This window comes from Phascolarctos cinereus, unplaced genomic scaffold (assembly GCF_003287225.1).
Source record: "Phascolarctos cinereus isolate Bilbo 61053 unplaced genomic scaffold, phaCin_HiC Scaffold_5;HRSCAF=322, whole genome shotgun sequence".
Taxonomy (NCBI): domain Eukaryota; kingdom Metazoa; phylum Chordata; class Mammalia; order Diprotodontia; family Phascolarctidae; genus Phascolarctos; species Phascolarctos cinereus.
The window spans coordinates 142,718,726-142,790,814 of record NW_027555958.1 but is presented as its reverse complement, the minus strand read 5'-3'; the positions used below and the strand labels follow the sequence as shown (position 1 = coordinate 142,790,814).

General features: G+C 36.6%; 2 protein-coding genes and 1 pseudogene across 4 annotated transcripts; 1 reads left to right on the top strand and 2 right to left on the bottom strand.

Annotated features, from left to right (window-relative positions):
* The first annotated feature begins 8,148 nt into the window (after nucleotides 1-8,148).
* Nucleotides 8,149-27,414, top strand: RSPH4A (radial spoke head component 4A). The gene is made up of 6 exons (XM_020971628.2): nucleotides 8,149-8,966; nucleotides 12,754-12,985; nucleotides 21,124-21,846; nucleotides 23,807-23,972; nucleotides 25,956-26,073; nucleotides 27,010-27,414. Exons 1-6 carry the CDS (start codon nucleotides 8,254-8,256, stop codon nucleotides 27,248-27,250), a joined length of 2,193 nt encoding a protein of 730 aa, XP_020827287.1. The 5' UTR covers nucleotides 8,149-8,253; the 3' UTR covers nucleotides 27,251-27,414.
* An 8,710-nt stretch (nucleotides 27,415-36,124) lies between these two features.
* ZUP1 (zinc finger containing ubiquitin peptidase 1) lies at nucleotides 36,125-68,128 on the bottom strand. Of its 3 annotated transcripts, none has more exons than XM_020971603.2 (10): nucleotides 67,817-68,128; nucleotides 63,739-64,309; nucleotides 60,214-60,321; nucleotides 54,124-54,239; nucleotides 47,993-48,161; nucleotides 47,175-47,363; nucleotides 45,175-45,340; nucleotides 43,366-43,517; nucleotides 42,767-42,987; nucleotides 36,125-36,371 (listed from the first exon to the last, which is right to left on the bottom strand). In XM_020971603.2, the coding sequence occupies exons 2-10, from the start codon at nucleotides 64,292-64,294 to the stop codon at nucleotides 36,324-36,326; spliced, it is 1,725 nt and encodes a 574-aa protein (XP_020827262.1). In that variant the 5' UTR covers nucleotides 64,295-64,309; nucleotides 67,817-68,128; the 3' UTR covers nucleotides 36,125-36,323. The 3 variants fall into 3 exon arrangements, with proteins under 3 accessions (XP_020827262.1, XP_020827261.1, XP_020827263.1); XM_020971602.2 differs by having other exon boundaries at nucleotides 67,834-68,128; XM_020971604.2 differs by having other exon boundaries at nucleotides 67,879-68,128.
* Nucleotides 49,605-52,637, bottom strand: LOC144457945 (large ribosomal subunit protein eL42-like; annotated as a pseudogene).
* Nucleotides 68,129-72,089: the final 3,961 nt, after the last annotated feature.

The window sequence follows — 72,089 nt, the reverse complement described above, 5'->3', positions numbered from 1 at the left end:
ACTAGATTAATGGCTTTCTTACAATATTTATAATTCTCTGATGAGAATTTTTTATATTTTATCTATTCTTCTTGTTATTGTTCAGTTGTTTCAGTCATGTTCTACTCTTTGTGACCCTATTTGGTGCCTTCTTGGCAAAGATACTACAGTGGTTTTCAATTTCCTTCTCCAGCTAATTTTACAGATGAGGAAACTGAGGCAAATAGGGTTAAGTGACTTGCCCAAGGTTACACAGCTGGTAAGTATATAAGGCTGGATTTGAACTTCATCTATTCTTTCAAGTAGCTATTTCTCAGAAATAAGCAACATTATGAGTAAAGAACATTTGGGAGAAGGAGAATAAAAATTTGTTTTCAAATTCTTATCAGTAGAACAAAAGTATTGTTGCAACATTGTATTTGGGCCAAAAAAATTGTAGAGATAAAAGCTCCTAGAGCCTAGACCTTTTTTGCCCCTTAGGACCTTGCCACTTTTTCTTGGGATTACTTTACTACAAATTTCCTTAGTTGCTTTGTAATATATGTGATGCCCCAAAAAACCCAGTGCATATGAATTTCTCTCCTTAAAGCCTTTATTCTTCTGTTTTCTACTCTCATTGCTCTAATAAAACAAACTTAGACTTTTGCTGATTTCTGGACTTAAGAGTCAGGAAAGATTTAGATTTGAAGTCTCCTCTAATACTAATTAGCTGTGTTACAGTGGTCAATCAACATAAATTCTCTGAATCTCAATATCTTCAACCATAAAATGAGTAAAATTATACTTGCACTATTTATCTTATAAGATATGTGTTAGGAAATTGTTTTGTAAAGTACTATATAAATGTAATCTATAGATATCATTATGGTCTTTTACAATACCCTCTCCCACTTTTAAAAATTTTATTACTCAAATTCATCTTGCCATATCCTTCCCCTCCACTGAGGAGCTAAGCCATAACCCTTTTCCCCCTCCATAAAAAAAAGAAAAATTATACTATCAACAACCATCTTACTTCTTACATATGTGCAATGTATATACTAAAGAAAATAATAATACTTTACATCTGTATACTACTTTGGAATTTTCAAAGCTATTTATTCAGACTTAACTTTTCTCATAACCTTCACTCTTGCATCTCCAATTGCCTAATGAGAGAAATGACTAATTTTCTTATATTAATAACCAATTAATATTCAGGATCCAGGATTTTTTCCCCCTGTTTTCTCATTCAAAGCAATCCTTGCAAAGGACATTGCTGGTAGATGAGATTAGTTTAACATTCTCCTCAATCATGGGCAGGACCCCACCAATTTACACATAAGTGGCTTGGGTGGAGGTATATCCCTTTGTCTAGATTGCCCAAGGCATAGGGGTGGTCTGGGTAAAGATGAGTAACAGTCACATAATTAAAGTCATGGTTCCCTCAGCCCCTCATTAAAGTAGGCCCACCTTTCATTATAATATTTATTCTCTCATTGATTGTTAACCAATCAGAGTTGATTTCCACCTTCAGAAACACTCTTCCAAGGGCATGTAGTGTTGAGTGGCCTCCAGGATTCATCTTTGGTTTACAAGAGAAAGCCAAATGGCCTTCAGTTTATTAATCATCTACTAGTCATAATTAATAAAATTGATTATTAATTACCCAGAAATTATGTCTCTTGGATTTTTATTCATCATACTATTAGAAATCTCAAACTGATGGTAGACATCTTACTCAATTTGTCCAAGTACTCTCCTCTTCCTAATTTCTGTATTACTCTTAAGGACACCACCATCCTCACAGCCATTCATACTGAAATCCTAGCTGTCATCCTTAAATTCTCACTCACATCTCCCTCCCTCATATCCAATCTGTTACTAAATCCTGTCATTTTAAAGTTTGTAACATCTTTGATATTGTGGCATACAAAAAGTTTCAGAGACATAGTTTCTGGGTAATTAACCATTTTATTAATCATTGTAGCATATAATTAATAAACGAGGTCAGTGGCACTCTCGAATGCCAAAGTCCCTTCATGGAACCCACTCAGTGTTTATAAGCTCTTGGAAGAGTGGGTGTTCCTGTGGGTAACAATTAACTCTGATTGGTTAACAATTAATGAGATGAATGAATATTATAATGAGAGGTGGACCCTTTCTAATGAGGGGCTGGGGGACTCTGATGACTCTCACTCACCCACCCCCAGCCTGGGGCAATCTAGACAAATCTAGACAAAGGATCTATCCCCACCCAAGCCTGAGTAGAATACAATGGGCTGGACTTCACCTTAGATTAAATTCTGTATAAGGTTCTCTAGTGGGAGGAGTCTCCCACCCAGGATCAAAGAGCATGTACTCCCCAGGATTTCGGTAATCTCATCCATCAATAATGTTCTTCAGTTCAACCTACAGTTTTCTGAAAAAATCCTGGTCCTAATTAAAAAATTGATTATTAATATAAGAGAGAAATAATGCTTTCTCTCATTATACACCACCCTCTCTTCTCTGCCTTTGCCACCACTTTAATATAAGCCTTATCACCTGGTTGGTCTCCCTGCCTGAAGTTTCTCCCCACTCAAGTCCATTTTCCACTCAGCTGTCAAACTGATCTTCTCCAATTGTAGGTCTGACTGATGTGGTTTTAGGAGTGCAGGGACCCCAAAACTATCAAGGTACAGGGAAAGAATTCGAGGACTCAAGCAGCCTTCTAGTCAAGTGGCAAAAGTTTATTATAACGTTAATATAGCAGGCAGAGCTCTTTAGGTAACTTGCAACCTAAAGGAATTGAATCTAAAGCTTATATAGAAAAAAGTTCACGCATGGTGTGCCAAGTAGGCTAATTAGGTGGTACAAGGTGGAAAGGAACATACAGTTTCTGTACCTTGGGCACACTCATCATTCACTACTGGAAACCTGGAGTGAGGGGTGGGGGGAGCTTCTAAGGGGTGTGTTTTGGGTCTGTTACATCTGTAACAAGATAGCCTTGAAGTTGACGTCTGTAGCTTGACCTCTGGATTATATATGGTAACTGTGGGAATCAGTACATGATAGTTCCACTCTTTTCATTGTAGCATGCTGCCCCCCATAGTTCTTTCTAGAATTTTCCAGTGAGTAAGCTAGCAACTCATGCAGTTCCCCAAAGCAAATTGTTTCTATTTTTGAACCAAGTGATAGTGCCAAGAGTTTTGATATGAAGAACTTTCTTATGGTTGACACATAGGCTCCACTAGTATTTTATGTCAAGATTTTGTGGTTTAAGAGGTTGAGAGGATGTGACCCCTCAAAGACCAGAATACAGGATGGGTCATCTGGAATGAATTCACTGACTCAAGCATTCTTTAAGTCAAGGTGGCAAAGTTTATTGTTACGTGGGCAAGAATTCTTAAGGGATCCTACAACCTTAGAGAAGTACAGTTAAAGTTTATATAGGATAAAATACAATAAAATATGTACCAAATATGCTAACTAGGTGATTCAGGGTGGCATTAGGGAGTGGTTAAGGAGTGGTCAGTTCTTAAAAGAACACGCACTTCTTGTACCTACTGCACAAGCATTTTACCCAGAGTTCACTGGGAAAAGCCCACAAGGGGGGCCACGTGGAGGTGTGGTTCTAGGCCTGTTACGTCACTAAGTTAACTAGAGTTCAGGGTAACTGAGAGTTGTTCAGTCTGCCACCAATCAATGTCTCATTTGACAAGATCGATGTATGTCTTAGGTCTAGAATACAGTTAATGAGGAGCCCAGGATGTAGATAATAAGGTAGGGTGGTAATATAGACAGCTCAGTGGGTGGGTAAGAATGTCTTTATGACCCAGTGCAAAGCCTGTTCAAACTAATAATTCCTTCAGGTGCTGTTTGGAACTGCACCAAGGAAAGAGATAAGGGTCTTGCTGGGGCCCACTCATGAGTAATTGCTAAGTACAGTGTCCTTGGGCTGGGGAGAAACTGTCAAGGATAGTGTTTCTGAGGCAAGGGAGAAATCGGGGTCCAAGTACAAGCACCCAAGCACCCCATCAAAGAGAATTCAAGAAAGACTCCTTGCACATTGGGTGTATTACTATTCAGGGATGAAGTAATAGGAAAAAATAGATATAAATTGCATAGGATACATAAGAATAGATTGGTTGAAATCCATATCATTGTGAGGAATGCACAAATTAATGAAAATTACAGATCCATTTGGAATATTAACACTGTTTCATGTGTATTTTTTTCATGGATGCTTTCAAGCATAAAGAAAATTTTAAGTTCCCTTATTTGTTTCTCCTTACAGTATCTGTTACTACTATTGCCTTAAAGTACTGAACTTACCCATGTCAAAAATGAAGGATGAACAAGAAGAAAGTTGCAGAATGGAGTGGAAAGAGAACACTCTCCAAAATCATTGCTATTATTTTTCCTGTTTTGAATTTTCATAATAAGTTTTATTTTAGCTAGTCATTTTAATTGTGTTTGAATCTTCATGTTTTAAGTATGTTTCTTGTAAGTCAATCATTTTCAAAGTTGGTAGGCACATTGAAGTTTGGGAAGAAAATATGGAATATATACATATACACATCTATACATATATATAATATAGTTTGTCTAAAATAAAACATAAATTTAAGCTCTATTAATATTCACTATATAGAATGACACTGGACTCCTTAATTAGTCTTTATGTCAGATGGCAATGTGTCATATGGAAAACTCTGAATTCTATGAGAAGAGTAAGAGTTTCATCATCAAAAAGATTTGATTATAGCATCATCACTAGTCTGTTTGCTCTCAGAAAATCACAACATATTGCAGCTAACATGTGTTTGGTAATTAGTATTTGCAGATTACATCATCTAGCATTAATAAAACTAACCTTCAAAAAACTGAACAAATGGATTAAAAAGAAACCACAAACTGAAAATAATGCAAATAATGAAAGCTCACATAAATGGCAGTTGACACTGCCTTAATCCTAATATGAGCCCCTAATTAGCTATGAAATGAGGTAAAAAAAAAAACTTTGATATATGGGCAGTTTTTGTTTTACATAACTTGTATTATGCAAATTCAACTCTCCTGCAGAGCTGAGGTACCAAAGATGCTAGACACTGGTGCAGTCCTGTGCTAGGGTCCTCCATTCCAGGCAATGAAGTACAGAGACAGGGCCATGCAGAACCCTGAGAGGGGAGAGGGAGGTTCACTTACATTAAGTGAGAACTGGCTGCAATCAGATATCATAAGAAGTTAAACAAGAAATTATAATTATCAAGATTATTTGAAATATGCATTCATTGGGACATTTCAGTGTTTAATGTAAACTAAAAGGAATTGTTGGAAATAATAAATAAGAAACGTAGTTAAGTTCTCCCATATAGTGTAGATAGTATTGACATTTGTGATGTTAGTAAAGAAAACATACTGGTTTCCCTCCTATAGTTTCTGAAATTATGAAAATATGATTGAGTTTAAAACTTAACAAACATTTAGTGCCAAGGCCCTGTGCTAGGTACTGTGGATACAGAGGCAAAAAAATAAAATTTTCTGCCCCCCTTCTTCTAAATATAGAAGATTAAGAAACCTAGTCTAAGAGTATACTCTAAACATAGGATTTTAAAATTACTTAGCAACAGCACTGAAGATATAAATTTAGGTACTATAAGAAAATTATGGTAGAAATTTCCTTCTGTACTGTGTTAAGTCCACAAAACAATGTTAAAATGTAATCTTTCCTAGTTGTTTAATGTTATTTAGTCTTTTTCCATTTTTTTGTTAGAGTTTAGACTTTTAGACAAAGGGAATTACTGGGGAAAGCATCTCCAATTTGCAACAGAATACTTAATACTTTTATTTAATGTCACCACACTTCCTTCCTGTCCCTGTCTTTAGTTAATCAAGGGAAAGGGAAGCCTCTTTAATTAGACATAACTTATTTAATTAAACTGCATCTGATTTTTGATCATTTTATACATTTGAATCTAATGTTCATGTCTTCCAATAAAATTGAGAGTTTGAAAACAGAATAATCATCCTGGCCATTTACTCTTAATCAAGAATGCTACAGATTAGGTACATTCATAATAGAAAGGTCAGGGCTTTTAATATATCATAAATGCACTAATTTTTGGAGTACCACTGCATCAGCATACACTTTTTAGGTAATACTTTGCTAATGTTTTGAGACGTTTTTCACAGTAATCTTATCTTTCTGGATTAAATATTGTGGAATTTTCTTTTAACTCATAAAGAACTCATATTTAGGAATAGAAAACAAAACCACCAGATAGTCTTGATATTAAACTCTTAATAGAAAAAATAGAAAAATAATTTTCTGATAACTTTGAGGCTTATCCAAGTATCTTTGAGTGTATAGTCATCCTGTTTACTTGGCCTTTATATTGTCACTTTTGTGTGGGTTTTGGAAATGGAGAATGGACCTGAGTGAGGAAAAACTTGAGGCAGGGAGACAAGCCAGAAGCCTATTGTGATAGTCCAGGCATGAGGTAATGAGAGCCTATAATAGGGTAGGGACAGTGTCAGGGAAGAGAAGGTGGTAATATACCAGAGATATTTCAAAGGTAAAAAAATGACAGGACTTGGCAAGAGACTGGAGAGTGGACAGGAGGAAGATTTGAGGGTGACAGCTAGTTTGTCGGTCTGGATGATTGTAAGGATAGTGATACTCTCAACCATAATAGGGAAGTTAGGAAAAGGAGAGTGCTTGGGGAGAAAGATAATGAGTTCCATTTTGGACATGTTGAGTTTAAGATTTCTATAGGACATCATTTTGAGATATCTAATAGGTAGTTGGAGATGCAAAAGAAGTGAGGGTGGATAAGTAGATCTGAGAGATGATAACTGAGTCATGGGGAGTTTTGAGACAACCAAGAAAAATAGTATAGACTAAGGAGAAGAAAAGCAGATCCCATACAAAGACTTAGAAAAATCCAGTTAATGGAAGTGACTCAGATGAAGACCCAGCAAAGGAAACTGAGAAGGAGCAATCAAGCAAGTAGGAAAAGAACCGGGAGAGAGCACTTTCATGACAATGTACAGGGACAAAATATCAAGGAGAAGAGGCTGATAAACAATATATGAGGCTGCTGGCATCAATAAGGAGGAAAACTAAGAAAAAGCAATTAGATTTGGCAAATTGATCATTGGCAACTTTGGAGAATATAATTTCAGATGAATGATGATGTTGGAAGCCAGGCCACTGAGAATTAAAAAGAGAGTAAGAGGAAATGAAATAGAGGCACCAATTTTAAATGGCCTTCTCAAGGAGTTATGGGAGATCTCTCATAGAAGGGAGGAGATATGTAGGATGATAGCTAGTGTGGATGTGTGGATCAAGTGAGGGTGTTTTGAGAATGGGATCGATATGAGCATGTTTTAGGCAGTAAGGAAGCAGTCACTAGAAAGGGAGATATTGAAGGTTACTGGGAGAATGGAAATGATAGAGGAGGAAATCTCTGGAGATGGGTTGAAATGGGATCACTTGAACTTTTCATCTTCCTCTCTCCCCTCTCCTCCTTCCCCAACACAATGCTTTCTGCACATAATAGCTTAATAAGTGAGTGTTGAATGAGGAATGGCAAAGCGTGAAATATCTTACAGAAGTTTCAGTTGTCAAACTAGGAAACTGTCCCCTAACTTCCACCCAAAAACCCAGAGACTTTTGAGAGTTAATCTCTGTGGAGATGGGGATGCAATTAAGGAGCCATACTTTATTTATCCCGTTGCTAACTTTTCCACACTCTCCCCTCTTCCATCTACAACCAAGCAGCTGTGCAGTCAATAAGGGGCAGTCAATAAATTTTATGGTCTGTTCAGTCGAAATACGATGGCGATAGCACAGCTGAAACTAACCACCTCTTGTCTAGACTCAAGCCTTTACAAGTGCAGGTAAGTCCTCCATCTACATCCATCTACCCAACAAAGTTGGTATGGATGCACCAGTTATGTCTCCCAAAAGACACAGCCCAGTCATCTTTCTTCTGGGAGGGACCTATTTGTTATTTAAGATACACTGTTGGCTGATTTGGCGAGAAGGGCAGGACCACGATCAAATCATTACTGCAGTTCCCCAGGCCACTCCCCATCCCTATACATTTATCAGTCTAAGCAAAACTACGCTGTGTTTACCTTAGAGACGGCCCGCCCCTCCTCCTCGGAGGTTGCTATGGAAACGGGTCCCCAAGCCACCCGAGTCCCTGGAGCAGATCTGGCGCCCCTTGTCCTCGCGCCCCGCGAGCACCCCTTCATACAAAGACAGTACCCACAAGTCCACATCTATCGTCTCTCGCAAAAGCCATGGAAGTCTTTGCCTCCCCCAAGCCCGAGGAATCCCAAGAGGAAGATAAGCAGGAAAAACAAGAGGAGGGGGGAGCCAGGGAAGGCTGGCAGCCTGGGGAAGTTGCTCCACCTTCTTCTTCCCAGGACCCCGAACCCGAAGTAGCTGACTCCCTTAAGGAGGAAAGGGAGTCGGCACCCGAGCCCCTGTCCAGGGATGGTACCCCGCCTCAGAGCCCCGGATCTGGAGAGAGAGCCTCTGGAGCACCCTCAGCAGACGCTGCAGTTAGCCCTGCCCCTTCAGAACCAAGTTCAGAAGGTCCTCAGCTGAGGCCAGGTCCACAGGGCCTTACTTCACCTATCACACCTGAACAGGACAGTCATGCAATTTCTGTGGCTGGGGAGCCTCATCCTAGCTGTTCAGAACAAGTTCCTTATGAAAGGGAAGCAACTCTCCACTTAACTGGATCAGAGGAATCCTCCTCTTACCTTTCCCAACAACCCCAGCATCTTCCCCAGGACCTGAATCAGAACATCAATCCACCAGAAGAACAAGCAGATGCAGACAGTTTTCATCATGATGAATCCAACAGTAATTCTGATCTCAATCAGCTAGAACTTGGCCTGACGCAAAAGGGTGCACCTGAACCTGCTGCACCTAGTAAACTAGAGATTGCTGCCCAGAATGCTAAGGCATATCTGCTGAAGAAAAGTAGCAAGTCTGGCCTAAATCTGTGAGTCTTAGATACATAGAAACGATATTGAGTGATGAAAGAGGGATTTAACTAAGTAATTGGGTGTGTATGTATGGGTGTGTGTCTTCACAAGAGTCATATTAGTAAAGAAAGTGACAAAAGACTGGAAGCCCAGGATGTGTTAAATGGTGATCTGGCTAGTAGTTTGATGAAGCCTAGGCACATAGTAATAACATTTCTTTCCATAAATTAATGGTTCTCAATTATGCCTATCAATCAACAAACATTTTGTTGAATGCCTGGTTGTTTTTCATATGTAGTGAATTGAATCTGTCTACTTAAATATCAGAGACAGTAGTAGTAAAATAGCCCATTTTGTTTCTATTTAAAGAATATTCTATATTTTCACAAACCCAAAAATAGGGTAAAATAGTTAAAATATTACTTCTACTTAATTATTTAAAGCTAGAATTTGTTTAGGCTAGAGAATTACTTTTCTTATTAATTATCACTAGTTTTCCTTTTCCATAGATTTTGATAAAGAGTAAAAAACAAAACAAAACAATTCTCCTGGTCATAAAAGCATCTATCTATTCCAGGAAACAGGAAAAAGCCAGAATTGGAGACTGGCCAATGATGTAGAAGGGGCATCATTCACATTAAAAGAAAATTTAAGCATAGCCTCAAAATAAGCATCTTGATAAACATGAATAAAAATGATGCCAGTTTTTATATGCAAAAATTATCCCCAAAAAGTGAGTACTACTTATACAATGCTGAGGATAGTATCCAACATATGTAAATCTATGGAACATGAAAATCAATGGAATATAAACTCTTTGAAGTTAGAGTTTGTTTCATTTTTGTCTTTGAATCCCAGTGCCTAGTACAGTGTTTAGTACATAGTGGTTATTTAAGTAATTATAGATTAATGAAAACTCACCTTTCCTATTGGTGTCCCTTGTATATGAGAATAATGTGCTTTTTACTCTTGATACCTATTCAAGATATGCAAACTCTTTTCTTGATTTTAAAAAGTTCATTAATATAAATATCCCAAAGCATAATAGTAACCAGCATAAATAGGAAAGTAATTCATGAATAAGCAATATGGTCCTTACCATACTTTGTGTAGAAGTATATTAAGGAAGTGGATTTGTACAAAATAAAACATCTCTGCCTTAGAAAATTTGACAGTTCATTTGAGGAGAATTCATATGAAATATATATATATATATATGTATGTATGTATGTATGTATGTATGTGACACACATATAGACAGACATACATCTAGATGTGTGTGAAATATATATTTGGTCTCTATATATGCGTGTATATGCATACATACATACATGTGTGTGTGTGTGTGTGTGTGTGTGTGTGTATGTAGTCAGTAAGCATTTATTAAGCACCTATTATGTGCCAGGCATTTTCTAAGTACTGGAGATTCAAAGAAAGACAAAAGTCAGTCATTGTCATTGAGGAAATCTAATGGGGCAGACAACATGCAAACAACTATGTAAAAACAAGCTGTATACAGAACAAATAGGAGATAATTAACAGAGGAAAGGCACTAAAATTAAGGGATAGGGAAAGGCTTTCTGTAGAAGGTAGGATTTTAGCTGGGACTTGAAGCCAGAAAGCAGAGATGAGGGAGAGCATTGCAGGCATGGGGGATAGTTAAGTGAAAATGCCTGGAACTGAGAGGTGGAGTGTCTTGTTTGAGGCACAGTGAGTACTGGATGGAAGTGGAAGGTGAAAAGAGGCTAAAAAAGGGAGGGGAGGGGCTAGATTATGAAGGGCTTTGAATGCTAAAGAGAAGATATACAACATGTAAACATTCATAAATGTAAAGTATATTTTAAAAATATATAATTTCAGGAAAGAACACTCAAGAACAACTCAAGGGAACAGGAAAGTTTTCATGTAGGAATTGACACCTGATCTGAGCCTAAAAAAGAAGCTAGGGCTTCTGAGAGGCTAAGATAAAAAGCAAGAGCATGCAAACAATGGGATGGACAAAAGCATTCAGGAAAGAAATAGAATATTACATATAAGGAATTTATAGTATGGCAGTTTGGCTATAGAATATGTGAACGAGAGTAATAGGTAATAACAATGGAAAGGTAGGTGGGAGCCAGACTGTGGAAGGCTTTAAATACCAAACAGAAGAATTCATATTTTATTCTAAAGCAATTATCACTTTTGAGTACAGGAGTAACATGGCCAGACCTGTGCATTAAGAATGTCACTTTGGCTGCTGTATGGAGGATGGATCAAAGAAGGGAGACATTAGATATAGGGAGACCAAATAAGAAGCTATTGCCATAATCCAAGCAATTATCGATAAGAACCTGAACTAGTGCACTTGGTTGTGATTGCAAAGAAGGGGAGAAATGGGAAAGATATTGTGAAGGTAAAACAGCCAAGACCAGGCAAGTGAATGAGTACAAAAGATGAGAGGTATGAAAGATTGGATATGTATATTTGGGAGTCACCTGAATACAGATGATTATTGAACCAATGGGTATTAATGAGGTCACCAAGAAATAGAATGTAGAAAGAGAAGAGGATCTAGGAAAAAACCTTGCTGATCACCCTTGGTTAAAGACTTGGGCATGGATAAGGACCCAACAAAGGAAATGGAGGAGTGGTTAAACAAGTAGGTCCTCTGATCAGAAGGAAGAGGATGACAAAGTGAGATAAATAACACAAAATTTAAGTGGACTTAATTAGTATGGTTGTTTGACTTCTTTAGATGGTGAGCAGCAGCAGTCAGGTAATAGGGAAAGCAATAGTAGAAGTAAACCAAGGTTGGAAGTTGTCGAGATGTGAACAACAATAGGACAAGTGAGCAAGAGATTCAAGGATACAGTTGGCCTGGTGATCTATTGGTAGAACCAAGAGACGTAAATCAGGGAAACACTCTGGAAAGAAGTGAATCTTAAGCCATATCGTGGAAGGCAATATTATAGATACTATAAGGAGAATTAGAAATAGCTAAGGGAGATTTAAAGGCAGAAAATTATCAAGTTGAATAGCGGTGATGGAGAGCAGACTTTTTTGGCTAGAGCAAAGGATCTAAGATGATGTATAGTAGTTATGATATGGTATCAAAGAGAAGGCAGATAGTTCTGGACCTATTGAGTGACACCTTTTTCAGATGATCTCAGGTCTAGGGTTAAATTCTCACACCTGCAGGTTAAGATACTCAATTTTGTCAGTCAATGTTGAGGTAATCATTCCTTGAAGAACAGATTCATACTAAAGAAACTCTCAAAAAATTGTTATTAAAGTTATGAGCCTGGGGGACTGGAAGGATGGTGTTGCCATCTGCAGTAATAGGGAAGATAGGAGGGGTGAGTTTTCAATATGTTGAGTTTAAAATATTGCTGGACATCCAGCTTGAGATGAATGGCAATTGGAGATGGGATGAGATTGGAGGTCAGCAGAGAGACTGGAGCAGAATAAGTAGATTTGAGAATCATCAGTATAGAGATGGTAATTAAATCCATGAGAGCTGATGAAATTGGAGCAGGATAAGTAGCTGATGAGAAAACCAAATGAAGTAATATAGAGGAAGAAGTGAAGAAGGCCCAGGAAAGAACCCTGTGGCACCTATGTTAAGGTGCCTTCTCCCTCTGAAAGTGCCAGCGACTTTCTGAGGAGACAGAAGGTGTCGTCAGTGTATAAGCAATTAATATCTCAGTAAGCCTGAAAGTTTTCAGGCTTCTTGGGTGCCTGAGTCTTTGCATTTTCATCAGTTTTATTTGCTACACTTAGAAAGTCTAATGCCCTTTTCTGGAATTTTCTCTGTTTGGGTAGTTACGATCATTTTTGTGAGATACTGACTAGAATTTTAGATCAACGTCCTGAAAATGTCGTTGACATCATTGAAAATATCAGTCAAGATGTGAAAAAGGCTCACTTTAATAAGAAACTGGACACACTCCAAGATGAACATGAGGTACCTTTGGCATATGAACTAGCAGAGAAGCAAAAAGCACTTTTTCTCCAAGGAAATTTAGAAGGTGATCAAGAACAGGAAGATGAAATAGTAAGTCACTATGGTCAATTTTTTTAAATTTAAAATTCATACCTTCTGATTTCATAGTTCTCTATGAACTATTTTTACCTTTGTCTTTGTCAAGTGTTCTTCAAGTAACATTTTCCAACTTGTCTTACCTAATCATTAATTAATTAATTAACCTAAACACTAATCATTCCTTTGCTTTAGATTTCCCATTGATGCAGTTTTAGGAGTGCAGGGACCCCAAAATACCAAGGTTCAGGGCAGAGTTGTCTGGAAAGAATTCACAGACTCAAGTAGTCTTCCAGTCAAGTGGCAAAAAGTTTATTATAACACAAATAAAGGCAGGCTGAGCTCCTTTAGGGAACTTGCAACCTAACAGGAGCGATGCTAAAGCTTATATAGAAAAAGTTCAGTGAGTGTGTGCCAAGTATGCTAATTAGGTGGTGAACATACAGTTTCTGTACCTTGGGCTCAGATGTCATTCATTACTGGCATTGCCTGGAGGGGTGGGGGGGACTTCTAAGGTTCTGTATGTCTGTACATCTATGTCTGTATTTATTTCTTTGCTTATTTATTTATTTATTTTCAAATTTAAATTTTTATTTTTTCCATATGCTTTTGAGTTGAAAATTTTTCTCCCTTTTCCTCCCCCCCACCCTCCCCAAGACGGTGCACAGTCTGATATAGGCTTTACATTTACATTCCCATTAAACATATTTTCACATTAGTGAATTTGTAAGTAAAAATTAAAACCAATACAAGGAACCATCAGAAAGATGAAACAAAACTCAACAGAAGGTAAAAATAAGTGATAGTGATTCGACTTCCATAGGTCTTTCTTTGGATGTGAACAGCATCATCCATCCCGAGGCCTCTGGAAATGTCTTAGATCCTCATAATGCTGAGAAAGGTTCAGTTTAACAATCTTAGTTATTGCATAACGTGGCTGTTATTGTGTACAAAGTCCTCCTGGTTCTGCTCACTTCACTCAGCATCAGACCATGTAAGTCTTTCCAGGTTTTTCTGAAGTTAGACTGTTCATAATTTCTTATAGCACAATAGTATTCCATTACATTCATATACCACAACTTGCTCAGCTGTTCCCCAATTGATGGGTATCCTCTCAATTTCCAATTCTTTGCCACCACAAAAAGACCTGCTATGTATATTTTTGTACATGTGGGTCCTTTTCCCATTTGTTTGATCTCTTTGGGATATAGCCCTAGAAGTGCTGTTGCTGGATCAAAGGGTATGCACATTTTTGTAGCCCTTTGGGCATAGTTCCAAATTGTTCTCCAAAATGGTTGGATCATTTCACAGCTCCACCAGCAATGTACATCTATGTCTGTAACAAGATAGCCTTGGGACTTGACATCTATGACTTGATCTTTGGCTTTTATATATAGTAACTGTGAGAATCAGTACATGATAGTTCTGCTGGTACAAGATAGTCCTGTTCATACTAGGGAAATTCTACAGAGCTCAGCTTGTTCCTGTAGCAAGGAGAGATAGTTTGCTGCACTGGGTCCACTCATGAGTTATTGCTAAAGACAGGATCTTTGGCCTGGGGAGAGATAAGGGAGAGATAATGGGGTCCAAGCTCAAGCACCCCATCTCCATCAAATTTGTAAAGTTGTACTTTAACATTTTAGATTTTCTAGAGTCTCCTTATATTGTTGCCTTATCTACTTAAATGTATTTTTAAAGTATTTTGTGGCAGAGGAGAGAAGCAGCATGATATAGTAAATAAAGAGCTGGCCTTGAAGCCAGGAAACCCACTGACTGCATGATCCTGGGCAAGTGATTTAACCTTTCAGCGCTCCATGGTACTGTAACTCTGTAAGACTATAAGCTGGAAAGGAAGTACCAAATTATTCATAGAGAGAGAGATTTCTTATCTAGGAGATCTCTATATCAATGAAATCAGAGGTCCAGTTCCTACCCCTGTGGCAGGGACAATATTTTGGTCATTTTATGTAAAAATACATCAATCATATAACCTACTACAGAGAGGTTGTTGTTTTTCAGCCGTTTCAATCTTGTCCAACTCTTCATGACCCCATGTTGGGGTTTTCTTGGCAAAGATCCTGGTGTGGTTTGTCATTTCCTTCTCTAGCTCATGTTACAGATGAGGAAATTGAGGCAAACAATATTAAGTGACTTGCCCCAGTGTCTGAGGCTGGATTTGAATTCAGGTCCTCCTCACTCCAGGCCCAGTAATAGTATAATGGAAGAAACCTAAATGTGATGGATTTGAGCCTAGGTTCTTCTACCTGCTAACTATGTAATCTTGTACAAGTCAGTCAATTAGTCTTTCTTTTCTTTTTTTATTTTCTTTATTTAGAAAATAGACATGATACTTATGCTACCTATTTATAGGGTTATTGAAGAGATCAAATAAGGGAATGAGACATTATGAAAGTACTTCATAAAGTATAAAAGTGTTATGTAAATGTTATTATTTTAGTTGATGCTTAATAAATGTTTATTGTATGAACAAATGTAGAACAGTTGAAAGTCTGTCTTTAGGGGGCAGCTAGGTGGTGCAGTGGATAGAGCACTGGCCCTGAAGTCAGGAGGACCTGAGTTCAAATCTGTCCTCAGACTGAACACTTGACATTTCCTAGCTGTGTGACCTGGGGCAAGTCACTTAACCTCAATTGCCTAAAAGCAAAAAAAAAAAAAAAAGGCTGTCTTTAAATGACTGCCTTTACTTGGGCTTCCTTTGAATCCTTACCTAGACTGGCCTGCTTATATTACTCTTATATATATTTTTTCTACACAAGTTGTTAAGAGATGAGAATGTGAGATGATTTAGGAAGGGCTGACAAGACAGTGGAAAAATGAGATCCTTCTTTTACATGCTATGAGAATCTGTGAACGATTCTTCACAGATCAGAGTAAGCTAGTATGAGAGGTAAGGATAGTATACTCTAATTATTGAATATGTGTTGTAGTAACTCAGAAATTTCTGATGTGCAAATTTCCAAATAATTTCCATTATTCTATTTCCTCGCTGCCTGTGTATGTAGCATGCACTTATTATTCTATTTCCCAGATGCTTCCGTAGTAAGCTTCAATGAGACTATTCTTAGATGCCATCTTGAGCCTATCTGTTTATAAATTTGCTAGTTTAAGCAGATGCTATCCTAGAAGAATAAAAATGTCATTTATGTTCCTGGCCTTGTGGCTAATTTGAATCTTTATTTAGATTAGGGATTTTTAACCGGGGAGTAAGAGGTCTACAGAAGGCAAGATGCCTATGGATAGATTTCAGGGAGTCCATGAATTTGAATGGGGAAAATATATATTTATTTTCTCTAACTTCTCATAAAAATCCATAATTTCCTTCAGTTATTTAAAAACATGATTCTGAGAAGAGGTTGGTTCATAGACTTCACCAGACCGACAAAGGAGTTCATGACACAAAAAAAGATTAGAATCCCCTGAGTCAGATAATTCATAATTCTTCATACTCTTCTTTAATAACAATCCACCAAAATACTTACTTAATTTCTGATTAAACACTTTAATATTCTCATATTAAATGTACACTAAGATTTCTTTTAAGAACCATATTTAAGTATCTGTAATTCTCTTTATCAGCTATAAAATATCTTGAAGTATCGATGCCAAAGACTTGCTTTCTAAATGAGGCAGCATATATTCGAATGTTCTTTTGGGGTGTTACAAAATAAATATCCTTGGAGGATTCAAGATGAACTAATCTTATATATAAATTCTCAGTGGTGAAGTTCTGGTTAGCATATTTGCATATAATATATATTTTAGTGGGAGAAAAGAAGACGGATTTGTGATTCCATTGGTACTAGGAACCTCTGTTTAATTCCCCTGTGCCTTGTCTGTGATTTATAGTTTGAGAAAACTGGATGGGATACTGAGAAGTTAAGCAATTTACTCAGGCTCACATAGGTAATATTTATCAGAGAGAGGACTTGAATCCAGGTCTTCCTGACTACAAGGTTTTTTTTTTTATCCATTATGCTATGCTGCCTTTCATGTAACAATAAAACTTTATATTTATATTACATTAGAAATTACAAAGTACTTTCATATATTGTATCATATTAAATCTTCATTACAATTCATTGCAATAGGAAATATTATTATCCTCATTATACAGGTAAAGAAATTGAGATGAAGGTTATTACTGAGTTAAGTTCATATGACTAGTATATGGCAACACTAGAAATTGAATCAGTCCATTACTATGTCTTTGGAGAAGGTTCCAATGTTCTTTCCATTAAACCATGCTATTGGGATGTTTATTTGTTGGCAATCTTCAAATCTCAATACTATTATTACTTCCTTTGTCTCCTCTCTCTATGTGTATGTGTGTGTGTGTGTGTGTGTGTGTATGCAGGGCACAAGCATTGGAGGGGCAAGGGAGAGTATAAAGAGACAGGCTTACTTGGAATAGAAAGAGTACAAAGCCATATTAGGTAAAATGGTGTCCAATTTTGGAGGACTTTGGATGCTTGACTTGATCTGATGATAATTTTCATTCCCTTATTCATTAATGACTTATAGAATGCTTTCTAGTGCTTTGAAGGACACAAAAAAGGAATAACCATTAATGTAGTTGCAGATTTGGTAGTAGATGCATGACTGAATCCAAAAAGTAGTCATAGAATTATAGATTCTCAGAGGCCTAGTCCAACCAACACCTTAATGGGAATTATCATTACAATGGTCCCCAAAAGTGATAGCCTCTGCTTGAAGACCTCCAGTGAGGAGGAACCCACTGCCTCCCAAGGCAGCCCATCCTACTTTTAGATAGTTCTAATTGCTAGGAAGCTATTTGAAACAACAAGCCTAAATCTGCCCCTCCTCAACTTCCATAGATAGCAATCAGTTCTGCTCTCTGGAGCCAAGCAAAACAAGCCTAGTATCTCTTCCATATGACAGCTCTTGAAATACCAGAGGACAATTAGCCTACCACTGTTCACATGGACTATTTGTGCCCGACCTGTGCTAGGTAGAGCCCTCTGAACTCATATTGTTCTGACTGGCCACAGTCATACATACTGTAACTTGACTCTAATGTAATGATGCTATTTTGGTCCTCTACGAGAATGAAGGGCAACAATCAATCAATCATTCTAAGCCAAAGAAGGCTACTTGTTCTGTATATGCCCTGTTCAATTCTCCAACTCTGTTCCTTTTCAAAAACTGTTTCAAGTGCCTGGAATGCACTCCCTTTTCTCCTCTGTTCCTTACGATCCCTGACTTTGTCACAGGCTCCGAACAAGTGCCACCTGCTACATGAAATGTGAAAAATTACATCTTAATGTAATTACACCCTTATGAAGTATAAAAAATCATGCCTGTAGGAATCCTTTCCTGATCCTTGCAGGTGGCAGAGCTCTTGACCCCTTCCCCCACAGACTCCATATGAATTTTTATTTACTTTGTATGTATTTTATATTACTAGTTTGTGTACATATTGCCCTCCCCCATGTAGAAAGTAAACTCTTATGACTAAAAGTTGTTTTTCTTTTTGTCTTTGTGTTCCTAGTGAATAGTACACAACAGACACTTAATTTGTTGTTCAGTCATGTCCGACTCTTCATGACCCCATTTGGGGTTTTCTTTCAAAGATATTGGAGTGGTTTGCCCTTTCCTTCTCTAGCCTACTTTACAGATGAGGAAACTGAGGCAAACAGGGTTAAGTGACTTGCCCAGGGTCACATAGCTGTGAAGTGTCTGAGGCCAGATTTGAACTCAGGAAGATGAGACGTTCTGACTCCAGGCCTAGCATTCTATCTACTGTGCCACCTAGTTGCTCCTAGACAATTGATAAATGCTTCTTATTTTAAACATGGTATAGTCCCAGTCCTTATCATCCTGGTCACCCTCCTCAGGATGCTCATCAGCTTAACAATGTCCTTCCTAAAATGTGGCACCTAGAACTTAGTACAATGTCCTAGATGCAGTCAGATCAAGATAGAGAACAGTGGAAACATCACATCCCTCATTCTGAACCTTAGGAATCTCTTAACATAACCTATGATCATGTTAGCATTTTTGGCTACCATATTGCACACTCTCTTTTTGAAAGCTGGCACACTTTAAGTTTGTAGCCCATGAACAAAAACTCAGGCCTTTTTCAGATAAACTGTTGTCTCCCATGTAACTCACTAGTACATTTTTATGGGCCCACAGGTAGGACATTATACTTGTTAAATTTCATTTTCTTAGATTCATCCCATGATTCTAGCCTATTGAGATCTTTTTGCCTCCTGATTTTCATCCAATATTTTGGGTATTCATCCCAGCTACATGTAGCCTATAAATTTGATATCATTACCCAAGGCTATGATAAAAAGAAAGAACAGAACAGGACCAAAGATAGATATTCCACTTGTGATCTCCCTCCAAGTTATAATCAAGCCTTTACTGACTACTCTCTGCATGAATCCAGTCATTCAATTAGTTCTTTCGTAATTAATTGTATGTTCATTTAGTTCACATCTTTTCTACTAGTTAACAAGGGAGATTATCTATTCTCTTTTTTGTTTTTTTTTTATTTTCTTCCTTCTCTTTCTTCCTTCTTCTATTTCTTTTTCTCTTTCTTCCTTCTCTGTCTCTCTGTCTGCCTCTGTCTCTCTCTCTTTGTCTCTCTGTCTCTCTGTCTCTGTCTCTGTCTCTCTCTCTCTCTCTCTCTCTCTCTCTCTCTCTCTCTCTCTCTCTCTCTCTCTCTCTCTCTCTCTCTCTCTCTCTATTTCCCCTAGGCTAGAAATGCAGGACCTGCTGGTCAGTATGGAAGCTTTAACTTGTGTTGTTTTTCCAACCTGAACCAGTTTGCCCCTTCTAAACAGCCTGGTGGCCTGACACTCCCAGGGACTCACCATATTGGTGTCAGACTTATTGAAGACACCTGATCAGCTTTAGCCCTACTGCAGCTCAGAACCCCCAACTTAAAATGATTCATCAGCTTCAGCCTCCCTTAGAAGCAAGGATTATGACACAAGTGTATGGCACCATGCCCGACAATGAGAGAGAGTTTTTCAAATGCTTTCTTGAAATCTAGATGTGCTGTGTCTATGATATTCCTCTAAGTCTTGTAAAAGAAGGAAATGAAGTTAGTCTGGTATGATTTATTTATTAATGGGTCAATAAATACAAAATGTTTATTGGTAGAGGAAGTTCCTTACCAGGACTTCTCGATAGCCATGAAATCACAGGTCCAGTCCAAATACGATGTAAGATGGTACATCTGGGTCTGTCATCTGAGGACCAATCCATAAGTATAGAAAGGCTCATCAACTTAGTCACAAATTGATGAATTTTTATGCCACAGCCACTCACAAAGACTATTACTTGAGTATACAAGAGTTGTGATCTGTGTCCCTGCAAGGGAATACCTATAAGAAGTCAGAAATCCTTGAAATAGTAAAGTAAGTATAAGATGATAGGATAAAAGCCTCATATGTTAGTAATAAAAGAGAATGTAAAATAAAGAAGTGATAAAGATGTTACTGAGCCAGGGACTCATCCCTACAGGATGATATTCAGCTGGGTCTCAAAAGAATTGAGAAGATAAACTGACTGCGAGGTTGGTGGAACAGTATTGTGGGTGTGAGCAATAACATGAACAAAGGTACTGTGATCAGAATTAGTAAAGCATTCAAGGGAATGCAGGTGAAGAAAGGAATATAAATAGATTCTTGTGTTCAGTGGTGTGCAGGAGCTAGTTCTATTGGCTTGTGAGAGATGATAAATTTTCAGTGTGAGAATATTACCTTAGAAATAGACAATTGCTATAAATCAGGGCTTGATTTATAGTTTTGTTGATTTTCTAGACTTAAGAAAGTGTTAATAATATAGACTAAATTGAAAAATGTGCGTGCATACATTTTCCCCCTAGAGAGCCTTGTTAAACATTTATTAGCATACTCCTGTATTGCTCGATAAACACTGCTTGAGTTCATCAGAAATGCAGTAAAAGGCTCAAGGAATGAAGCTATTACCAGACTGGAGGACTGGTGCCTGCATGATAATAATAATGACAATAATTAATAGTAATAATAATAACTGACATTCATATAACACTTTAAGGTTTGCAACATCCATTACCCCATTTAAGTTTTGCAACACCCCTGCTTGTATTTGACATTCTAATGTATTTCTCTCTTAAGGCAGAAACCCCTTTTCCAAATATAATGGAATCAGCTTTCTATTTTGAACAAGCCGGAGTTGGGTTGAGTACAGATGAAACCTACCGCATTTTTCTTGCCCTCAAACAGCTCACTGACACACAACCAATACACACATGCCGCTTCTGGGGGAAAATCTTGGGTCTAGAGATGAATTACATTGTGGCTGAAGTGGAATTCCGTGAAGGGGAAGATGAAGAGGAGATAGAAGAGGAAGATAACATTGAAGAAAGTGAGGCAGATGAAGATGAGGAAGATGAATTACCTAAGTCTTCTTACAAGAGCCCACAAGTGATACCAAAAGAAGAAAACAGAACAGGTGCCAACAAATATACCTACTTTGTGTGCAATGAGCCTGGAAGGCCTTGGGTAAGGTTACCATCAGTGACACCAGCACAAATTGTTATTGCAAGGAACATCAAGAAATATTTCACTGGACGATTAGATGCTCCTATCATGAGTTATCCCCCCTTTCCGGGAAACGAGAGTAATTACTTGCGGGCACAAATTGCTCGAATTTCAGCAGGAACTCACATTAGCCCTCTTGGTTTCTATCATTTTGGAGAAGAAGGTGAAGAGGAAGAAGAGGTAGAAGGGGGACAGGATAATTATGAGAAAAATCCTGATTTTGAAGGCATCCAAGTCACTGAGCTAGTAGAATCCCTGTCCAACTGGGTTCATCATGTGCAACATATTCTACCTCAGGTATGCTCCTTGCAGTTCTCAATCTATCAATCAGTCATTATTTATTTACTTTCTACTATGTGGGAGACAAGTATAAGATAATAGTCCCTTAAGCAGTTTACAATTTAGTGAAAGCGCTTTATAAGGAACAAAAATATCAACTAAAAATACAAGTCAGAATGCCAAATAAACGTCATCAATTAGAAACTTTCAAACTGTGGAGGAAGAAGGGAAATAAGCATTTGTTAATAACTGCTATGTTCCAAGCATTGTACTAAGTGCTTTATAAATATTATCTCAGAGGCAGCTAGGTGGTGCAGTGGATAGAGCACCAGCCCTGAAGTCAGGAGGACCTGAGTTCAAATACAACCTCAGACCAAACACTTGACACTTACTAGCTGTGTGACCCTGGACCCTGTGGACCCTGCCTAAAAATAAATGAATATTATCTCGTTTGATTTTTTTTCCTCCTTGAGAGAGATACTATTATTATGCCCATTTTACAGTTAGGGAAACTAAGGCAGATAGAAGTTATTTGCCCAGGGTCACACAGCTAACAGGTCTGAGGACAAATCTGAATTTAACTCTTCTCGACCCCAGGGATAGTATAGGGATCCATCATGCCACCTAACTACCTCAAGTGTGCCACTTGCTAGTAGTGTTCTGTGAACTACTTCAAATAAAGTAGGATTTAGGTGAGTTTGGGAAATTACCTTTTTTTTCATATTTTAATTTTATGGAAGCATATTATTTTTAGGATCTTGTTCCTGTTCTTTGAATCACATTCCTATTTCACCATAGTGGTACACTTATTCCCAAGTGTATTCAAAAACTATGTCAGAGAACATATAATTATTGCCAGTTGTACGTTGAAAGCATACTACAATTATTTTAGCATAACCCACAGAAGGAAAAACAAAAAAAGATAATGAATTACATAAAAGAAAAGTGAGAAACTACAGCTTTCACTATAGCTATCCCCATCTCATCTTATCTTTTCTCATATCTTCTCATTTATTCTCTTCTCTTTCTTTCCTCTTCTCCTTTCCTTTCTTTCTTCTCTCTGCCCCCACTTCCCTCTCTCTCCCCTCTTTTTCACTGTGTCAAGATGAGGAATACCACATGGAGAAATTACATCAAACAAAGATTGGCACCTGTTCTACAACACATTTTTTTGGAGAGTTCACTGGGATGCTAAGATTTTAAATAACTTATCTAGAGTCACAAAGCCAGTAGGTACCAAAAGCAGAATGTACCTTTGACACATTACAAAATTATTGTCTTAATATTTACTCGTTTATTCTTATTATATCATTTCTAATGACCTCTTCATGCGGATCATTGATGATAAAATGGTTAAAAATACAGGGTATCTCAAAAGTCATATATACATATATATATATGTAAATATGTAATATATATATATGCACACATATACATATATAGAGCATTAATCACTAAAACTGCACTAAGATTTTTGGGATAACATACATATAGAAATACACATACACACACACACATTCCTTGACTTCAGGAGGTTTGAAAATCACTGTAAAACAAGAATAGAAACAATAGTTACAATCTACTTTTGTTTGAGTTATCTGTACAGTTGAATAACATTCCTCTTCAAAGTATGATTTTTACTAGAATTATCGTAATTTAATTAGGTCTGTTTTAACATAAGCTTGTTTGTAGTGCTGCAGAAGTAATATTGGGCTTCCCATCGAAGAACCTGACTTTGAGCTCTAGCTTCAGCTTTTACTAGTTACGTGATGAGCAGCAAGTCACAGCTCTTTGAGTCTCCAGTTTCCTTATCTGAAAAATGGGAATAATAATTCTTGCACTATTTGCCTCACAGAGTTACTATTAGGAAATGATAAATTCTAAAATGTATCATAATAGTTGTGAATTATTATTATTATCACAGAACTGCTATCATAGATTGAAGATTCTTATTAGCCTTCTCACTTTTGTTCCATAGGGCCGGTGTAACTGGTTTAACCCCATACAAAAAAATGAAGTAGGGGAAGAGGAAGAGGAAGAGGAAGAAGTTGAAGATGAAGAAGTAGAAGAAAAAAGAGAGGAGTCAGATAACATTGAACAAGAAACGGGGCCACCTCTTTTGACTCCAATCTCTGAAGATTTAGGTATTTTTATACACACATGGCTTCATAATTATAAAAATACTGTAAAATATCTAGAATACACACATATGATACATGCACGTGCATATACACACACACAAAGAGATATTAGCCCTTGAAAAGTAAAGTGCCAGCATTCTCACCTTTTTTCTGTCATAGCTTGAGGTGAAGTGGAAGGAGCACTGGATGTGGAGTTAGGTGATCCAGATGTGAAACCCCTCTTTTGCCACTTATTAACTATATGACTTTAGACAAGTTATTTAGCTTCTCTGGGATTCAGTTTTTTCACCTGAAAAATGGATAATAATTGCATCACCTCCCTCACAGGGTAGTTGCATGGCTTGGTATAAAGTATTTTAAAGTAACCATAAGGCACTATATAAATTTTTAGTTATTATTTTCTTCTGAGGTACCTGGGCTGCAATGGGAGATTGGAATGCAGCAAAGCTTTGTTGACTGATGACTGGTTAGAATCATGAAAAAGTTGTATTAGATGTGGTTCTCACAAATGTCTCATAGGGATGAGAATTGGCCCATGTGGCACCTTTGGTATGCATGGTATAGGTTGTCAACTCAATAAAGTACAGAATACGTTTGCATATTTTTACATAGTACTGCCTTAGTCCAGACCCATATAACCTCTCCTCTATGCTATTGCAACAGCCTCCTAATTGGTTTTCCCTCCTCAAGCTTCTCTTCTTACTAGTCCATCATCTACACTGTTGCCAATTTTCTGCTCAGTAAATTCCCATGGTTTCTTATTACCTCCAAGGTCAATTATAAACTCCTCTGTTTGGCGTCCAAACCTCTTCATAACTGGGCTGCAACCTACTTTTCAAGGCTTGTTATATGCTACTACTTTTCACATTTGCCATGGTCCAGGCAAACTGGCCTTCTTGCTGTTCCATACACACCATTACCCCATTTTCTGTCTCTGTGCCTTTGTAAAGTCCTTCATGCCTATAATGGCACTCCTTCATCTCTTCCTATAGAATTCAAACTTGTCTTCAAATGTCAATTCAAACAACACCTCCTACGTGAAGCCTCTCCTAATCCCTCCTTGGCTGTTAGTGCTACCCTCCTCCCTACCCCCACTCCCACCCTCAAATCTTATATTTACTCTCTCTCTTTCTCTCTCCATATATATATATATATATATATATATGTATATATATATATATTATATATATATATATATATATATTATATATATATATGTATATATATATATATGTATATATATATATATATGTGTGTGTGTGTGTGTGTGTGTGTGTATGTGTATATATATATATATATATACATATACATACACACATACATATATATGTGTATATGTCTGTGTGTGTATATGTATATATGTGTGCGTATACACGTTATCGCCCCTGATAGAAACTCTGTAAGTATAGGAACTAGAAACTCTGTAAGGATAGGAACTGTTTAACTATTGTCTTTACATCCTCAGCATCTTAGTACAATACCTGGCACATAGTAGGCACTTAATAAATGTTTGTTGGTTGATTCATAATATTGACTTTTAGATTTCTAACACATTTCTCATCATTTTTATATTTATTCTTCCTTTGTTTTTGTTTACTACTTAATGTAGATTTGGAGTCAGTGGCCTTTGCTTTCATTTATAGGACTTGACCTCTTATTTAATAGCTCCTGACCTTAAGCAATTGTTCTCCTGCTTCTGTCTCATCTTGCCTCATGTATTTTAGCAGATTTGTGGAAAATGAGATGTTATATCTATCCATAATGCACATCCTACATGTGCCTAAGAGTTAAAAACATTATTTGGGGAGGGCCAGGACTATGATTTCTTAGGTATAGAAAATTAATTATATGGAAACTCCCTCCAACAATGGCATTAGCAAATTGTCTGTAACTTATGGTCTTAGTTTGATTTTTCTTCTCTTTCCACTATTCAGTTTTGGCTGTCAAAAGTAAAAATTATCTATCTTATCTATCTTTGGTTTACAGAAATTCAGAACATACCTCCTTGGACAGCCCAGTTATCTTCAAATTTGATTCCTCAATATGCTATTGCATTCCTTCGATCTAACCTTTGGCTTGGAGCATATGTCTTTTCTGATGGCAAGTAAGTACTGACAGCTGTACAGTCATTATAAGATACCCCTTAATAATTTACAAAGATTTTACACAATATCCAGACCCTAAGGAAAACAAAGCAGATAATGTAGGAAATTATCAGAATAATTCAATCACCTTTCTCTGTCACAGTCATCCTCTGAATGTATTGAGACCAAAAATTCTCCACCTTGTCAAATTCTCTTGTTAATTGCTTCTATTATTCACTTTATTTTTCTAGTGAAGGAAAATCTAAATAGTACTTAAATCATTTTACATTTAGGGTTTTGTTTTTTTTCATTGGCATGGGATGAGGGATCTATAATGGGTAAGGGAAGACTCTGCTAATTTATTTAACTTGTAGTTAAGATATAAATGAAGGGAATTATGATCAAAAGGAGAATAAATGTCCTTTTCCCTACTTAGAACATATACCTTTACTACTCTTTCCTAATGACTTTACCAACACACAGCCAAGACTTTGAGAAGACTAATGGAATCTTTCAGTTTAGCTATGAGAATATTTAGTTAAATGATCTCTTTAAACAACATTTAAAAGTCACAAAAAATGTAAATGACAAATCGTATTTTGTGAACCAAGAAATTCCTGGGGAAATTAAGACTAGATATTAAAGATATTGAAACAGATCTTTAACATCTAGTTTTAATTTTCCTGGGATTTCCTTGGTTCACAAAAGCCCTTTATTTATGTTCCAGATATAATTATTACTAATATTGACAGCCATCAGCTTTAGTACTTATAGTAAGGAAGTTTCCTCTGATAGGATAGATCCTGAGGGACATTTCACCTCTACCATTTCTAACTGAAGTTGTGTTTAGGGCTACAGAAATGTAAACCTCTCCAATGTTTGTTCATTGTTATAACCCATTCAGGTTTTATTTTTCTTTCTAAAAACTTACATGGTAATCATCCTTTTGTTTACAGAAAGTTTGAGAATCTTTACATAGGTTGGGGTCATAAATACAGTCCAGACAATTATACACCTCCACTTCCACCGCTTGTTCAACCAGAGTACCCCAGGAGGATAGAAATCATGGAGATGGATGACCCCACTGTGGATGAGGAGCAGGCTTTTCAGGTTGCCCAAGAGAAAGCTTTATTTGAATCTGAAAAAATTGAAGAGACTGAAGAAGAAGATGATGATGATGAAGATGAAGATGACTAATAATAATGGAAAAATGAACTTAGTACCTCATAAATAGGTGCTTTGGGGATACATGTGTGAGTGATAATAGCAACTAATCATGTTCAGGAATGCAATTCCTTGAAGATATGAAATTTGATGTTTCATATATGAAGCTCTTATATGGTTCTGGACAGGTATGTAAATAGAAGGATAAAAGTAGCAACGCTGGTACTTTATATCACTATAAAAAATGCTTACATATTAGTAAGAGCGGTATGGAATAGAAAGTTAGGAAAATCTTAGCTTGACCACTAACTGGCTGTGTAATCTGGGGCAAGTTACTCAGCCTCTCTGTGCTTCCCCACCACCCAACTCCCATCATCTATAAGTGCTAACTAATTCTAAAATTTTATGATCCTAAATTCAATTATGCTTTAGAAAATGGTCGATTTAGAGGTCAATTTGACTTAGGCCATATTTTGTTTTGAGAAAAATTATTTTAAAATCCTAAATTTTGATATTTTTATCCCAAGACATACATAATACTATGTACATAATACTACATACATAATACATAATTAACTATGTGAAAGACACATGGCCCTCAACAGTCCTTTACTATGTGAGAAAGAGAATGAAAGAAGATATATGGAAAACTTTTTAAATTCTTCAGGAAAAAGCATTATATAGATCACAGGTTCCCAACCTACAGTCCACACACAGACTATAGATTTCAGGAGCCTTAAAACTTGGATAAGGAAAAAATGTCATCATAATTTTTATTAACTTTTAACTAAAATGTAGCATTTCTTTCAATTATTTAAAACCATTATTCTGAGAATGGGTCCCTAGGCACCAGACTGCCAAAAAAGGTCTATGGTACAAGAACAGTTATTAAGTCCTGATGTAGATCCAGAAACATCAATACTATTGCTATGTAATTAAGAATTGAGGGCAGCTAGTTGGTACAGTGGATAGAGTACCAGTCCTGGAGTCAGGAGGACCTGACTTCAAATCCGGCCTCAGACACATAACACTTACTGGCTGAGTGACCCTGAGCAAGTCACTTAACCCCAATTGCCTCACAAAAAAAAAAGCAGCAAACAAACAAACAAACAAAAACCAACAAAGAATTGAAACAAAATCTCCTTCTATAAAAAAGCAAAATAAGCCAAGAAGAGTCATGTTCAAGTTCTGCTGATGATACACACTGGTTGTGTGACCTCTGGGCAAATCACCTAAAAATCTCAGCACTCAAGACAAAGATTGTAAGTTGTATAGAAGGTGTTGACCTGCATTGGAAGAGAGAGTTTCCTCAGCAAAACCTCCCATTCCAATGTAATACAGGTCTAGTCTCTGTCTATATCCTTATTGAACCTCATTGCTCTTGTAATCATTGTCAGCTTACAAGTGGGAGATAAATTTCCATGAGAGCATATTCCAGGTCTTGATCTCCCAGTGTTAGTGGGTCTGATCTACCTGCCTTCTACCCTGCTAGTCTAATAATGGTGCCAATGTCTCTTAGTAAAGTATTGTTGTTCAGTTGTGTCCAACTCTTTGTGACCCCGTTTGGGGGTTTCTTGGCAGAGATACTGGAGTGTTTGCCATTTCTTCCAGCTTATTAAAGTTCATATTGGTGTACTAATCCATTTACAAACTCTGGAAGAAATTCTAAACATCTGGAGACAAACATACTAACAGATTGCCAGCAAAGAAGCCTCTATGATTTAGAGAACTGTTATGACAAGTTCTGCTTGGGACAACTGCTGTGACAAGCAGCTAATTTGGCCCCAGCCATTTGATAGGTTTCAGTTGTATCTATTAGAACAGCATATGGCTGTTATGAGGAAATTAAGTTTAAAAATACTCAGTTATGGTCTTCTAAACTTTTTGAAAGTATTAAGCATTTATTGGTCAGAGGCTTTACTGCTCAACAAACACATTTTTCAATCGAGCAGTTAGCATTAATTAAGTGCTTAGAATGTGCCAGGTGCTATGCTAAATGCTGAGATACAAAGAAAGGCAAAAACAGTTTCTACCCTCAAGAAGTTTATATGAGAGAGTCAATGGGGGAAACAACATGTTAACAAATGGGTACATACAGAGTAGATGGAAAGTACCCTTAAAAAGGAAGGCAATTAACATAAATTTTTACAAATTTAACTGTGCTGAGAAAAAAGCCTTTCATTTAGATAGTGCTTTACAATTTATAAAACATTTCTACAAATGTTATTAAATTGCATTCTCATAGCAAGGAAGAACAGATATTATCCCCTTTTTCACACATGAAAAAATACACTTAGATAAATTAAGTGACTTGTCCCACATCCTACATCTTGAGTAAATGGTGTGATACAGGAAGGAAAATAGTATAGGCGGGGCTCAAACCAAGGTCTTGATTCTGAGTCCACTGCCTTTTCTCTACTTTGAGCTTTGGCTTATGATTCTTTAACCTTCTGTAAATGTTCCAGCAAACATTTAAACTCTATTACCTGAAAATTGTTTTGATTATAAAATATGTTCAGGTAAAGTAGAACACATAAATATAACTATCAGTCCCAGACAAGATATTCTGATGCTACCATGATTAAAATAGTCAATTTTGGATAAACTTTTGCAACCGTAAAATAAAAAACCAAGAAAATTTGATGAATCATAAACCAAATCCAATTTTTAAAAAGTGAACTAAATTTTGTTTTGAAAAAGGCCTGAATGAAACAGCTCCTATGGAAACTAAACTTCAATTTTCTAAACCTTTTGAACTAGGATATCAAACTATATCCATATTTCATTCTGTTTGAATTGCTGGTATAAAAACTAGTATATGTCAATCTTCCAATTATTCCTCATCCATTGAAAAATAATTTAATAAAATATCAAATCAGCAAAATTGAATCAGTATGAAAAACCAAAAACAAATTTTTATAAACTTTTATTGTTGATGTTGAAAGAAAATGCAAATCATACTAATCAACAGTACTGTTCTTCAGGAAATATATTTCCAATGATGGCAATTTGCACCTTATCTCAAAATAAAATCATTTTGTATTCTCTAAGCACTTCTATACCATTGCCATTTTGCATGAGTCATGTGTATTTCCGATATATTCCTTGTGTTGAATTATTTCTTATGCATATTTTTGATGTTCCCAATAAGACTACAAGTTACCTAAAGGGAGAAACCTAGCAAGTTTTCATGTCTTTTATGTATCTTCATTGCCACCTACTATAATGTTCTAAATTAGGTATCTCAAATCTTTCTACCAATTACTAGATCTCTTTATACTTACCTACCTGATTTTTTGATAGAGGGTTAGTGACAGCTCTTTGGTCACCAAGGTGAGTCACAAGATTTTGCTTACTGATCTAAGGCCTTTAATTTGTTATTATTACTGATTATCACCATTTTATAATGGCTTCTTCAACACACTCTAGAGTTAATGAGGCAACTGCTTTTTCTAGAAGAAACTCCAAGAACCATCTACCTTTTTTACCTGTATTACAATTTGTGATAGTTAATATTACTAGAAATAAGCAGTCCCCTCAGTCTGGTTGTTGGGACATAGAAATCAGATTTAGAGGCAGAAGGACATGGAAGATCAACAATTACGCAATTAATCATTTTACACAGAGAGGTTAGGCCACATCAAAAGTCCCACTAGACAGAAGCACAGACTATGTAGGAATCCAAGTCTCAGGGCCCTTTCCACCACAATACCTCTCCAAATCTATATAGCAATATATAAAAGCTATTAAGTTTTAATAGTTCAAAACTTCACTATGGCTTTTGGGACATGTGGAAATTGATGGTTTTATATTACTTTAATTATCTTATTATGTTATTATGGAATGAAATCCTTCATATTTCTAAAGCTGATTTGAAGTTTGTTTCACATTTCAATTAATTGGACCCACTGTATGACTTATTTGAAGAAAGCTTTTTGTTAGATGGGCCGAAGAAAAGGTAAACTCAGTATATATACCGAGAAGCAGTATTTTTATTTCAAACAAAATTTTTATCACCAGACATGCTGGATAGAATGGGCAGAGTCCATTAGTTTAAAAAATTTGTCATACTATATAATAGAATACCATATCACATATAGATTGAGGACAACTGGAAAAGTACTTTCTAGAGAACTTTAGCTTAAAATGGTAGTGACAAAAATGCAAATCTGAACCTGAAGATGAACCATATAGCCAAAATTAGTAAAATCTAAAACTTTTAAACTATTCCCTTATTCTTTCTTAAAGAACTCTTTAAGTCTTTATATCTACACTTTCAATAGAAAGAAAATACAGGCTTGAGTTGCAGGGTAGGATGATGGTAAGGTATAAATCACCTAGATTTCGCCCATTGGCTAAGATATAATCTAAAGGTAACTAAAGATTTTTGTTTCTGTAACTGCCTTCCTGGTGCTAAATTTAATTAAGTGCCTTCTAACTACCTTTTAAAATATTAGATTTTTATTGATTTCATTTGCTTTTATGTTGCCTAGATTTCCTTCTGTATCTCTCCACTTCTCCCTTCCAGAAAGTCATCCCTTATAATACGTTTTTTTAAAGTGGAAAAAAAATTCAGCAAAATTGATCAATATATCAAAAAATGATATTATAAGTAACATAATTCCACACTCATGTTCCATGACCTCTGCTAAGAAGCAAAGAGTTGTGTCTTTTCAGATCTCTTCTTTGGGAACCAATTTTGGTTTTTCTAACTTTGTAACAGTTGGTTTTGATTACTTTGTAGTTAGTTTTTTACATTGAAATGGTTGTAACTGTTGCCATTAGATTGTAAGCTCCTTGGGGTCAGGGACTGTTTTTTACCTTTTTTTTTCTATCCCCAGAGCTTAACACAGTGCCTAGTACATAGTAGGTGCTTAAGAAATGTTTCCAGTTGAGGGGATGTCCATCAATTGGGGAATGGCCGAACAAGTTGTGGTATATGGATGTAATGGAATACTATTGTCTCATAAGAAATGATGAGCAGGTGGACGTCAGAAAAACCTGGAAAGACCTGTACGGACTGAAAGTAAGCAGAATGTTGTATACAGTAACAGCCACATTGTGAAATGACTAACTTTGATAGACTTAGCCCTTCTTAGCAATGCAAGGATTTAAGACATCTCCAAAAGTCTCATGATGGAAAATGCAATCCACATCCAAAGAAAGAACTATGGAGTTTGAATACAGATCAAAGCATATGATTTGCTTTTTTTTACTTCTGTTTTGTTTTGTGTCCTCTTTCTTGTGGTTTCTTCGATTAGTTCTAATTCCTCCTTACAACATGACTAATGTGAAAATATGTTTAATAGGAATGTATATGTATAGCCTATATCAGATTGTGCTCCATCTTCTGGAAGGAGGTTGGGAGGGGGAGAAAAATTTAAAACTCAAAAGTTTATGGAAGTGATTGTTGATAAATCAAAATAAATAAAAATGTTTCCATCACTTTCTATCTTTACATGTCTTGGTGTATTCATGCTCATTATTTTTGCAGTGTAATATTTCATCATATTCATGCACCAGAATTTGTTTAGCCATGACTCAATCAATGGACACCTTTGTTTTCATTCTGGCACATGTGAAGCTTTATTTTTGTTAGTAATCTCCTTGGGGTATGTCTAACAGTAGAACTTCTCTGTTGAAGTGTATGGACATTATAGGCACTTTGTTTGCATAATTCCACTTTGTTTTTCAGAAAGGTTGTACCAATTTGCAGCTCTTTCAACAACACTTTTATGTGCCTGTCTTTTTTTGGTCATTCCTATCAACTTGCTGAATGTAAAATAAAACCTCTGAGTTTTGATTTGCATTCTTTTAGTATTAGTGATTTGCAGTATTCTTTCATATAGTTGTTAATAGCTTATGATTTTTTGAGGGCTTTTTGTTTATACCTATTGAACATTTCTCTATTGGGTAATGGTTTTGGGGTATACAGATATACACACACATACACACACACATATATACATATATACACATACACATACATACATAATACATATATATGTATATATTTGATGTCTATATATTATGACTATCAAACCCTTGAGATTTTTAATACAAACTTTCCTTCAGTTGACCATCTGGAAATTCATCTGGAAAAACAAAAGGTCAAGAATATCAAGGCAATTAATGGAAAAAAAATGTGAAGGTGGCCTAGCCATACCAGATCTCAAACTGTATTACAAAGTGGTAATCATCTGGTACTATCTGTTACTGGCTAAGAAATAGTGTGGTGGATCAGTGGAATAGATTAGGTACACTATTATGTGTAGTAAGTGACCATAATGATCTGGTTTTTGATAAACTCAAAGACCCCAGCTTTTGGGACAAAACTCACTATTTAACAAAAACTGCTAGGAAAACTGGTAAATAATGTGGCAGAAACTAAGTATAGACCAATATCTTATACCGTTTACCAAGATAAGATCAAAATAGGCACATGATTTTTAGACATGTGTGATACCATAAGCAAATTAGGAGAGCAAGAAATAATTTACTTAGATCTATGGAGAAGGAAAGAATTTATGACCAAACAATATAGAGCATTATGAGATACAAAATGGGTAATTCTGATTATATTCAATTTAAAAGCTTTTGCACAAACAAAACCAAAGCAACCAAGATTAGAAAAAAAGCAGAAAGCTGGGAAACAATTTTTACAGTCAAGTCTCTGATAAAGGCCTTATTTCTCAAATATATAGAGAATCGAGTCATATGAATACAAATGAGTACAAGAATACAAGTCATTCCCCAACTGATAAATATTCAAAGGATATAACAGGTAGTTTTCAGAAGAAATCAAAGCTACCTATAGTCATGTGAAAAAATGCTCTAAATCAGTATTGATTAGAGAAATGCAACTTAAAACAACTCTGAGGTACCACCTCACACCTATCAGATTGGCCAATATGACCAAAAGGAAACAATAAATGTTGAAGGGTAGCTGGTAAAATTGGGACAGTTGGTGGAGTTGTGAACTGATCCAACCATTTCTGAAGAGTAATTTGGAACTAGCCCAAAGGGCAATCAAATTGTGCATACCCTTTGATCCAGAATACCATTACTAGGAGTAGCTGCCCCACTGGGGACTCAACTGGCCCCAAGTTCCAGTTGGGCAATGCTGTTCCTTCCTTGCAAGATACCTTGGGGTTTATGGGCTAGATTTATTTTTCTCTTCCCTACTTATTATATCATTAAACAAAAAGACAAAACCTAGGACAATTAACTCTTTTGTCCCATGTAATTTCATTTATGATTTCTTGAAATACAGTACTGGAAATCCAGACTTTGATAAATTCCATTGGGATTCAAAATGCAGCTTAAACCGAAATCACTCTGGCTCTGATTGGCCAACAGTAGGTCCCAGCCCAAGCCTCACTTAGTCATTGTTTGGGTTTTGATGGCTCAGATTGAGTGTAAATAGCAAACATCTGTGTTTTTGGCCAGAAACCCTGAGGATCTTTCCCCTCCCATATTGATTTTTTTTTTGGACTAGGTAAAAAAGGTCATTTTTTGCCTCATTTCTTACCTAGCCTTAATCACTGAATGGGCATTGCCTCAGCCAAACTGAGACCTGAGAAAGACTTTAGCTTGGCCTTTGCCAAGGTTGCCCACTGCATCCAGGGCCATTTCGAGGTTGTCCTGTGCTACAAAGAAACGATAAGCAGGCTAACGTCAGAAAAACCTGGAAAGGCCTTCATGATCTGATGCAAAATGAAGTGAGAAGAACCAGAAGAACACTGTACACAGTAAGAGTAATATTGTATGATGATCAACGGTGAACGACCTATTCTCAGCAACAAAGGACTAATGATGAAAAAATTTTATCTATATCTAGAGAAAGAACTGATGGAGTCTAAATGCAGATCAAAGCATACCATTTTTCAATTTTTTTTCATGTTTTTTTTCTTCTGGTCCGTTTCTTCTTTAAAACATGGCTAATATTAAAATGTTTTACATGATTGCACACATAGAACCTACTTCAATTTGTTTACCATCTTAGGGAGGGGGGAGGTGAAGGAGAAAATTTGGAACTCAAAATTTTAAAAATCTGAATGTTAAAAATTGTCTTTAAATGTAATTGGAAAAAAATGTTATTTTAAAAAATGTGTTCATTTTGTTTGAGCAAAAGCTTTTCAATTTCATGTAATCAAAATTATTGTATTTAACTTTTGTATTGTTTTTATCCTTTATTTAAGAATTCATTCCTTATCCATAAACAAGAAAGGCATGTGATCTGCTTCTCTTCTCATTTTTTTTCCAAAGTATCATCATTAATATTCAGGTCATGTATTCATTTTTAAGTGGAAAATGTTAGTCTAAGTCTAATTTCTGCCAGACTGCTTTCCTATTTTCCAAGTAGTTCCTTTGTAGGTAATTTATGATTTGGGTTTACTGAACACTGGATTGTCATCTGATTTTTCCTTTTCTAGTGTGATGTTGATATACTTTTCTATTTATTTTAGTTGCACCAAATGGTCTTGATGACTGCTGCTTTATAATAGCTAAGTGGTGCAGTGGACAGAGTTCCAGGCCTGAAGTTAGGAAGACTCATCTTCCTGAGTTCAAATCTGGCCTCAGGTACTTCCTGGGCAAGTTACTTAATCCTGTTTGCCTCAGTTTCCTCATTTGTAAAATGAGCTGGAGAAGAAAACGACAAACCATTCCAGTATCTTTGCCAAGAAAACCCCAAATTGTGTCATGAAGAGTTGGACACAACTGAAATGACTAAAACACAAGAAAACAGTGGATAAAGCGCTGTGCCTGGAGTTCAAAGACATCTTCAGACACTTGTTATATTTAAAAATAACTAATTTCTAATTTGTGGGTACAGTTAAGGCATTCTTTTTCCTATAACAATAACATGGGAATTTTTATGAATATGAAGCAGGAAAACAAAACCTCTTTCAATGCAACAGGTTTATTAAGTCAATTATTAAATAATGAAGGAACTAGCAACAACATCTAAATTACATTTTAGAAAATCTGTAAAAGTACTCTCAACAGCTGAGTGCTTAGTAAACACATACAGATTAGTAAGCTGCATGTATGAGTTGTTTCTGAATTCAGGAAATGGCACAGGTCATCTAGGAATTGTGGTTCTTCAAGGAATCCTCTCAGCTGTAAAGATTTGAGAAGCTTTCATCCGAGCCTTGAGAGAGAATTAAATACATTAGTTAAAAGGTAAGAAAAATTATTAGAACATGTACAATTTACAATATTACAATTTAAAATAGAATTTGGGGCTTTGTAGTTCATAAAGCTACACTCCTAAAGGAAACAGCAAATCTTAAATTCTAGAAAGTAGCAGCAAACTCTCCCATAGTTACCTCTCACCCGAGCAAAGTAACAGATCAGAACAAGAGCCTCCAGACATTTCTGATCTTACACTCTTACCAGTAGCAAATATGAGCAGACTCCAATGGGTATATTTACTTGGAAACTTTGTACATGTTCTCCCCTACTGATAATTATGGACATGATAAAACTTGTTGCAAAAGTAGAAATTAAAGTGATGAGATAAAAAGGAAATAATATTTGATCCTAGAGTCAATAGGGAAACACTGGAATTTTCAGAGTAGGGGAATGACTTAGGTAGACTTGTACTTTAGGAAAATCAACTTGGCAGCTCTGCAGAGGATGGAATGGAGTTGGAAAGACATGAGGCTTCAAGAACAAAAAAGGAAGCCATTGCAATAGTCCAGGTAAAGAAGATAATGGGGTTAGGAGAACCTAGGTGACTCAAAGGATGGTGGTGCAGTAGATAGTATGTAGGGAAATTTAAAAGGCAGATTGAATGGGGTTGGGGGTGGAGTGGAGATTATTTAATGACATCTGAGTATTGGTAATCCAGATCACAATCCATTCCCACCTTCTTATCCTATGTGTTTCACTCTGTCTACCCAAAATGAAAGAGGGAAGAGAGGGCTCTTTCTCACTGGTCACTACCCTGCAAGTGCAACAGTTTCTTCAAAGGGTACCTGAAACAGCAAAGGTGTTACGAGACTAAGAAACTGGGACAGAATTTTCCCAATGGCACCTGATGCAGCTGCTGTGGGTATTCATCAGTTTAGGTTAGAAATGCCCTGGAGGGCCCACACCAGGCTTAGAAAGGAGACATGGAGTTTGCAGAAGTGGGTGGGAGAGTAGCGGAGAATGAGAGTTGGCTGTGTTATAAGTCCTAAAACTGGTTCTTGCACCAAGGGTGTCTTCTCTGGTTGATCACACACCTAGGGTGATGCACTCATCCCTATTTTGGAGATGACTGGATTACAAAATGTGGGAAAGATTGGACTCGGGGGAGGAGTTGAATAAAATGGAGCGAAAAAAGGCAAAATTGTCATATCTTGTGGAAGAAATCATTTTTTTTAAAAAGAGAAACAAGATGTTCTGCTTATCTACTTTAAAATGAATATCACTGAGAAATTATAAAAAGGAAAGGTTCAGAGAGACCTGGGAAAACTTCCATTTCATTCTTCATCATTTATTAAAATCTTCAAAATTGTCTGTTCTTCTAGTTCTGCTTACTTCATGTCATATCATTCATCTAAATCTTTATGCATGTTTTAAAATTTATCTCTTTACTTATTTCTTACACATACAAGTACTCCATCACATTCATATACCACAACTTATTCAGCCATTCATCAATTTAGGGGCATCCCTTTAGTTTCCAGATTTTTTGCCACCACAAAAAGAGCTATTATAAATAAAAACCTTTTCCCATTTCTTTGCTCTTATGGGGGTAGAGGCCTAGCAATGGTATAACTGGATCAAAGGGCATGCAATGTTTAGTCATTTTTTGCATATATAATCAATCCTCAACATTCACATGTTTAACTTTGTGACTTCAAGCACTCCCGTGATTTTATTAGTAATCTCATTTTAACTTCTGCACTGTGAACTGTGCATATTTCTGGTTATGTGCAATAGAGAGAGAGAAAAGAGGTGTGATGCATATAAGTTTTTGTAGCAGCTGGTATCCTAACTAGGCACCCTTTACTGATCTTGTTTACCTTACCTTGTAAAGAGCTCCCTGTGCATTTGTTGCATATTTTCATTGTTTGTCTTTAAAACTCAAGTTCTGTGATGCAATTATGCCCCAGGTCCTCTGGGCTCTAAATCCAAGTGTACAAAGTCAGTGGTGTGACTTAGTGAGAAAATAAAAGTGTTAGATAAACTCTGTGCTGGCATGTCTACAGCCACTGTCAGCTATGGGTTTGGTGTTAACAAACTGACAATTCATTATATTATGTCTGCAAAATGGAGGAAAGTAAACAATACAATGCCTTTCCACTGCCATATGACAGTGGGAGGTAAGAGTCAGGTTAAAAAATGTTGTAGTTTTAAGAATTTTATTTGCTATACAGTATACCATAGTATTGTAGGTTTCCTGTGTTATGAAAAGTGAATAATGTCTGAAATAAGGTTTTTTTAAAAAACTGAGATGTTAGCAAAAAGGGTCACAGAATTCTAGAGAATTACTAGTGAGAAAAAATGTTTTGCATGTTACCAATTTTATTTTTTATATTGCATTTTATGTGTTACTTCATGGTTACTGTGTTTGGAAAATTATATATTATCAGAATTAATGTTTTGTTAAAAAGAACTGCATGCAGAAAAATGTATTTTCAGCAATCTCTAGTGAAAGACTATACTTTTTGGTGGTTGCAGGAACCTAATTCTCTATTTCCCATAGGTTTAACATACCAACATCTACATTTTTGACTTTCAGGTCATTTTCTAGGACTGTTACCACTGTAAAAGTTGAGGATTGACTATAATCTTAAATCATTTTCTATAATAATGAATCCATTCATAGGTCCACCATAATAAGTACATCATTCTGCCTGCTTCCCACAGCTTTTTCAACACTTATCATTTTCCTTTGTTAATTTTGCCAATTGATGTGTGGGAGGTAGAATCTCATAATTATTATAATTTGCATTTCTCTAATCTATAGTGATTTATGACTATACATATTTGTCATGAGTTTTTTTTTTCTTTTAAATGGGGGAGTGAGAGACAATAAATGGTAAGTGAAAAATAACACGAAAAGAATAATCCTGAACTCTGCTTAATAAACAATAAAGAATAAAAACTATTGAGTTGTATTCTACATTGTAGCTAATTTTAGGACAGAGAAGGAGTCAACATAGTTTTGAAGAAAGATACAGAACAAGCCCAGGATATGAATACACAAAAAAAAGGAAAGTGAAATTGAGACACACTCATAAGCACACAAACACCGAGATTTTGAGAATATTTCTATCTTGCAGACTTTCAGGTCTTTGCCACTAAAGATTTTTAAAGTGGGTTTTTTTCTCGCTTTTGAAAATAACTTTAGTCACAAACTGATTATCAGACTTTTTGATATTCACTTTGGCAAATAAATCAAATTAAGTTGAAGACTGGGTCTGATGGTACCTGATGGCACAAAAAGAAGTACTATATCATATTAACAATTTGCCAATTGTTTGAAATTTACAACAGGCTCCAATTTACCTATCTAGGTTCATTATACATTACTTCCACTTCAGGCACTCTATAGGTTAGCCAAGCACTATAACTACACACACACACACACACACACACACACCCCTTTAATATGATCTATTTCCTTGTTTCTCTCTCACACATACCTATACACAACACACATACATACACACAAACACACTATACACACATACATTTAAGGCAATGTACAGGGTTGGGGATAACTGTTACTGAGGAGGTTACAATAAAATGGTAGGAAAAAAAACCCACGTATACAAGGCTAAGCATGATCAGTCCAAAGAAAATGATGTTGTAAAAATCAGTCCAAAGCTAGACAATGTTTGATGAAAAATCTGAGGAGGAGAAAGATCTCTTTTAACTTGGGGGTGGGGCCCACCCACCAAATAAGATTTCAGTTGTAGAAGGTGGGAACAAATAAAGTCTTAAAAAGCAGGAGAGGTACTTGATTAGGACTCTGAAAGAAAAGAGGACTCTTATCAGTTGAGATGATAAAGAAGTATATTCCAGATGTGGCACATAGTCGGAGTTGAAAGGCACTGGTGATATAACTGATTTCAAGTTCACTTACAGCAGAAAAGAGTTAAGGATTAGATAATTATTCCAATTTTACATATTTGGAGATAACAAGTGAAGGCCTAAAATTATTCTGAAATAGCTGCACTTTACTGCTCTTCCCTTACACTAAAGTAGTCTCTGGAGAAAATAATATTGAGTACTTCAAAAAGGATCTGTAAAGCTTGATATATTTTATAGGTTTAGAAACATTTAGGGGGAAAATATAATTATTCTGGTTTGAGAATTTGGGAAATCTGTAGATTAATTAATGAATATTTAAGTATCATCTATGTATATGGTACAAGACCAATGGTTGTGAAAAATACATTTCCAAAATATTTGATTTTAAAAACCAACAAAATATTGCCAACTTTATCTGAAGAAGCTATTAATATTAAATTTTCAGACAACAATGAGGGTATGTAACATATGAGAGGCAGCAAGCATGGTATACTGGATAGAGAGCCAACTTTAAGGCCAAGAGGATCTGGGTTCAAGTCTCACCTCTGACATGGACTGAATATATGACCCTGAGTAAGACATGGCTCAGTGCCCTACATAACTTTCTAAGACTGTAAGATGCAAAGAAAGTGCTGACCTGCAGGGACAGAAGCAATTTCCTAACAGTGGAATTCCCTATATTAATGAAATCCAGTCCATATCCCTGTGCAATATGTACACTGAAGATAAATGTTTATGAGAAACGAAAAATTCACCTATGTTATTACTGATAGTGTCTCAGATAATTCAGGGAAAATGAATATTTAATAGTCACATACTGACAAAGAAAATTAAATGGGCAACTGCAAGATTACATAAGCAAAGCTCTGACATATAAAAAGGCCTTTTATGACTGATGTTTTATTTATGGTAAGAAGCATGGTGACTATATATGTAAGAAATAAAGATACACCACAAATAACTGACTCAGCTATGGAAGCCAAAGTTTAGCATATATTCTTATCCCTCACTACCAAAAAACTTCCTTCTCCCCTTAATATTCCTTCAGATACAGATCTCATAGTTCAAGTCCAGTATTATTATTTCTAGTTCAAAAAATATTGTCAGAAGCAAAAATAGAAACAACCATTTTTGTTTTGTTTTTTTTCAGGCAATTGAGGTTAAGTGACCTGCCCAGGGTTACACAACTAGTAAGTGTCAAGCGTTTGGTCTGAGGCTGAGTTTGAACTCAGGTCCTCCTGACTTCAGGGCCAGTGCTCTATCACTGTCACCTAGCTGCCCCTAAAGCACCCATTTTTGGTGCTATGCTTCCAAAACAGTGGTTTCAGATGAGGAAATAACTCTAGAATTCCACCATGACCCTAAGGTAATCTTCAACCCCAAATAGGATTTCAGTTGTTATTTACACATTAATAACTGTATAACTTACAAATTCCATTATTAGATTAATCTTTGGTTTCATCCAGCTAAAATCAGTGGTAGGGTTGGGCACTGAATGTTTATACTTGAGAAAAATTCTTTAACTTGTTAAGAAATACTAAGTTGAAGACGTTCTAAAAATTTTCATATATTAATTTCTGCTATCTTTATAACCCACATTGTGAATAAGTGCCAAAATGCCTAGCTATCACTATTATTAAATATGCCTATTTAATTGTACTCGTAATTGTCAGTATCAGATTCTTTCCTACAAAATCTTAAGTGTCAGACTTTGTCTAGGTAATGGAGAAAAACATGAGGGCAGGTAAATAATGAATGTAAATTTAAACATGCTTTAAAATATTTAAGAAACACTGCATTAAGCTCCTACTTCCTAAAACACCTTTCCAGACAGGTATGACAGATAGCCAATATGAAGCTATCTTATGTTTTATATCATATATATGTGTACACACACACACACACGTTACATTATGTCCCTAAAAGGGGAGTTTTTCCTTAAGAACAAAGGTTTATGTTTTTTCCTCACAAGAAATGATATGTAAAATGACGTGTTCATCCAAAAAGGAAGAAGTCTCCATTTAGGTTCACCTAATATTAAAACTATCAGCTTAATGATCTATCATCTAAAGGATGAAGCAACACCTTGGGGGTTAAATGTACAGAGGTCTTGGATATTCAGATATTTTTGACAGCTTCCATGTGACTGAGTCAGGACATCAGGGATAATAACATTCTGGGAAACATCAATGATCATTTTGCTCTTTCTCACTATCAAGTTATACTTCCTTACACATAAAATGTTTGTAGTCACCAATTACTTGTTATGAGATTAAATTTAAAATGTGTAAGGAACTTTGAGGTCTTGAATGAGTGCCATGAAAATCTAAAAATAGTAAAGTATTTCTTTTCCAGTAACTGAATGACAATACAAGCAAAAGCTTTCTGATTACTCAGTTAATAAATGCAATTACATGCGGAGATCTCTACTTTTTTTTCCAGAAATTTTAAACTGCCAATAAGTTCAATCTCTTCTTCTCTTTATGATAAGAAAAAATTTTTTAAGATACTTACAACTTTCTCTTCTGAAGAAAGTACACCCTCTACAGCTACTATCTGGTACTGCTTATGCTTTAAATTTCCCACAAATCTCCAGAGCTGTTTGAGGCTGGAACCCTCAACCTCTTGTTTTAATAGTTTTTGCATTTCCCAAGAAGGACAGCCTGGGTCAAATATTAGTAAACAGAGGGTTCTGTTCTTTCTCTCTTCAATTCCAATAATAGTTCGGCTATGTCCTAAAATGAAAATAAAATAATTGCTAACAAAGTTACTGAATATTTTATCCACATGTGTTTTATGGTTTACATTACTTGCTCTAGCAAAATTAGACAATAAAGAATATGTGATATATAACTTATATAAGAACAATATTGCATTTTCTTTGTAGGACAATGGGATTTTTTTACTACTAATATGCTTCCCCTTGTTTTTGTCAGTCAATCATCTTTCATCTTCCACCATGAGAACGGAGGTCTAGAAGACCTACTCAAAAAAACAGTGGGACTAGTTACATACCGGCCCTGCCACTAAATATTTTGCACTGTCATGAAATTGTCACTTGATATGTCTTCCTAGAAATATGCCAAACACAAAAATGTAAACTCAGTGCTAACCTTGATGCTGTAGATAGATGGGAGGTTTGGAGGAGCATACTACCTTTGGACCTCCTTCTCTGCCTGAAGAATAGTAATTCAATACCCATTCAAATAATCGAGGGTGTGTGCCCAAAGGCCCAGTAGACTTGTGAAAATCAATAATTCGACACCTATAGAAATTCAGTGAAAAAATGCTCAGAAAAGTATATATTAACATATACTTACATTCACTATCAGCAAACAGAAACTGAAAGTCCATAAATTAACTTATATCTGCCTGTGTTTTTCCAAGAATAAAATGAGAATATTTTAATTTCTGTCAGAATAGAAGTTATTTATGTTGAACAAGTGGCTATTTGCAAAGCTGTCTATAACAACTCATATTTAAATAGTTCTTTAAAGTTTTCAAAGAACTTTCCCTACAAGGGATTGTGATATTGATGGTGTAATTATTATTATTCCCATTTTGCACATGGGAAAAGTGAGGTTCTGAAAGTATAAGTGACTGTTCCATGGTCACATGTCTACAAAGTATATGGAGCAGGATTTGAACCTATGTCTCATGAAGAAGTCTAGCACTCTTTCCATTACTTCACCTTAGACTCAATTACCCTCATTTTAAAATAGTAATAACAAATTAGAATAATACCCATATAATCTGTAAGAAGAATATTAAAAAACCTACGCTGTTTCATCTGAACCCTAAATAAATCTACAAATAATTTATGCAGAGTTTGGGATACAGCTTAACCTACAAGTTCTTCAATTGTGAGGATCTGAGGGCAATGACAATTTTTATTCTCCCAATTTAGCTATTAATATCAAGCAAAAATGCTCATACTTGACTGCCAAACTGCTATAATTGTAACAAAAGGACACAAGTAATAATTAAAAGTTGTGAAATGATTGCAGGCCATGCCTAGAATCTGGCCTATGTTTTAACTAATATTCTCTCCACTTAAGAGTGGTCAAAGTATCAAGCTTGAAATAAAATTTTACGAGTAGTAGTATTAAAAATTTCAATGCCTACATACAAGCCCATCAACAACCACAATATCATTATCATAAATTTAGACAAGACTCACACATAAACAAATCATCTCTTCAAATTCTTCCTTAAAGAAAATAAAATCTAAAGATGTACCTAAAATCTAACAGTGGGCAGACATAAATAAATTTAAATCTGACAATCTATTAACTAATTGTCAAGTTACTAATTAGTGGTTTTATCAATGAATGATCTTCCACAGAGCTTGTTTAGAAGTGAGAAAAAAATTATAGCAAAGTAAAGATTTTTTTTCTTTTGGGTCTGGAAATTTAATTGCTGGGAAAATACTTGTCATTTTAGACAAATTCTATTTTTTAGTATTGCTAAAATAATATAATTCAAGAAGCAACGAGTTGCCGTTTGAATGACTGAAAATAAACTTACATTCATAATCTCTTGTTTGAAAGTACAAAATCAATGACAACACTAAGAGAGAAGCTGTTGTCTAAAAGATAATCAAATGAATGTGCCTCTTTTTCCAAAATTATTTGTAAGCTTAGTTATATGATACAGTGTATACTTAACATGCATAAACAGAGAGCTAAGGAAAAGACAAACAAAAAACATAATCTGACAGTCGTTTAAATTAGCTAAATTTTAAAAGTATGATCCTAAACATGCTACAAAAGTGTGCATCTTATCACTTTATAACTTAAAAATTCTTTTCATATATAATTTCAATGACAAAAATGATTTTTAAAATTAGTTGAATTACTAAAAAAGTAAAACAGTAAAAGAAAAATAAACAATTACAAGAGTTCTTGTTAACAGATACATACTTTAGTCGGAGAGAGGTTAGCAGTGAATATATTTCACACGCTCCAATCCAGGCTCTTGTTCCTTGTAACCTGTTGTTGAGTTGAGAGGCGCCCTGAGGATCAAACCCTTCTTTCCATGCATCTTCAATCATGGACTGAATTTTTGGAATGCAAGGAATTGACATATCTGAAATTATGTCAATAATATACCTCATATTATAAACAGAGATATTATGAATGGCTGAATTATTAAAATATTCTATTTTGTTGCTTTTAAGTCACAAACAAAATAATAACATTTCAGTTAGGATGCACTAAGTGATAAATTGTTCTTTTGTACAGTTATAAACCCAAAAGCACAAAGTCTATTCCAATTTTGACAGCTTTCATGTCACTTCTTTTTCTATACACTAACATTTAAGCTTTGTAGGAAAAGCATATTCCAGTCACTCTATATACCTACTGATCTATCTCCATTGATGACAGACACCTGAATTTTTTTTTCCTTTTCTCTTAAAGACCAGCCTTAACCCCAAATCATTCTGGCTCTCCAAATCACTCTTGCTGTCACTGACTGGCCAGTAATAGGTCCCAGGTCAAGCCCTACTACATCAGTGTTGTCTGGGCCAGATTGACTCAGAATGAATGTAAATAGCAATTGTTTTTATTTTGGCTAGAAACCCTGAGGGTCTTCCCCTTCAAGATAATTTTTTTTTAAAGAGCCATTCTTTGCCTCATTTCTTAAGATTTAATCACTGAATAAGCTTTGCCTCAGTCAAACAGACCTGTTAAAGACCTTAGCTTGAAAAGGCCAAGGTGTCCCACTGCATCTTGGGCCACTTCCAGTTGCCCTGATCTATATCTGGCCGCTGGATCCAGATGGCTCAGGAAGTGAAAGTGAGCCTGGTGACTCTACACAGTCCTCCTTTTCTTGCATGTCATGGCATCTCCTTCTAATGTCATGGTCCTCTTTGAGAACCAAGGACAAACAGCAATACAAAGAAGCACTAAGTGCATGTTAACCTATAGCTAGCATACTTTAGAATGCCGAATTGACTTAAGAAAGAAATAAAAAAACTTAATGGCCCCTTTTTTGTTTGTTTAGTCTTTGAGGCTCTTTACCTTAATTCCCCATGAACTATAACTTTATAGATAATGGACCTGAGAGTGGTGGAATGGACTATTGGTCTTTGGGATTTCCAAATGAAAACACAGCTCTCAGCCAGGGCCACAACAACAGAACCAATACATTTGCAAAGCAAGCCAATAGATTAGCCATGTTCTCCCCAACCCTTCCCTTTTTCTCTTCTGCATTCCACTCTTCCAAACAATTATAATATTCAAAGAACTCAAACCATAGATATGGGATCAGAAGCAATAGAAAACATATGTCCCTACTAATCACCACACTAGAAACCCTCAGATGTGACAAAACTTTGTGAAAAATCACTGACATGTCACAGATGACCCTTATTCTGCATATAAATAGGAAGTTGGGAAGCTGTTTTTGTGCTACTTTCTCCTCACAAACTGATTTAAGGACATCAGCACTTACAAGCCACAGATAGTTGGTTTAGACTAGATCTAGACACCCAAATAAAAAGAAAAAATCTAGAAGTGCTTGGAAGACAATCTATTGTGCTCACGTTTGTCTTTAGCTTTTGATACTTTATCAGACACCTCGGCTGACCACAAAAGTATCCATCAACAAACGTAGCTAGGATATATTAGGCTTATGCAATGCCTATTTTTCATTTCTATGATGCAGTCTCTGACTGCAAAAATCATTCGTTTAGAAAGTATTTGCTTCTAGCTAAATGGAGAGGAAGGTGAACAGGACAGTATGATCACCTTTCCTTCCTCCCTTCCACCCTCCTGAAAACTCCAAAGTAAAAAAAGCTATTATAAATAAATATTTGTGCAGATCTTTCTTTGCTAAGCCACTGCCTCCTAAATAATAAATACTTCATATATACTTGAGAAGATAATGGGTTCAGAAAAGCAAACAATATTTTATGTACCTTTCAAGCAGTCTTTATAAGAATCATTTCGCAACAGAGATGAAAGTAGCATTTGGAAATTTCTGTAGCCACAACCCCAGCCTCTGTCTCCTAAAGATGAATAAAAATGGTCTACTCCTGTGGAAAGCCACACTCGCCTCACATCTCTCGAGTCATTCTGATAATGCCTATAGAGAGCTTCAATTATTCCTGAAGTAGGAGAAAATAAGATGAAAAGGCTACATTCTAGAGCACAGTGATTTTTTTTAGAAAGAAGAAATCAAACCAAGAACAGGTACTGGCTGAATGCCTACTAAAGGCACAACACTTGAGTGACATACAAGTATAAGACATTAACTACATATTTTAGAATACTACGAACAATGACTAAGGTTAGGGAGATAACACACAGAAGAGACAATTAGAATTCAGCTCCAAAATAAATAGCATTTTCAAGGTCCCAAATGTATAAATGGAGAAATTTAAAGTACTGGCTAATCCAATCACCATCCACATAATTATTTTTTAGAAAGCCTTCACTATAATATGAAAGCCTCTTCCTCTTCACAACAGCATAAAAGGCTATTTTCCTTTGTGCTGTGAATTAAAGCAATATAATATTTACAGAAATGCCACCAGGATAATTTCAAAAAGCAAATATACTTCACACAATCTTATTACTTATAAAAATTGCTTAAGTATAGGTACCGATCTAAGCAGACCTATCTAAAAATTTTAGTCAATCAAATGAGGATAATTCTGAGTAACATTTTCATGGTGCTCTAAAAAAAAAAAAACCCTTCCCGATTAATCTTTTGAAATAGGATTTAAATACCTACCAGAAGTCCTTGTTTTGCCATCATCTATGCCAAAAGCTAATGATTCCAGCATGTCAGCTTTTCTTTTATGAAACTCAATCGGCTGCATCCTTCCTCTTCGTACTTCAATTTCCATATTTCTCAGTTGCTGCTGTTTATAGCCTCCAGAATTATCTAAACCATATTGTTTCTGTTAGAAATAAAAATGTATAACTTAATTATTTGGTCCACCTAGGTCAACACAGGTGGAAAGCAGATGGATTAGACGAATAAAAATCCTAACTGTTACTACCAATGTGACCACAGGCAAATCATTTAGCCACTGTGGGCCTTAGTGTGTAATCTATAAAATGAGAAGGACAAACAAGATTACATCTAAGGTCCCTTCCAGCTCAAAATTTATGACCCCTCAAATGATAATGCAGTATTATTTAACCTATTTGGAAACATACAATTTAAATAGTGTTATAAAAGGCAGCATAGCATAGTTGAAAGACAATGGACTTCAGAACCCCTCAAGGCTTGAGTTCAAGGCCTGACTTAGCCTTATTTTACATGTAACCGTGGATAAGTCTCTCTAATGTCTCAGTGCCTTCTGGCAACTCTCTAAGACTAAGTTTCAGAGCAGCTGCCAACATGACTTTATAAAATAAGTTTGCTCACCAGATGTTCTCTAAAGCAATAAAACCATAGGTTCAGAGAAAAAAGGGAAAAAAGCTAAATAATAATAGTAATAATTTAAATTTATATAACATTTGAAAATTTAGAAAACACTGCCCCCAACGACCTTGTGAAGTAGGTATTGCAAGTATTATGATTTGAACTCTACTTCTTCCACTTAATAACTATGACCTTGGCCAAGTCACTTAACTTTTTCTAGGCCTCAATTTCCTCAGATGTAAAATGAGGGGACTGAACTGAATGACCCTTAAAGTCCCTTCAAGCTCTAAATCTATGATCCTATGGTGCTATTTTACAGATGAAAAAACCAAAACTCAGGGCAATTAAAGATTTCCCAGGGTCACAAAGCTATTGTGGGAGATGGGCTTAAAACCCAGGTTTCCTGGCTTTAAGTTGAACTAATTTCAATTCAACTGATCACACATTTATTAAATGCCTATTCTGTGCTGGGAAGTTTCTCCCCATCTCTTCCCTTCCCCCACCACAAGATGGCATGCATTCTGAATACCCCTTCCTCTGATCTGCCCCGGCCTTCTTTTATCCCCTCCTCCTCCTATTTTCCCACAGGGCAGGATAGATTTCAGTACCCCACTGCCTGTATATCTTATTTCCCAGTTGCATGTAAAAACAATTTTTAACATTGATTTTTAAAACTTTGGGTTCCAAATTTTTTCCCTTCCTCCCTGCCCATCCACCCTCATTGAGAAGGCAAGCAACTCAATACAGGTTATACACGTGTAGTCATACAAAACACCTTCTTAACAGCCATGTTGTGAAAAACTAACTATATTTCCTGTCATCCCACCCCACCCCCCATTTACTCTATCCTCTCTCTCCTTTGACCCTGTCCCTTCTCAAAAGCGTTTGCTTCTGATTACCCCCTCCCCTTTATCATCCCCTACCCAACCCCGCTCTCTTATCCCCTTTCCCCCCCTATTTTCCTGTAGGGTAAGATAGATTTCCATACCCAGTTGAGTATGTTATTCCCTCCGTAAGCCAAATCAAATGAGAGTAAGATTTGTTCATTCTCTCTTACCTCCCCCCTCTTCCCCTCCATGTTAAAAGCTTTTTCTTTCCTCTCTTATGTGAGATAATTTACCCCATTCTACCTCTCCCTTTCTCCTTCTCCCTGTACAATCCTCTCTCATCCCTTAATTTTATTGTTTAGATATCATCCCTTCATATTCAACTCACTCTATGCCCTGTCTGTGTGTGTGTGTGTGTGTGTGTGTGTGTGTGTGTGTGTGTGTATATATATTTCCTACTACTACCCTAATACTGACAAAGGTCTCATGAGTTAAAAATATCATCATTCCATGTAGGAAGGTAAACAGTTTAACCTTAATAAGTCCCTTATGATTTCTCTTTCATGTTTACCTTTTCATGCCTCTCTTGAGTCTTTTATTTGAAAGTCAAATTTTCTATTCAGCTCTGGTCTTTTCATCAAGAATGCTTGAAAGCCCTCTATTTCACTGAATATCCATTTTCTCCCCTGAAGAATTATACTCAGTTTTGCTGGGTAGGTGATTCTTAGCTGTCATCCTAGTTCCTTTGACCTCCAGAATATTATATTCCAAGCTCTCCAGTCCCTTAATGTAGAAGCTGCTAAATCTTGTGTTATTCTGATTGTGTTTCCACAATACTTGAATTGTTTCCTTCTGACTGCCTGTTGCAATATTTTCTCCTTGACCTGGGAACTCTGGAATTTGGCTACAATATTCCTAGGAGTTTTCCTTCGGGGATCTTTTCCAGGAGGTGATTGGTGGATTCTTTCACTTTCTATTTTACCCTCTGGTTCTAGAATATCAGGGTAGTTTTCCTTGAAAATTTCTTGAAAGATATCTATCGAGGCTCTTTTTTTGATCATGGCTTTCAGGTAGTCCAATAATTTTTAAGTCATCTCTCCTGGATCTATTTTCTAGGTCAGTTGTTTTTCCAATGAGATATTTCACATTATCTCCTATTTTTTCATTCTTTTGGTTTTGTTTTATAATGTTTTGATTTCAAATAAAAGTCATTGGCTTCCATTTGCTCCATTCTAATTTTTAATGACTTATTTTCTTCAATGAGCTTTTGGACTTTCTTTTCCATTTGGCCAATTCTGCTTCTCAAGGCATTCTTCTCTCACTGGCTTTTTGGACCTCTTTTGCCATTTAGGTTAGTGTATTTTTTTTTTTTAGGAAGGCAACATTTATTAAGCACCTTTAATGTGAAGGCACGCTGCAAGATAAAAAGATTGACACAGACAAACGTTCTGCCCTCAAGAACTTTTCCTACATGGGGGAAGAGCTTCACATAGTATGAGACTTGGTTTTACTCAAGCCTCTTCCTTTCCAAAACAAAAAACACAAAACCAAGGAATGGAATGGAATGGTTGTTTCTTATTAAGATGAAAACAATGAAACTCAGAACTGGATCACTTGGCCCTTTCTCTTCTTATCTCCTCCCAGTTCAAAATGCTTACCCTTCTTAATGACAAGCATCACCTTAGACTTGCAGTTGGGTTTCACACATTCAAGCCTCCATACAGTCTTTCTTGTGGTCTTGGTTTTGTTTGACATAGCCATTCTACTTCTAATCATATCGCCTTTTCCCCTGCATGTACATTGGAATCCTTGCCTTTATTGTAATACGTCACTTTGTAAGGCTGGTGCTTGCTGCACTTTTTGCAGAAAGTTCTGTGGGTTTTACCAAAGAGCAGCACTACACTTCCAATGGGGCTTCTCTGATGACCAGGCCACCGGGATCCCTCAGCTGAGCTGAAGAAGACGACTGGCTTCAAAGGATGACAGAGAAAGACTCGTTAGTCTATTTTTTAAGGTGTTATTTTCTTCAGCATTTTTTGGGGTCTCCTTTAGCAAGCTGTTGGCTTGTTTTTCATTATTTTCTTGCATCACTCTCATTTCTCTTCCCAGTTTTTCCTCTACTTCTCAAAATCCTTTTTGAGCTCTTCAATGGCCTGGGACTGATTCATATTTTTCTTGGAGGCTTCAGATGTAGGAGCTTTGACTTTGTTGTCTTCTTCTGGCTATATGTTTTGATCTTCTTTGTTACCAAAGAAAGATTCTATGGTCTGACTTTTTTTGCACTGTTTGCTCATGTTCTCAGCCAATTATTTGACTATTAAACAATTTGTTAAGGTAGGGGTCTGCTTCTAGTGTGGAGGATGTACTGTCTCAAGCTTCTGGGGTTTTGTGCAGCTGTTTTCAGAGATACTTCTAGGGACCTATAAATTTTCAGTTCTTCTAAGTTGGTATGATCAAAGGCGAGGTGTTTACTCCTTTCCTGGCCTGTGCTCTGGTCTATGAGTGACCACAAGCACTCTTTTCTGCCTTAGAACTGTGAGGGTGATTCCTTCTCCACTGCCACTGCAAGCTCCACCATACCAGTGCTCCTCCTCACCTCACAGTCGCCACCCAGGGCTAGGACTCAGATCCAAGCACAGAAAAAGCAAGAGAATCTTGCCTCAGCACTAGCAAAGAAATCCCTGCAACCCCCTCTCTGATCAACCACTCGATCCCCTCCTCTGTGGGCCAGAAGTTCCAGAAGTAGCCACCGCCCCAGGCCCTGGAGCCTAGGTCACAGACTTTTCCAACTGACCTTCTAAGCTGTCTTAGGTGTTTGTGGGTTGAGAAGTCTGGAAACCACCACAGCTCTCCAAGTACACTGAGGCCAGGTCTTTGCCTGCATGGCCCATGCTGAACTGCACTCCTCTCCCAGCCCGGTGCAACAGACCTTTCCAATCAACCATCCAGGTTGTCTTGGGCTGGAAATTTGTTTCACTCTGTCTTTTTGTGGGTTCTGCTGCTCTGGAATTTGTTTAGAGCCATTTTTTACAGGTATTTGGAGAGGTTTGGGGAAGAGCTCAAGCAAGTCACTGCTTTTACTCCAACATCTTGGCTCCACCATGAAATTTTGATGATGCAATATTGTGTCATGTAACCATACAGTACAAGTCATTACACGCATAGTCCTGCTGATGCATGTTCAACTTCCCAACAACGCGCAACACACTCACCTGCCAACATTCATTTGTTAAGACCTGTTGGCTGATTTGACCACTGATCAATTGTAACTTGCATTTTGTGTGTTTATTTGGAAAAAAATGTAATCACTCCAACTTTAACACTGTTACACAACAGATGAAACTGATTTTTCAAAATTTTCTTGTCTTCTTTCTTTATGCTTCCACCATCCCCTCATTTTCATTCAACTCCTCCCAACTGCACTTAAGGCTACTACTGCCCATCCTCCCCTCCCCCCTGCATTGTCTGCCCCCCAGGGGGCAGTATTACCCACTTTTGGGAACCTATGAATTACAATGACCATACACAGACTTTGATTTCTAAGTCTACAGTAGAGAAAACTTGTATTTTTGGTAACAAGGAAAAATTAGCTAGTAAAAATGGGTCTATGTAATGTGATCACAGATTAAGAGCCACTATACTACATTTAAAATTAAGGCTGTCTAAATCAGTGGTTTTCAAAGTGTGGTCTGGGGATCCCCAAAACCCTTTAAGAAGGGGTCTTCGAAGTCAACAGCATTTTCATGATAATACCAAGATCTTATTTTTATAACCCACATAAATAAAAATTTGTTGGAGTCCTCAGTTAAGACTATAAAAGAGTCCTGAGACCAAGAAGTATGTAGATCAGTTTTCTCATTTTATAGATGAGGAAAGTGAGGCTCAGTCTATATTTGCAACAGTACTGTTTATTACTATTTTTTTTTAATTACAAATTACAAAAAGTATTACAGTTACATTCTGGTTTCATAAGGTTTTTGAGGAATGGATTCAGAATCTAGCTACCACTTAACACCATTCCATGGCAAAATGTGTTTCAATTTTCAAACAATCAATATATTTGAAACCCTTCTGTAAGTTGGCAACTTCCTATGTTGATAAAAGTCACATACTTATGTAAGGTAAGGAAGATAAGGGAATAACTAACCTTTCTATTTCTACATACTAGCAGTCAATTATTTTGCAAATGAGGAAATCAAAAGAGAAATAGTTTTTCCAAACTAACACACAGTTGAGATTCTTTAGAAGACTTATAAGCATTACTGGCACAGAGCGCACAGTAACCTTTGAAAAATTCACACTGAAATAACCAGTTAAAATTCATATCCTTTCCAATTTCATCTTTGTCTGGCACATCATGCAAAAATATTTTCCACTGGAAATGTTCCTTAATAAAACTTTAACAATTCAAGGGAAAACACCCCCAACAACTAGCTATCAGGAAATTTGCATTTTTGTGTAGGTTTAGCCACCAACTAAAATCTTGAGAAAGATATGCAACCTCTTTGTGTCTTTTTCTACAACTGCCCTACAGGTAAAGTTATTGTGAACTTAAAGGGGCCCTACAGGTTAAAGTACTTTGAAGAAGTTAAAAACATTCAAATTTTAAAAGATACAAATTTTTTAAAAATACAAATTCAAATATTATGTGCATTTTCTCCATACCTGCAATTTTTGGAATTCTTCTACTTCTTGTCTTGACCCCTCAGACATCCTCTGTCTGTCTTCTTCTTGCTGGAGCTGACGAGCCAATTCCAGGTCACTAGAGCCTTTATTCACCCCTGGGAGTATGGTTTCAGAAGGGCCGATGATAAAATTATTAGCATAATATGTAATAAAATGTCTATCTTTGACAGTTAACTATGAGATTTTATTTTTTTAATTAATTTTTAGTTTTCAACATTCACTTTCATAAGATTTTGAGTTCTTAATTTTCTCCCTCGCCCCCCAAGACGGCATGCAATCTGACACAGGCTATACACATATATTCACGTATTTTCACATTAGTCATGTTGTAAAGAATTAGAACCAATGGGAGAAACCACGAGAAAGAAGAAACAAACAAAAAAAGAGAGCAAATTGTATGCACAACTCCACTGACAATGCAATTTTTCCACATCTCCAACATTTTTTTTTTGTCATATTATCCAATCTCATAGGTGTGATGTGGTACCTTAAAGTTGTTTGGATTTGCATTTCTCTAACCAATAATGATTTAGAGTATTTTTTCATATGACTATAGATAGCTTTGATTTCTTCTTCTGAAAACTGCCTGTTCATATCCTTTGACATCAACTGGGGAATGACCCATATCCTTATAAACTTGACTCAGTTCTTCATATATTTTAGAAATGAGGCCTTTATCAGAGACACTGGTTGTAAAAATTCTTTCCCAATTTTCTGCTTCCCTCCTAATCTTGGTTGCATTGGCTTTCTTTGTGCAAAAACTTTTCAATTTAATGTAATCAAAATGATCCATTTTGCATTTCATGTTTTCTGTCTCTTGTTTGATCATAAATTCCTCCATTCTCCATAAATCTGACAAGTACACTATTCCTTGCTCTCCTATTAGCCTTTATATCTAAATTGTATACCCATTTTGATCTTGGTACACAGTGTAAGATATTGGTCGATGCCTAGTTTCTACCATACTATTTTCCAGTTTTCCCAGAAATTTTTGTCAAATAGTGAGATCTTATCCCAGCAGCTGGATTGTTTAGGTTTATCAAACAATAGATTACTATAGTCGTTGACTGCTGTGTCTTGTGTACCTAACCTATTCCACTGATCCATCACTCTATTTCTTAGCTAGTACCAAGTAGTTTCGATGACTGCTGCTTTATAATACAATTTAAGATCTGGTACAGCTAGGCCACCTTCCCTTGCATTTCTTTTCATTAATTCCCTTGATATTCTGGACCTTCCAGATGAATTTTGTTATTATTTTTTCTAGTTCTATAAAATAATTTTTTGGTAGTTTAATTGGTATGGCACTGAATAAATTAATTTAGGTAGAATTGTCATTTATATTACACTAGCTCAGCCTACCCATGAGCAAATGATATTTTCCAATTACTTAGATCTGACTTTATTTGTGTGAGAAGTGTTTTGTAATTGTGTTTATAAAGTTCCTGAGTTTGTCTTAGCAGGCAGACTTTTTTTTTCCCCCAAAAGATTTTATTTCTAAAAATAGGGTAGAATTATATTACAATTGTATTTTAAGTAAAAGAGTTTTGTACAGAACACTGAGATCCAAAACATCCCTCCAAAATGATAAGGTATCCTCCATATATGTAAATATAATAAGATTTTCTTACATAAGTTGATAATCCTTATATCAGAACTGAAAGCTGCCTGGAATACAGGCTAGATACAAATCAAGTATTTTAAATCATTTTTTAGCAGTCTGGTAAAGCCTATGGAACCACTCTCAGAATAATGCTTTCAAATGCATTAAATACAAAGGATTACAAAGGAAACTGACTGAAATATATTTTTCAAAAAAATTTTTTTGGGGGCAGCTAGGTGGCACAGTGGATAGAGCACCAGCCCTGAAGTCAGGAGGACCTGAGTTCAAATCTGGCCTCTGAACAAACACTTGACACTTGCTAGCTGTGTGACCCTGGGGCAAGTCATTTAACCCCAAATGCCTAAAAAAAAAATTAAATTAAAAACAAGTTCACAGAATGCAGGTTAAGAACTGCTACTGGTTCAGACCAACACTATACACTGTATCTCAAGATAAGTTCCAAATGGATACAAAACAGATAAAAAAGCTTTATTACTAAATTAGAGAAACAATAAACTACCTTTTGAATATAGATGGGAAACAGTTAATGACCAAAGAAGGGTTGGAGGGGATTGCAGAAGACAAAACTAACAATTTTGATTAAATAAAATTAAAAAGTTTTTTTTAATAAAAAAGTCAAAGTTTTAAACAAAGTAAATTTTTAAACAAAAAAGTCAATAAATATTTTAGTGTCTACTATGTGCCAAGTACTCTGCTTAGTGCTAGGATTACCATGAAAGGCAAAAGACAGTCCCTGTCCTCAATGATCTTAGAGTCTGGAGAGACAACATGCAAATGACCCAGTACAAATAAGCTATATACAGAATAAAGAGGAAGTAATCAACAGAGGGAAGGTACTAGAATTAAGAAGGATTGGGAAAGGCTCCTTGTAGAAGGTAGGATTTTAGCTGGGATTTTAAAGAAACCAGGGAAGCCGATAGCTGGAAATAAGAAGGGAGAGCATTACATGCAAGAGGGACAGTAGGTAAAAATGGTAGAGTCTGGAGATGGAGAATCTCATTTGCAGAACAGCAAAGGAGGTCAGTTTCAAGGTATTAAAGAATATTGGAGGTTGGGGTGGGTGGAGGTGAGCACCAGGGTGAGTGATGTAAGGTGTACAGACTAGAAAGGCTGAAGTCGGGGTAGGGATAGGTTATAAAGGGTTTTGAATGCCAAACAAGGTTTTATATTTGATCCTGGGGATAATAGTGAGCCACTGGAGTTTACTGAGTAGGAGGTGTAACACATTCAGACCTTCCCTTTAGGAAAATCGTGTTGATGGCTGAGTGGAGGATGGACTGGGGTAGAGATCTGAGGAAAGCAAACTAACTGACAAGTTACTGAAGTAGTTGAGTAGTCTCAGAGTGAGGAGATGAAGGCTTGTACCAGGGTGGTAGCAATAACAGAGGAGAGAAGAGGGCACATTTGAGAGATGTTACAAAGGTAAATCTGACAGGCCTTGGGAGCAGATTGGATATGCCAGGTGAGAGACAGTGAGTCAAAGTTGTGCAGGCTGAGGAGATTGGGAGGATAGTGGTACCTACTGTAATGACAGAGAAGTTTAATAAGGGGGAAAGGACTTGTGGGGAAAGACTATGATTTCAGTTTTGGATATGTTGAGTTTACTGTCGCTCATAAGACATCCAGTTCTAGATGTCTAATAAGCAGTTAGAATTTGAGACTAGAGGATAGCAGAATGCTTTGGGATGGATGTGTAGATTTGAGATAACCGAATCCATAAGAGCTGATGAAATCACCAAGTGAAACAGTACTGAGGGAGAAGATGGCCCAGGACAGATGTCTGTGAGATACTGACAATGCATAAAATGCAGCTAAGATCAGAACACAGTTAATAGGGGGAAAAAAATCACTGCACCAAGTTCCTTTGATAAAAATTTCATTTCCAAGATACATAAGGAATTGATTCAAATTTATATAAAAAAGAGTCATTCTCTAATAGATAAATGGACAAAGTATATGACCAGGAAGTTTTCAAAAGAAAAAAAATTCAAGCAATAGTTACCCATATGAAAAAAGTCCTCCATATCACTAATAATTAGAGAAATGCAAATTAAAGCAACTCTGAGGTTTCAACCTCACACCCATCATCATAATGGCAAAACTGACAAAAGGAAAAATACAAATGTTGGAGGGGCTGCAGGAAAGTAAACACATTCATGCACTGTTGGTGGAACCACGAGTTAGTCTAAATCCAAATTTTACATTTTATCTGATAAATCCAATCACACATAAGGTTCTTACAGTCAGAGTTGTGCTTTACTTTTTTTGGACTGATTTTTATGCCTTTCCTCCTTTGATTCAGTACTTAGTCCCAGCCATCAGTTTTGCTTACCCTACTCTGATGCTAATGTATTTCGACAGGCTCCCCACCTCTTCACCTCACAACAGTTTACCTTCCTTATTTGTATTTCCTTGAATTCATTTATACTATAGAATTTCTCTTTCTATTTATCTTATTTCACTACTGTTTGACCTCTCCCTTTCCCAATATAAATAAATGTGTAATTCAAAAGAATTCTGCTTTCCAATTTTGTAGCTTAAGCAAATTATTTTGGGATCTTTTTCTAAGAAGTTTTCATCTTATATGACCACAGAGGCCAATAAGACCAAAGAAACTGTGGCAAAGAGTTATTAAATATCTGAATTGGGATTTGAATCTAGGTTTGACTCTAAATCCAAGGCTTTCTTTTCCAAATCACCTTCATAAGTTCTTTTCCATCGGTTCATATCTTTCTACTCCTTTCCCCCATATTCATTAAAGGGGAAGCACCTTTGCCATAAGACTCCATCATGACTTCCAGAGAGGGTTAGTTACAAAACTTATGATTTCAGTTTCCACTTTACTGCACAAAACAAGAAATTTCACAAGGATCATAAGAGACAGAAGGAAATTTAGAGAAAACCTAAGTCTAATCCCTTCCTTTAAAGATGAAGAAACTGAGATCCAGAGAGGTATCCAAGATGATACAGTGAGGATATAACAAAACTGTATTTGCTAAGCTCAAGACCAAAACTTGGGATTCCCACTACAGCAAAGCTACTTTAAAAGGTCCAAGTTGAGCAAAGTTTATCAAAATAAAAACTAAATGACAAAAGCACAACAGAGCAATAAATTAACAAACTCTCTATAAAATATGAGCTAAAGCAGTAAAATGCCAAGTGGTTGTCAACCCAAACCTAAGTACTTTCCAGTCCTTGTCTTATCAACTGCTACAATGTATACAACTGATATCCAGCCTACCCACTGTTTTACATTGTGGCTATTTGGGTATATTCTCTAATTAAACTGTAAACTCAAAAGCAGGGACAGCTTATTACTTCAAAAGTCCCACAGTTTAGCACAACATCTTGCCAACAGTAGGTCCTGAGGAAAATTAAGGAAGCAGATAATATATCTAATTTAATTGAAATTATTTAACAGGATGACAACCTCAGACTTAGTTTTTAAATGGAAGAAATTATACCAAAGCTTTGAAAATTATTTTAAGGGGCAACAGATAACATTTACCCATTTGACTTTCCTTGCATATTTTTAAAAAGTAGGCCAATTAAGCATCTTCTTTAGTGCAGTTCTAACAAGTGATACTAGAAAACAATGTTCTTTCCAAGTCTAAGCCAATATATATTCAAACGAAAATATTTGAGTTAGCCCAGAAAACAGTAAACATGGCACTAAAAAAAGTTCCCCCAAGAGCCTAGCTTCTCACTTTATCTGAAATTATTAGTCTTTCAACCTTCAGGAAAGCTCAGTGGGGTCTCTGAATTAGTACTACTGCTGAAAAGAGATAGCCAGTAGAAAAAGAAGGAAAACAAGTCACTCTAACTCAGAAGTTCAAAAAGTATAAGTTCACAGACCTCCTCAGAGTCCCCAAGACCCTCTCAGGAGGTTTATGAGCTCAAAATTATTTTCATAGTAACTAAACATGAAGACATTATTTGACTATTCAAATATCCGTCCTTCTTCCAAATACATATCTTTGTGAGGCTAGATTTTCTTCATCCAAAATAACATATCTCAACAGATTAAATGAAAAAGCAGCGAAGATTCTAGCTATTTTTTAAGCAAGACATCAAAAAGAGATACATACACACACATACACCTCTTCTCACTATTTTCTTTCTTTCTTTTTTCCAGCAGTAGATTGTTATTGATAGTTAGTGTCAAGCACCTGAATGGTGGCAATGGGATTGGAGCAAAGGGCACAGATTCAAGATGGAGTGTGGAGGTAAAATTGACAAGACTTTGCAAGTGATTGGAAAAGGAGGAAGAGACAAGTAACAAGAATCTTTCCTAACTATCTTTATTCTTACTCGCATGACTCATTATTAATTTTGGGCATTTCTTCATATTGATTTTGTCTTGTGAAATTAAAATCAAACACTGGATGTACAAGATTACAAGAGTATTTCCTAGCAATTACCAACATTTTCACTTTTCAACTCACCTTCAAAATGGCCTTCTTCTAAATGCAAATCGATATGTTCATGTAGGATCTGATAATTTGTGCAAATAAGACCACATATTGGACATTCATAGAATGGCTGATCTTGACCTGTAAAAACAAATCAAGTTAGCTCTGTTTGTTGTTTTTTTTCCACAACTACTGTTTAGATCTATTCCAAGGGTTAGGTCTTTGTCTACCCCCTACATATGTAAGCCATATTGGTATTTTCTTTCCTTAGGCAGATTGATGATCCTTTTAAATAAGGATACTTCTAACTGTTTTATCTGGTGTTTATGCAGATAAAGCCATGGGCTATATAACACTGGGGATACAGAATCAAAGGTACTTTGGGGAAATAAACAGTACATTAAAATAACTTGTTAAAATCACTGAAAATAAATGGCAGTGAAAAACAAGTTCTACTTTTTTTACTTCCGAGGCCAGTGTCCCAAAAAATTTAAAACCCAAACTTTAATCTATATTCACATAATTCAAAGATTTATACAAGTACCAAATATCATTTCCCCAAACATTAAAAAAGAATATGAAGCTGTAACCCTGGGCAAATATCTTAATAACCCTGGAAGCTCTTCAATTGCAGAAGCTGACAATCTGCTACCATAGTAAACCACTCATAAATCCTTCCCTAACCTTGTCACTGTTAACAATGCTTTAAAATTTATAGTGTCATCTAAACACACTTCCACTTCTTCACTACCTTCTTTTCCACTAGCCCTTGTAACATAGGTTCTACCTCTATAACTATATTAAAACTACTTTCTTAAAAGGTCAGTGACCTCCTAATTGCCAAAACCAATGGCCTGTTTTTCAGTCCTCATCCTCCTTGACATTTGAGGCATTTGATACTCCCCCCACTATTGGCTATGCCCTCAAATTTCTTGGCTTCATATACTAAATTCACAAAGTTTTTCTTTTACCTCTCTTTGCTAATTCCTATCTTCTTCCTGATTCCTTAAAATGACAGTATTCCTAAAAGTCCATCTTTGTCCCTCTTCTCTTGCTCTATTTAATAATGATGATGATATAATTATAACAGCTAAAATTCATATGGCACTTACTATGCCAGACCCTGTGCCAAGTGCTTTACAACTATTATCTCTTTTTATCCTCACAATAATGCTGGCAGGCAGGTGCTATTATCATCCCCATTTTACAAATGAGGAAACTGAGACAATCCTAGTGACTTGTGCCAGGTCACACCTCGAGTAAGTGTGATCCAGACCCTTGTACTCAGGCCTTCCTGGCTCCATGCTCAAGTGCCCTATCCACTATGCCTCTAACTTCCTATATATATATATATATATATTTTCTCTTGGCAATCTCATTCACTCCCACTACTCCAAGTAACATGACCCCTAAATCTGTATCACTGGTCTTAATCTCTCTTCTGACTTCCCCAACCACAGCAGCAACTGCCTCTACAGTAGCTCCATTTAGCTGTGTTACTTGCCCCTCAAATTCAATATGCCTGAAACAGCTTATTTTTTCTCCTTAACTTGCTCCTTTTCATGTGGTAGCACCATTTTATCCAGTGTCCTGGGTCCTTTGACACTAGCAAGTTACAAGTCCTGTCTATTCTACCCTCAATCAACACCATAACTCATATTGATTCCCTCCTTCCAGTTCTTTTTTTTTTTAACCTTTTTGGTGAGGCAATTGGGGTTAAGTGACTTGCCCAAGGTCACACAGCTAGTAAGTGTCTGAGGCTGGATTTGAACTCAGGTCCTCCTGACTCTAGGGCGGTGCTCTATCCACTGTACCACCTACCTGCCCCATCTCCTTCCAGTTCTTACTGCTACCATCCTAATCTTCATCACAATTAGCCTGGATAATTGAAACAGCCTTTTAACAGATCTTACCACCTGTTCTCTACTTTTCCAATTGATCCTGCTACCAAGGTTGTAATCATTTCACACAGAGGTCTGATTAAGTAACTCCTTTGTTCAGAAATCTTTAGAGACTCCCTACTTCCTGCCAAGCAAAATTCAAACTCTTTTCCTTGAATTCAAGGGACTCTTCACAATCCTGTCCTTCCCTACCTTTCCAGTCATCTCATGTTGTTTCCCTCCATGTCTTAACTAAATTTTGTATCTTCCCCAGCATCTAGCACACTTACTACCTAGTAGTAGGTATTTAATATTTATTGAATGTCTTTTATTAAAATGAAATAAATTCAAACAGGTTTTTCTTAATTCTTCCAAACAATTATTTAAATAAACCACATTTAGCAGCTAGGCTTTGATATAGGAATAATATTTTTGGCATTCCTTTCCAACAAAATTAACAAAGGAGGAAGAGGGAGGGGAGAAGGGAATAAGAAAGTGGTCTCTTTTTGCTGCACTATTATGACAGAGGATTGTGATTTTACTAGAGGCTTAAGTAGAGAGTTTGAACTCATTATGCATTTGCCATAGGAATAATATCACAGTGGCTCTATATTCCATTGCTTCTTATGATGTTTATACAACACTGAAAACTTGCAACAATTTTGCTTTCTAATACTTAATTTCTCATAACAAAAAAAATCAATATATAGAATACTTTAGAATTTTAGAATTTAGAGATATTATACTACTCAATCTGAAAGATGGGGAAATACAGGACAAAAAGTGACTTGCCCAAGTCACTGTGGCTTGAACAGGCCTTTCTGAGTTTTTTCCAAGTTCCAAACAACATTATGATACGATGAAAAAAGAACTGGACATTTAGAATAAAAAGATCCACAATAGAAGTATTTTGAGGGAAATGGCTCTTTTGTTTTTATCTTTGTTTTATCCAAAATTTACAATAGTGCCTAGAACTGGGTGGGGAACCTGTGGCCTCAAGGCCACATGTGGCCCCGAGGCCACATGTGGCCCTCTAAGTTCTCAAGTGTGGCCCAAATACTTTTATTAAGAGGATTTCTTCTGTGAAGTTTGGATTCAGTCACAGGGCTATATCTGAGGACCTAGAGGGCCACATGTGGCCTCGAGGCCTCAGGTTCCTCACTCTTGGCCTAGAACATAGGAGATGTTAAATAAATACTGATTTAAATTGAATTGTGTGGTCAGCTAAGCCACAATTTGTCCAAAATGAAGTTTCTTATCTGTAAAATGTGGATTGTAACTGCCCTACCTCCCTCAAAGGGCTATTCACAGGAAAGTATATATAAACTGAAGTGCCAAATAAATGGGAGTTATTATTTGTAAGCACATGTTTTTAGGTAAGGTAGAGTAGCATAATGGAGAATCAACCCTGGAACCAGTAAAATCTGAGTTCAAATCACGCCTCTGACAAACACTGGCTATGTGACCCTGAGCTAGTGACCTGACCTCTCAGTGCCCTAGGTAAGTCTGCAAGACTATAAATTGCAAAGTAGCTATCAAACTGCATTGGTAGAGGGAGTTTCCTGTGCTAGTGAAACAGCAGGTTCAGTTTCTACTATAACAAATGAACCTTTTAAATATAACTAGTTCACAAATAAGAAATATTTGTTCCTTTCTCATTACAAAATGTATACTATACCTTGTGCTGGAGTGTCCAAAAGATTGGCATGCTTTTTTTTCACATGTGTTTCCAAATCTTCATTACATGCTTCTATTTTCCCACAGAATGGACATTCTGGGATACTGGACAGTGATCCATTTATTTCAGTTAAGTCAGATTGATTAAGTCTATTTTCCTGCAACTCTCTGAGTTCAGTCAAATTCTCTGAATGAAAGGTTTTACGCTTTAAAGATGCATCCTTAGAGTGATCATGATCTGTAATTTTCAGATCATTTGATGCACAAGCAGAATAAACATCTTCATTAATTTCCATTCTATAGTGATGAGAGTTTTCCTTTTCAGTTTTTCTATCAAGAGTTCTACACTGTACTTGGTTAACTTTCTCCAAGTCTCTCTCATTTTCATTTTGTTCAAAATGAGCTGTTTCAATGTGGAAACACATTTCATCATAATTCAGACCAGACAATTTGCAAAATGGACAGATCACTTCATTTTCCATATGAGTCAAAAGAAGATGAGTCTTCATGTCTTCTTCAGAGGCTACTAGTTCTCCACAAATATCACAGGTAAACATGGTTATTACAGGGGCCTAGAAGTGAAAGCACACCAATACTTCTAATTAGAAAATATTATTCCAATACTTCAAAGCCTTTTAATTTTCTAGATGTAGGTAATCCTTGCACTGATGGGAAATCCCAATGGTTGTAGAGTTTTAAACAATATTTAAAAAAAACCCAAAACCTGAGCATTTAAAAATCATATGCCAAATAAAAAATGTTTTACTCAATTCATTCTTTCTGAGTTCACTTGAATTTTCTCTACCTCCAGCTTTATCTTCTCTTTTATTTACAGCTGTAGTTACTGTACATATTATCAGTTCTATGGAATCAATTTATATCACTTTAGAGATTTTATAATATATCATGTTGTTATTTGTAATTGTATGGCCCTACAGTATCCTTTAATGAATTACCTGGTTAATATACTCCTTCCAAAAGTATATAGCTCATAACCCACCTATATATTTATATTATGTATGTCTCTCTTCTATGTATTCACATACATACTTCACAAGGGGACCTTACTGTAGATCTCTTGGCATTACATAGGTACTAATGTTGCATCTGTGCTATCTTGCTCTCACTACATTAACTGGTTATTTCTCATTTCATACGTGTTTTATTGTCTTTAAGACCACTTTTTGCAGGTAATTCATTGTTGACAACATAGTACACCTTATTCACATCTACCGTACTTCTATTACTCATTTAATGATTTTAAACTTTGATTCCTTAGAGACTGGTATTCCACGATTTGCAGTCACATAGCATAACGGGGGTGGGGGAAAGGGAAAGATATTAAATATGGACCTATATTTCAGGGAGAAGCTCAAGATCATAAAGAAAAAAAAAAGCACTGCACCATTTACCCAAAGCAATCAAAATCTCTCTCTTCTTCCTACGAAATCTTGGATCCCGGTTGGTTGTTTATCTGTATGGTTTATTCAAGATACATGTGGACAGGCCAGTTCTATGGGCTCTCTCTCCAAATGTATGTCCTCCTCTGGACAATAGGCATTCTTTATCCACTTGCTTTTTTCCCTGCCCAAGACAATTCTGTTTAACTGTTTTGAATGATTATGGATCTCATTAAGGAAGCTATTCAATATTCCACGATTACTTGATGAAATCATCACATCATTCCCAAAGAGGACTATCTATAAGACTTCCTCTTTTACTGAGATGTTTAGTTGGACATTCACCTAGACCAAATGGATTTGTTCTGTAAAATCTGGATTGTCAAAAAGCTGCACTTAAGGACCTAGAAGGCCACACATGGCCTTAGAGATGCAGATTCCCTACCCCTGACCTAGACAGCAGCAAACAATGTTGGGAAACATTGTTTTATGCCTTTCTTAATACTACTTACAGATATTCAGAAAAGGTTTAGCTATTAGACTTTTTTATTTCCTCTTTGAAAAATCATTCAAGTTCATTTTCTTTTTTGGGGGGGTGAGGCAATGGGGGTTAAGTGACTTGCCCAGGGTCACACAGCTAGTATGTGTCTGAGGCGGGATTTGAACTCAAGTCCTTCTGACTCCAAGGCTAGAGCTCTATCCACTGCACCACCTAGTTGCTCCTCAAGTCCATTTTCTACTGCTTCACTAGAAGGTATTAGTATTAAAGGTATGTATCATTTCCTTACAGATCCTAGAATTCAGACCTTCATTCTCTGTACTTAACTGCAAATTATTTTCCCCATTTGCTTTTTCATCCTAGAAGCACCTTTTTTGTTATACAAAATCCTCTTAGCTTTGTAAAACAAAACCCAGTTTTATCTTCAATAATTCCTTCCATTTGCTTGGCTGATAAAAACGTCTTCTTTGCATATTCGGCAGTTATTTGTTATTAGAGATTTTGGTACATTTAATTTTAGCTTTACTAGGTTTAGGTTTGTCTTTAAACCATTCTATCAAAGGGAATATTCATCTTTCCATTCTTATGCGTTATTAATTCAAACTCAACAAAATCATTTGGAAGTTTTTCTATCATGTAAATACATAAGTATCTTTAACTTGCACTTCCCATTTATCACAAATAGGAGTTTTACTTTAAGATTACTTTGACTACAATTCTCTTACTGATTTTCTCTTTCTCTTAAACATCCTTCTGAACCATTTAGTGATTTAATCAAAACAATATTCTGCCAGTTTTAATAGTCTGCTAGAATCTAGTACATCTTGATTTCAGAAGTGTGAAGCATTTTATGTAGCTGGGGTTTTTTTGGTCTTATGCATGTCTAAGTAGTGTTAATTCTTGTTTAATCATTTAAAATAAGACATAAAAAGATACATTTGAAAATGTCTTGGGCTGTTTCTTTGTCCATCTCCCTACCCTCTGGTACTTTAATTTTTTCAAATGTTCCACAGTACCAATACTTTTGTTCATTTTCTATTTTGGTTGATTTTTATTTTCATGTGTTTTACACTTGCTTCTCTTCAGTGTCTATATGTTATTTTATATCACTTCAGATCCTCGACACCTTATAAGATGGTCACCTAGAATTGCTATGTCTAAAATACCTATCAGCCTGTGGCCAACCTAGTGAAGAGAATCTCTAACTCTGGTTAAAATGGTTCTCAAATAAGTCATAAGAAGGCCCAGAACTGTACCTCTTTAATACTTCCACATTGTCATGTGGTAACAGAAGGGAGCTTTAGTAGAGATAGACATGAACCGAAAAAAACTTCTTTAGACGTGTTTTTAAAATAGCATAGGGATTTAGAAAAATAAGTGCTAAAATTAGTATGATCTGATATTGACAATTTTTAAAATATTTCCGAATTCATGTCGATCTGCATGATTTTAGATAAAGAAAATCCTCTTCAGAGCACTAAACAAGACTTACTGTTCACAATTCACAGATATGAAGGAGGCACTGTATAATTGTCTGAACCCTACATTTAACATTAAATTACTAGCAGAACTCTCAAATATTAGGTAAGACAGAAAATAAACATGCCCAAAAAACTTTTCTGATTGGTCATGAGACTTATGTACGTGAAAAACAAAGTAATACCATCTATCTTCTTTTGGAGAAAATTCTTCCTTGATCTGGGATTGTATTTCTCCACATTTAATAGCAAGGAACAGGAGTGGGTTGCATCTCCAGCACCTAGCTGTAATGGTTATCACCCAGTTAAATGGATACCCACTTTACCAATCAGGCCACTGAGGCTCAGAAAGCTACAGTTACACAGCTGGCAGGTGATGTGAACAGGAGAGAAATCCCTACTCCCCCAAGTGGGCCTTCACTCAGTAAGCAAACCACCTTTCGATCCCTCTCCTCCCCCCATCTTTAGGAAATGAGCAGGAGCGGGCAGCTGTCTGGGCCTCCCTGTCTCCCTCATTTCAGCTTCGGGACGAGATCGCAGGTTACAACGCGGGCCAGCGTCAGCAGCACGGAAACGAAACTTGAACCGAGTCTAAGGAATGGGTGTGGCCCCGGGCAGCCTCACTAGTGCCCAGCGCCTTGGTCTGACTCTCCCCCCGCCCCAGGGGGTCACCTGGAATACCCGAAGCGCCCCCACTCTCACCCCTCGGCGGCAGGTACCTAGGCCACAGCCAACTGTAGCAGCAGCAGCTTCTTTCTTCTCACCTCCTCCTCCCGCCAGGAGACAGCGCTGCGCAAGCGCGTCGTCCTAAAAGGCTACCCAAGCCTCAACCGCCTGACTTCCGCCCTTGGAGGGGAGCCCCAAATCGGCCACGGGCCTCCAGAAGAAATAAGAGTGAATCAGCGGACTCCACCTGGCGATGCTTTTGGAAGGTGTTGGCTCCTCGATTTTTAAATCGCCCTCCTTCCGTCACTGTGCAAAATGGATTCTCAAGCACTTCCCGCTCCCTAACGCTCTTCCTCCACCGCGTTGCATGCTGGGATTTGTAGTCTTTTGGATTTGTCCTGAAATTAACAAATTAACCCTAGGCAAGGACGACTGTGAAAGGTGGAAGGATTCCCAGCCAGAACTGGCTGAGTTGGTTTTCCGCCTGCAAGGGCAAGGAGCAGAAGGAAACATCTAGGACTGTTTGTTGGGCGACCTGGTGGAACGCGCTCTAGAACTACTAAGCAACGAGAAGGCTTTCATAACCACATCCTCCTGTCGATAAAAGTATTTCACAGATCTTTTAACAAATTTTTCTTTATAGTAAATGAAAAGTAATTTTTTAGGGTGCAAAAACCTGATGGTTATTTTTCTTTGGAGTATTAAATAATTAAATATTTTAAAAAACTCTATCTCCCAGCTTATTATACAACTACCAAATCCAACATAAAGATTTGCAAAGCACTTTACGTGTTATCTCATAAACGAGGTAGGTGGTATTATTATTTCCCTAATAATAGCATTGACCCATGAATTATTTATATACATTACCTTTATTGATTACGACATCAAACCTAAAAAATAAGTTAACAGTTACAACTGGCCTATATAGGATGAAGAATACCGTATAAGTGAGTAAGTGCTGTACTTGGAGCTGGGAAGATCTTACACTTATCTTGAGGAAGTCATTTAACTTCTCTGAGCTTCAGTTTCTTCATCTGTAAAATGAGCAGAGATTGAACTAAACGGCCCCTAACATTGTTTCCAGCTCTAAAGCTGTGACAGCTTTTGTAGGGGCTTAAAACAAGATGCACTTCCCCACAGAGATCCTGCAAGTGAGTATAATTTTCCCTACTTTACAGATGAGGAAACTGACACCCAGAAAAGTTAAGTGGGATACCCAAGGTCAATCAGTCAAAAAACATTTATTATGTGCTTGTTATGTATTCACTATACTAATCACTGGGAATAACAAAGAAAGGCAAAAAACAGTACCTGTTCTCTCTGAGCTTATAATCTAATGAGAAGAACAAAATGAAAACTACCATGTACAAATTTTATATATATACATCATATATACATACATATACGTGCACATACATAAAATATTACATATATGACACACACATATACACATATATGATAAATTGGGAGTAATTTCTAAGGGAAGGGAATCAGGATTTATGTAGCACCTACTATGTGACAGCAGGCATTGTGCTAAGTACTTTATAAATGTTATCTCATTTGATCCTCACAATAACTCTGGCAGGCAGGTGCTATTAATATCCTCGTTTTACAGTTGAAGAAACTGAAGCAAGTAGAGGTTAAGTGACTTGCTCAGGGTCACACAGCTAGTAAGTTTCTGAGGCTCAGACCTTTTACCCAGGTCTTCCTGACTCCAGTTCCAACACTCTATGCATTGCATCATCTACCTGCATCATTAAGATTAAGGAGCACTACAGAATATGGAACATTAGCTGAGGCCAAAAGGAAGCCAAGGAAGTTGGGAGGCAGAGATGAGCAAGGAGAGAATTCTAGGTACCAGAGACGGCTAGTGAAATGTACAGAGTTAGGAGAAGGTCGGTCTTATTCTACTACAGCAAAGAGACTAGTATCACGGGAAGGGAGTGGGGAGTAATGTAGAAGAAGACCAGAATGATAGGAAGGAGCCAGGTTATTAAGGGCTTTAAAAAGCAAACATGATTTTGCATTCGGTCCTGAGGATGAGGAGCCATTGGAGTTTTTTGAATAGGTGGTGACAGTGAAACCTAAATTTGACAGCTAAGTAGAGGATGGACTGGAATAGCGTGAGACTTGAAGCAACAATGGTATTGTAATCATCCAGGCATGAGGGGATGTGGGCCTGCAACAGGATGGTGGAAGTGTCAGAGGAGAGAAGACTACACATATAAGAGACGTGATGAAGGTAGAAGGGATATAGAGAAATGTAAACACTCCCTTCCCTTAAGAAGCTCACACTCTAAATGTGTGAACATATAAATAATTAGTTACATACAACATATATACAAAGCATGGAGGGGAGGGGTGGTGGAGACCAGGAAAGATCTTCAGCTGAAGGTGTGGTTTGAGCTGTCCTGAAGGGAGAAGGAAAAGTAAGGCAGAGGTGAGGGTTCAGAGCCTTCCACGCACAGACTGAAGAGTGTCAAGTTCTTAAAAAACTACAAGAAGGTCAATGCAGCTGCATAGGGTTGGGGAGGAAACTCTAAAAGGGCTGGTAGTATCCCTTGTACCTCAAAGGGATCAAGTGGTAAAGAACTTTAAATAACAAATAGAGGACTTTACATTTGAGCTTAGAGGAAATAGACAGCCACTGAAGTTCTCTAAGAGTGGTGTGACATCAGACCTACCAAATCACTTTGGTAGTTGAGTGGACAATGGATGGGAGTGGAGAAAGACTTGACCTAGGGAAATGAGTTAGAAGGTTATTGCAGTAGTGCAGGAGAGAGGTGGTGGTAACTAAGTGGCACAGTAGACAGATTCTGGATGTGGAGTCAAGATAGACCTGAGTTCATATACTTTCTAGCTATGTGACTCAGGAAAAGTCACATAGCTTCTCCTAGTCTCACTTTCCTCATGTGTAAAATGATATAATAATTATACCTATTTCTCAGGATTTTTGAGGATCAACATATGTATTTTACAAACCTTAAAGTTCTATATAAACACCACTTAATACTTTTTGTTATTATGTGAACCTGAAATGGGTTTGGTTATATGAGTGAAAGGGACATATATTGGAGACACATTGAGAAGGTAGAAATGACAAGATTTGACAACAGACTGGTTATTCGAGGTGAGTGAGTGAGGCATGGAGGATGACACTGGTTGAGAGCATCGTGACTTCCACAGTAATAGGAAAGTTTGAAAGAAGAGAGGGTTTAGAGCAGTCCTGCACAACCTGTTTCCTTAGCTGTGGCCAGAGGGCAGGTTGCAGCAAGCCAAAGGATTTCAGGCATCCTGCAGAAAAAGGTAAGGGAAAACATCTTTTGTATGTAGAGGAAGTCCTTTGGCATGCCGAAAACAGCCCAAAGGCTGCAAGTTGTGCGGGCCTGGCTTGGAGGAAAAGATAATGAGGTATTTTTTGGACATACTGAGTTTGAGTTGCTCAAGGGAAATACAATTCAAAATATCCAAAAGGTGATGCAGGGCCAGCACTCAGGAGAGTAAACAGGGCTAGATATATAGATGCACTGCAACCTAGAGTTCAAACCTGGTACATTTACACAAGAATTTTCTCTTTGGTAGAGACAATGATTATGGACACCCAAAGCCTAGGTGAGAGGAGGAGTTTGGGGGGACTAGAGCTTTTCATCCTAGCTTTCAGCTTTGCCAGAGAACCTGGGAGACAGGCCCCTAGAAAGAGAAAGATTTTCATAAAAAGCCAACATGTAGAAGAGCTCGTGCCTCAGGCAGTTTCCTGAACACTAGAACTTTGAGGAATTTCCCCTTGGATTTGATGGGGACTCTCTTTTTTGCATAGATGGGAGGGAGCTCATTTGTTTTGTATATTGTCTGTATAACTTTTTTGATTTCTATTTGCTATTAACTTGGATAAATGGGCTTATTCACTGTTTATTAGATGGCATAGTTTTTGTATAAATAGCATTTGATGGGAAGGGAAAAAAGGGGTCAAGACTTTGGATCTAATTTGGGGTACTTCTTTTTCCATTAAGGGATAGTAATTAGGAAATCAGCTTGAACCTAAAAATCATTTCCCCTGGACTAGCAATTTTGTTTTGGAGGAGGGGCAGACAGACATAATTCTAGTCTGATGTACTACTCTTTCTCAGGAGAGCAGAGTAGTCTAATCCAGGGGCCTCAATTACCTGCTTCCCTTAAAGAAGTTATTAGTCTCCCTTGAAAAGGTGCATAGAGATGATACTTAAATCTATGGTTGCTGCCTAGATCACCAAGTGAAATAATATCGATGTGGGTACAAAGAGTGCCCTAGGATTAAAAATAATATTAA

Bases quoted from the DNA above. Each gene is read 5' to 3' on its own strand.
- RSPH4A (XM_020971628.2), top strand. From the start codon at position 8,254: ATGGAAGTCTTTGCCTCCCCCAAGCCCGAGGAATCCCAAGAGGAAGAT. The intron at 12,986-21,123 runs GTAAGTCACTAT...TTCTCTCTTAAG, and splicing joins AAGAACAGGAAGATGAAATA to GCAGAAACCCCTTTTCCAAA. The intron at 23,973-25,955 runs GTATTTTTATAC...TTTGGTTTACAG, and splicing joins TCCAATCTCTGAAGATTTAG to AAATTCAGAACATACCTCCT.
- ZUP1 (XM_020971603.2), bottom strand. From the start codon at position 64,294: ATGTTTACCTGTGATATTTGTGGAGAACTAGTAGCCTCTGAAGAAGAC. The intron at 43,518-45,174 runs GTATGTATCTGT...GAATTTCTATAG, and splicing joins CTAACCTCTCTCCGACTAAA to GTGTCGAATTATTGATTTTC. The intron at 42,988-43,365 runs GTTAGCACTGAG...TTTTCATTTTAG, and splicing joins CATCTATCTACAGCATCAAG to GACATAGCCGAACTATTATT.